Raw genomic sequence first — 72089 nt, 5'->3', positions numbered from 1 at the left:
TGTGTGTCCAGCCAGGGTCCCCCCTTGTGTGTCCAGCGGGCCCCCCCTTGTGTGTCCAGCCAGCAGCCCATCCCATTCTGCATCCACTCATATACACACAGACACACACACAGACACACACACAGACACAGACACCTCTTACCTTCCTACGCTCCCGTGCGGTGTCCTTCTTCTCCGGCGGCTGAGTTGCGCGCCTCCTTCACAGCAGGCGCATGACGATGACATCATATGCTGGCCGGGGAAGGGAGACGCGCAGTTTCAGCTGCTTCACTGGGACGTGTGTCGCGGCGGTTCAGGTAATGAGCGCCGCGTGCGCGCGTCCCTGCATACACTGTGCCTGCGCTTTTAAAGGGCCCGTGCCCCTTAAAACCGCAGGTTTTTTTTTTCTTCATTCTCTTCTCCCCCTCTCCTCTGCAGGAGGGTACCCCGCCAGCCCAGTCCCACCCTGTTGATGACTTATCCTAAAATCGGTCATTAATATATAAGTCCTGGACAGCCCCGTTAAGCTTGTTTTACCTAGTTATAAAAGCCCTTTAAGTCCTCATTATAAGGTAAGGTATGAATGGATCTAATTAAATTCTCCAAAGAGAACTATTTATACATTTTTAGACACTGTGAGCTTTCTACAAGATATTGCGGGCAGTATATAGCGAATATACGGACACAGAGCCATTCGCCGGCTCAGATTGCCAATAAGCACCTTGTAAATATGAGACCTTGACTCAGAAAGTTTAGGATCAATGGTCCATTTGTAACGGTACACCGAACAGGTGTAGAGGCACAAAATCATTGCATTTATGCGACGTCTGCTCCGGTACACACCTGCCTTCTAAAATTGGGGAGCACAGTTTTTTCTTTATTAGGTTGAATATTATATGATTTTACGATGTCGCATTATTTTGAAATTATGGAGAAATCTTATTACTGAAATACCATAACTATACAGTAAAACCAGGAGACTCTGAGTTTTGTTAAATAAAGTTTCAAAATTATTAGTTTTAAAAGCAAACACTCACTTTAAAGGAGTTATCACCTGATTTAAAAGTGATTCTTAAAGGGGCTTTCCACTAATGGCCAATAGCTTTACTGGCCATTTTGAAAATTAAAAAAAAAAATCTTCACACCTCCCGGACCAACATGGTTCCTCCAATCACAGGGCTGTGTCTGCCAGCTTTCACATGACATGTCTTATGACCACTGCAGCCAATCAGCAGCCATTGGCAGCGGGGAGGAAGGGGCGTAATGATCACATCACAAGAGTGGGCGACGGCAATCAGGCTCATGTGGGGGACGTCGCCTACGCCAGCGCTTATTCCACCTGGATGTACATCCTCGGATGCACATTCAGATGAAATGTACTGTGGCGCAGAGACCCACTGATTCCCTGCACTTCAATACATGCTGCCGGCCAATCAGAGGCTGGCAGCTGACCTTGGCTTGCCCGTCATGGGCAGCACATGGAAATGACGTCTTGCGCTACTCATGCAGGCTCATCAAAGTCAGCTGCTGGCTTTTGCACCAGCTATAAAAGAGGATGCCGCACATTGTGGCAGCGGGAAGGTAAGAATTAATGTTTTGTTGTTTTTTTAAATGTACTGGAGAACAAATTATTACTGGAAGGGGCCTAGAATGGGGGGCTATATAGCAGGATGGGGACCAGGAAGTGGGAAATTGTTCTAAGATGGGGCCCAGGATGGAGAGGGGCATTATTACAGGGAGAAGCCAGGAGGGGGACATTATTACTGGAAGGGACTCAGGATGGGGAGCTATATATCAGGAAGGGGCCAAGGATGTGGGAAATTGTTATAGGATGGGGCCCACGATGAAGTGGGGCATTATCACAGGAAGAAGCCAAGAGGGGAACATTATTACTGGAAGGTTTCAGGAAGGGGACATTATTACTGGAAGGGGCCAAGGATGGAGGACTTTATACCAGGAAGTGGTCAAAGTTGGGAGACATTATATCAGAAAGGAACACAGTATGGGGAATATTTTGCCAGGAAAGGGCACAGTAAGGGGTACATTGTTATCTGATAGAGGGGCATTAATACAGGAATGGGCCCAGGACAGGGGACAATAATTCAGGAAGGGGTCAGGAGGGGAACATTATTACTTGAAGGGGCCAGGACGGAGGACATTATTACAGGCAAGGACCAGGATGAGGAAAATTATTACAGGAAGGAGACAGGATGGGGGACATTATTACATGGGGGGGGCGAATATATATGTTTTTGTAGGTTCTAGAACGCTTACAGAAGGTAAGGTCCAAATTTTGCATGGGGCCAATCGGACTCTAGTTAAGCCACTGCAGAGATCTCTCCTGATGGTTGAAAAGCGCTGATCCAGGTGGTAAGTAGTTGTTTATTTTATGATGGTCAGTTTAGCTGTTAAGAAGGAGCTGGACAACCACTTTAATGAGTTTAGGGTAGGGATATAATGTAAATAAAAAGGACAACATCTTCAAGGAGTTTGTATGTTCTCCCCGTGTTTGCATGAATTTCCTCTGGGTTCTCCATTTTCACTCATACTGCAAAAACAAACTGACATCATAGGTTACTTGGCTTAATATGAAATTGTCCCTCATGTGTACCGCATTGTGGGCAGGGACTATATGTACATCACTGCAGAATATGTTGGCAATAAAAAGTCAACAGAAATTAATATCATGCAGATTGTTATGGGTCCGGGTGGTGGAACCTCTGTGCTGAGGTGCAAGGAGGGACCCAGAGGGGCATGACTAAGTATCCACCCGAACCAACCCTGGTCGTACGGCAGCTAACGACACTGTGACCAGGGAGGATCCGGGCTGAGGGACCAGGTGCTACTCTGGGGACGACCTTGTAAGAGAGCAGGTGGCTCCCACGGGTCAGATGGCTGGGACTGACCGGTATGGCGGATGGACACGGCAAGCAGGCGGAAGTCTCTGGTAGCAGACAGGTGGTCACAGTTCAAGAAAGCAGAGCAAGCAGCAGTCTTTAGGTTTACCAGGAAGGTGGTCACAGCAAGTGACGGCAGGGTCTCCAGGCAGGCTGGCAGGAAACAGGCAGGTGCTCCCAGGTGAGCGGGCAGACAGATGAGGCGGGTAACTGGCAGGTAACTGGTGGGTGCTCCCAGGTGAGCCGGCAGACAGACGAGGCAGGTAACTGGCAGGTAACAGGTGGGCGCTCCCAGGTGAGCGGGCAGACAGACGAGGCAGGTAATTGGCAGGTAACAGGTGGGCGCTCCCAGGTGAGCGGACAGACAGACGAGGCAGGTAACAGGCGGGTGCTCCCAGGTGAGCGGCCAGACAGACGAGGCAGGTAACTGGCAGGTAACTGGTGGGCGCTCCCAGGTGAGCGGTCTGACAGACAAGGCAGGCGGATGCTCCCAGGTGAGCTGACAGATAGCCAAGGCAGGTAACCGGCAGATAACAGGTGAGCACTCCAGGTGAGCAGGCTGGCAGGTAACGGGCAGATAATAGGCTGGCAGGCAGGAAGAGGAGTCAGGCTAGCAGCGGGACCTCAGGGCTGAAGCACAGATCAGACACAGTGCAAACAACTTTGCTCGGGCTCCTCCATTTTGGAGGAGGTGCCTTATATATGGGAGGTCCTCTGGCAATTGGCCGGGGACTCCTTAGGACGGCGTGCGCGGTCCCTTTAAGAGAGGGGAAGTGCGCGAGCGCGCGCCCTAAGCACACAGCCGGGGAAGGAGCGCGTGCCGGAAGCAGTTGGGAGAGAAGCGCTAGAGGACGCCGCGCCAGGAGTGGGGAGGTTAGAGGGATGGTGTCTCTGCCTAGCAAGGGGCAGAGACGCCGATGCTACACAGATCCTCACCAGGACTCCAGCAGTGTCACCATCCTGCCACCATACAGCTATAGAAGGACAATAAACCTGCAGGGTTCTCCCCTCAGTTATTTTTTCCTTTAATTTTATTATCTGTTTCTTACTCACAGTGACAGAACAGTCATCAGATATTTTATTCTTCACTTTTTATTTTACAGTCTCAGCTCTGAAGAATAGAACGTCTTATGAATAAATGACAGCTCACTTACACTGTGTTCCAAATTATTATGCAAATAATATTTTCTCAGATTTCCCAAATTACCTATATGAATTGCAGTCATTGTAATTTTCCAGTCAAATAACTATTAGAGTACAATTGAAAGGTTTTTGTACAAACTGCCTATGATAACAGTATATTTTTAAAAAAATAAAAAACTCAAACTGCACTCAAAATGCATGTTCCAAATTATTATGCACAGCAGAGTTTTCAACCTTTTCATTTTAATAAAGAACAAAAAAAATGTTCATTTTTGAAATTATAGGCATTAGCAGGTTATTACAAACTGAAATCAAACAGTTTTCAACTCAAAACTTTATTCTAGGTGATGTTACATTTGCACATAGGACCGCTTGTTCGAATGGAGCTTCTGAACTCTCTCGTCCATTGAATTTGTCAGGTTTTGGATGGTTTCTGCTTCCAATTGTTTTGCATGATGACAGAATACCCTCCCAGAGCTGTTGCTTAGATGTGAACTGCCTCCAGCCATCATAGACACTCCTTTTGATGATGCTCAAGAGGTTCTCAATGGGGTTGAGGTCTGGGGAGCATGGGTACCACACCATAAGTTTGTCCCCTTTTATGCCCATAGCAGCCAGAGATGCAGATGTGTTATGTGCAGCATGAGACGGGGCATTATCATGCATGAAAATGATCTTGCTGCGGAATGCACGGTTCTTCTTCTTGAACCATGGAAGGAAGTGCTGTTTAAGAAACTCAACATACATTATGGAGTTCATCTTTACCCCTTCAGGGATCCTAAAAGGGCCGACAATCTCTCTCCCCATGATTCCAGCCCAAAACATTACTCCACCTTCTCCTTGTTAGCGCCGTAGCCGTGTTTGCATGGGGTGTCCATCAACCAGCCATCCTCCACTCCATCCATCTGGACCATCGAGATCATTCATGCATGATAATGCCCCGTCTCATGCTGCACATAACACATCTGCATCTCTGGCTGCTATGGGCATAAAAGGGGACAAACTTATGGTGTGGCACCCATGCTCCCCTGACCTCAACCCCATTGAGAACCTCTGGAGCATCATCAAAAGGAGTGTCTATGATGGCAGGAGGCAGTTCACATCTAAGCAACAGCTCTGGGAGGGTATTCTGTCCTCATGCAAAATAATTGGAAGCAGAAACCATCCAAAACCTGACAAATTCAATGGACGAGAGAGTTCAGAAGCTCCTTTCGAACAAGCGGTCCTATGTGCAAATGTAACATCACCTAGAATAAAGTTTTGAGTTGAAAACTGTTTGATTTCAGTTTGTAATAACCTGCTAATGCTTATAATTTCAAAAATGACCATTTTTTTGTTCTTTATTAAAATGAAAAGGTTGAAAACTCTGCTGTGCATAATAATTTGGAACATGCATTTTGAGTGCAGTTTGAGTTTTTTATTTTTTTTTAAATATACTGTTATCATAGGCAGTTTGTACAAAAACCTTTCAATTGTACTCCAATAGTTATTTGACTGGAAAATTACAATGACTGCAATTCATATAGGTAATTTGGGAAAATCTGAGAAAATATTATTTGCATAATAATTTGGAACACAGTGTATTACAGTGGTGGCCAAAAGTATTGGCACCCCTGCAATTCTGTCAGATAATACTCAGTTTCTTCCTGAAAATGATTGCAATCACAAATTCTTTGGTATTATTATCTTCATTTAATTTGCTTGCAAGGAAAAAACACAAAAGAGAATGAAGCAAAAATCAAAACCTTGATCATTTCACACAAAACTCCAAAAATGGGCCGGACAAAAGTATTGGCACCCTCAGCCTAATACTTGGTTGCACAACCTTTAGCCAAAATAACTGCGAACAACCGCTTCCGGTAACCATCAATGAGTTTCTTACAATGCTCTGCTGGAATTATAGACCATTCTTCTTTGGCAAACTGCTCCAGGTCCCTGATATTTGAAGGGTGCCTTCTCCAAACTGCCATTTTGAGATCTCTCCACAGGTGTTCTATGGGATTCAGGTCTGGACTCATTGCTGGCCACCTTAGACGTCTCCAGTGCTTTCTCTCAAACCATTTTATAGTGCTTTTGGAAGTGTGTTTTGGGTCATTGTCCTGCTGGAAGACCCATGACCTCTGAGAGAGACCCAGCTTTCTCACACCGGGCCCTACATTATGCTGCAAAATTTGTTGGCAGCATAGGCGGATTATAATGAGGGCAATCCGGGCTACCGCCCAGGCCCCCGAGCCTGCAGAGGGCCCGCGGCTCCGGGCGGGGTGTCTAATGCCGGATTGCCCTCATTATATGTGCGGGCCACCGCGGCACATACCGGTAGCAGTGGCGGGAGGGGGGGCCCCGGACCGCTCCCCCAGCAGCGGCCGCCGCTACTTCTTCATCGGCCGGGCCAGCACTGCAGCAGTTAACTTCCCTGTGCTGGCCCAACCGCGTCACTGCTAGGAGACACGGCCCCGTCACTGCTAGGAGACACGGCCCTGTGCGCTGTGATGTCACGCAGTGCGCGCCCGGCCTGCACTGCTGCAACGGAGAAATCAGAGCAGGCAGGAGGAATGGAGCCGGGGGATGGTGAGTCTGTGTCTGTATGTATGTACAGTCATGGCCAAAAGTTTTGAGAATGACACCAAAATTATATTTTCCCATGATCTGCTGGCCTCTGGTTTTTATTAGTGTTTGTCTGATGTTTATATCACATACAGAAATATAATTGCAATCATATTATGAGTACCAATAGGTTATATTGACAGTTAGAATGAGTTAATGCAGCAAGTCAATATTTGCAGTGTTGCCCCTTCTTCTTCAAGACCTCTGTAATTCTCCCTGGCATGCTCTCAATCAACTTTTGGACCAAATCCTGACTGATAGCAGTCCATTCTTGCATGATCAATGCTTGTATTTTGCCAGAATTTGTTGGTTTTTGTTTGTCCACCCGTCTCTTGATGATTGATCACAAGTTCTCAATGGGATTAAGATCTGGGGAGTTTCCAGGCCATGGACCCAAAATCTCTATGTTTTGTTCCATGAGCCATTTAGTTATCACCTTTGCTTTATGGCAAGGTGCTCCATCATGCTGGAAAAGGCATTGTTGGGCGCCAAACTGCTCTTGGACGGTTGGGAGAAGTTGCTCTTGGAGGACATTCTGGTACCATTCTTTATTCATGGCTGTGTTTTTAGGCAAGACTGTGAGTGAGCCGATTCCCTTGGCTGAGAAGCAACCCCACACATGAATGGTTTCAGGATGCTTTACAGTTGGCATGAGACAAGACTGGTGGTAGCGCTCACCTCTTCTTCTCCGAATAAGCTGTTTTCCAGATGTCCCAAACAATCGAAAAGGGGATTCATCAGAGAAAATGACTTTGCCCCAGTCCTCAGCAGTCCACTCCCTGTACCTTTTGCAGAATATCAGTCGGTCCCTGATGTTTTTTCTGGAGAGAAGTGGCTTCTTTGCTGCCCTCCTTGAAACCAGCCCTTGCTCAAAGAGTCTCCGCCTCACAGTGCGTGCAGAAGCACTCACACCAGCCTGCTGCCATTCCTGAGCAAGCTCGGCACTGCTAGTAGTCCGATCCCGCAGCTGAAACAGTTTTAAGATACGGTCCTGGCGCTTGCTGGTCTGTCTTGGGCGCCCTGGAGCCTTTTTGACAACAATGGAAGCTCTCTCCTTGAAGTTCTTGATGATGCGATAGATTGTTGACTGAGGTGCAATCTTTGTAGCTGCGATACTCTTCCCTGTTAGGCCATTTTTGTGCAGTGCAATGATGGCTGCACGTGTTTCTTTAGAGATAACCATGGTTAACTGAAGAGAAACAATGATACCAAGAACCAGCCTCCTTTTAAAGTGTCCAGTGATGTCATTCTTACTTAATCATGACTGATTGATCGCCAGCCCTGTCCTCATCAACACCCACACCTGTGTTAATGGATCAATCACTAAAACGATGTTAGCTGCTCCTTTTAAGGCAGGACTGCAATGATATTGAAATGTGTTTTGGGGGTTAAAGTTCATTTTCTGGGCAAATATTGACTTTGCAAGTACAGTAATTGCTGTTAAGCTGATCACTCTTTGACATTCAGGAGTATATGCAAATTGCCATTACAAAAAATGAAGCAGTAAACTTTGGAAAAATTACTATTTGTCTCATTCTCAATACTTTTGGCCATGACTGTATGTATGTATGTATGTGTGTGTGTGTGTGTGTGTGTGTAGGCAGATATCATTGTGTGATGTCTGTTTATATGTATTTTTGTGTTTCAAATGTGTTTATGCTTGTATGTATATGTCTGTATATGTTTGTGTGTGTGCGTGACTGCATGCGGCCTCCTGCTGAGTATAGTTGGCGCCGTGCGGCCTCCTGCTGTCTCTGGGGGGGGCGCCGTGCGGCCTCCCACTATGTATAGATGGCACCGTGCGGCCTCCTGCTGTATATAGATGGCGCCGTGCGGCCCCTGCTTTGTATAGATGGTGCCGTGCGGCCTCCTGCTGTGTATAGATGGCTACATGCGGCCTCCTGCTGTGTATAGATGGCTATGTGCGGCCTCCTGCTGTGTATAGATGGCGCCGTGCGGCCCCCTGCTGTGTATAGATGGCGCCGTGCGGCCCTCTGCTGTGTATAGATGGCGCCGTGCGGCCTCCTGCTGTGTATAGATGGCGCCGTGCGGCCCCCTGCTGTGTATAGATGGCGCCGTAAGGCCCCCTGCTGTGAATAGATGACGCCGTGCGGCCCCCTGCTGTGTATAGATGGCGCCGTGCGGCCTCCTGTGTATAGATGGCGCTGTGTGCCCTCCTGCTGTGTATAGATGGCTACGTGCGGCCTCCTGCTGTGTATAGATGGCTACGTGCGGCCTCCTGCTGTGTATAGATGGCGCCGTGCGGCCTACTGCTGTATATAGATGGCGCCGTGCGGCCTCCTGCTGTGTATAGATGGCGCCGTGTGGCCCCCTGCTGTGTATAGATGGCGCCGTGTGGCCCCCTGCTGTGTATAGATGGCGCCGTGCGGCCCCCTGCTGTGTATAGATGGCGCCGTGCGGCCTCCTGCTGTGTATAGATGGTGCCGTGCGGCCTCCTGCTGTGTATAGATGGCGCCGTGCGGCCTCCTGCTGTGTATAGATGGCGCCATGCGGCCTCCTGCTGTGTATAGATGGCGCCGTGCGGCCTCCTGCTGTGTATAGATGGCTACGTGCCCCCACCTGCTGTGTATAGATGGCACCGTGCGGCCTCCTGCTGTCTCTGGGGGGGACGCCGTGTGGCCTTCCGCTGTGTATAGATGGTGCCGTGCGGCCTCCTGCTGTGTATAGATGGCGCCGTGCGGCCTCTCGCTGTGTATAGAAGGCTACGTGCGGCGTCCCGCTGTGTATAGATGGCTATGTGCGGCCTCCCGCTGTGTATAGATGGCTACGTGTGCTCAATATTGAGTCATACAATTAATGTAAGGCTATGTGCCCACGATACAGAAATGTTCCGGATTTTTTTTGAGTGTTTCTGCATCTCCCTGGCAGAAAAAACGCATGCGGATTTTACATGTGGATTGTACATGCGGATTTTACATGCGTTTTCCTGCCAGGGACATGCAGATGTGAAGCGTTCTTCACTTACATTTCCGCATGCGGGTTGACAAGCGCTTTCCAAGCGACTTTAGCATCACTTGGAAAGTGCTTGACAACTTGGTCACACTATATAAATCCATGCAACCAGCAAGGATTTATATAGTGTGACCGTAAAAGAATGGTAAAAAATAAAAAAATATATACTTACCTTCTGATGGCCTGCCGATGTCAGCGGTCGCGTGACCCGTCACATGACTAAATGACGTCACGGCAGGTCCTTTTCAGACCATCGCGAGCTGCCGGCAAGCCAGGACGCATCGCTATGGAGACCGGGGGCCATCAGAAGGTAAGTATAATATTTATTTTTTATTTTATTCTTTTTTTACAGGTTCTATGGTACCCGGGTCCGGAGGAGAGTCTCCTGTCCTCCACACCCGGGTACCATCCGCACATTGAAACGCATGGATTCCGCATCTACAGATGCAGGGATGCGGATTCCATGCGTTCTAATGCAAGTCAATGGCGGCGAAAAGCCGCGCTTCTGCAAAATAATTGGTAATGCTGCGGATTTTTCCGCAATGATAATCCGCAGCGGAAATTTCCGCAGCATGTACACAGCACATGCAGATTATCATTGGGGAACATGGCAGACCTTCTACCAAGCGTTTTTTAAGCGTTTCGGCAGCCGAATTGTCGCTGCGGAAACGCTTAAAAAACGCATAGTGGGCACACAGCCTAAAAAAAGATATTATAATTAATATTGTGCCAAATTAATTTCACGTGAACTATCACATGATTTATCACAGGGGATCATGTGACATGTCACGTGATAAATCAGGTGTGTGTGGGGGGGCCCGTGCCTTCTAAACTGCCCCTGGGTCCTTGCTCCTCTTAATCCACCCCTGGTTGGTAGTCTTCAGACTTCATAATGCCATGCACACGGTCAAGCAGTCCAGTGCCAGAGGCAGCAAAGCAACCCCAAAACACCAGGGAACCTCCACCATGTTTGACTGTAGGGACCATGTTCTTTTCTTTGAATGCCTCTTTTTTTTCCCTGTACACTCTATGTTGATGGTTTTTCCCAAAAGCTCGACTTTTGTCTCATCTGACCAGAGAGCATTCTTCCAAAACGTTTTAGGCTTTATCAGGTAAGTTTTGGCAAACTCCAGCCTGGCATTTTTATGTCTCGGGATAAGAAGTGGGGTCTTCCTGGGTATCCTACCATACAGTTCCTTTTCATTCAGACGCTGACGGATAGTACGGGTTGACACTGTTGTACCCTCAGACTGCAGGGCAGCTTGAACTTGTTTGGATGTTAGTCGAGGTTCTTTATCCACCATCCGCACAATCTTGCGTTGAAATCTCTCGTCAATTTTTCTTTTCCGTCCACATCTAGGGAGGTTATCCACAGTGCCATGGGCTTTAAACTTCTTGAAGACACTGCGCACGGAAGACACAGGAACATTCAGGTCTTTGGAGATGGACTTGTAGCCTTGAGATTGCTCATGCTTCCTCACAATTTGGTTTCTCAAGTCCTCAGACAGTTCTTTGGTCTTCTTTCTTTTCTCCATGCTCAATGTGGTATACACAAGGACACAGGACAGAGGTTCAGTCAACTTTAATCCATGTTAACTGGCTGCAAGTGTGATTTAGTTATTGCCAACACCTGTTAGGTGCCACAGGTAAGTTACAGGTGCTGTTAATTACACGAATTAGAGAAGCATCACATGATTTTTCAAACAGTGCCAATACTTTTGTCCACCCCCTTTTTTAGGTTTGGTGTGGAATTATATGCAATTTGGCTTTAGGACAATTATTTTTGTGTTTTTTCATTGAAAACAAATTAAATGAAGATAATAATACCAAAGAATTTGTGATTGCAATCATTTTCAGGAAGAAACAGAGTATTATCTGACAGAATTGCAGGGGTGCCAATACTTTTGGCCACCACTGTATTTCATGCGGCAGAAGTTAGCCTCCAGTAATGGAAGAGGGAACCGAGAAAGTGTAGAAAATGCTCTATCATGGCAGCAGTGGTATGAGACATTGGAAATGCACGATCAAACCTATCATATCATAGGATTATCTATCATCTATCTATCCTTATATTCTCTATTTCATATCTATCTATCCATCTATCTATCCATATATGTATCTATCTATCTTTCTATCTATCCATGTATGATAGATGGATAGATAGATGGATAGATGGATAAATAGATGGATAGATAGATGGATAGATAGATAAATAGATAGATAGATAATGTAGGGATTTGTACTCACTAAGCCGCGTTGGAGGTAGGCACGGGTTCACACAGTGATGCAGTCCACGGGTTCAAACAAACTGGTGGCTTATTTTAGTGTCCATACACCAGTTAAGAAACAAAAGTTACAGCCTTTTCCTGGCACAAAAAGGAATAACAGAACAAAGCTCAAAATAACAAGTCCATGCAGCACGGCTTCAGCCGTTTAAACAAGGTGCTTTTCTCTGCCTCCTGCAGAGTCTAAGAAGCACCTGCAAGGTCTGCTCACCTTGCCCAGCAAACACAGACAGACAGAGACAGGTGCAGCTGTCTTAAATTAGCCTTCCAAGACCTGGACTGGAGGTAAGTGAGCAGCTGTTCCCCCCAGCTCTTTCAGCTGCTCATAAAACCTGGCCCTGTAATCCGGACCCATTAAATTCCTCTCAGCACTATGTGTGCTGGAGCCTGCTTCTCAGGGTCCTACATCACCGAAGCATGGCACTTCGAGGACACATACCTCCCATCCACAACCTGTCCGGCAGCAACCTTACATACACCCCCCCTCTGTCCAAAGCCGGAAGGCTTGGCACCTTCTGTCACCATACAATAAACCCTTGACAAGGCAGCGGCATTCCCATGTTGTTTCCCAGGCCTATGCTCTACCCGGAAACTAAAATCTTGTAGAGCCAGGAACCACCTAGTCACTCTGGCATTGTTTCCCTTCTTTTCTCGCATCCACCTCAATGGGGCATGGTCTGACACTAACCTGAACCTTCTACCTAATAGGTAATACCTCAGTGTCTAACGCCCACTTAATGGCCAAACATTCTTTTTCTACAATGGAGTAGTTCTTCTCACAAGCGGAGAGCTTCCGACTGAGGTATTTTACAGGGTGTTCTTCTCCGTTAACCTCCTGGGACAAGACAGCTCCCAGCCCGACATCCGATGCATCCATCTGGACCACAAACTCCTTGGAGAAGCTGGGTGCCAACAAGACTGGTTGTTTACAGAGGACCAGTTTCAATTCCTGGCAGGTCGCTTCTGCTTCCGGGGCCCACTTAGCCATAGCTGACTTCATCCCTTTCAGAAGATCCGTCAGTGGGGCTGCTATCAGGGCAAAGTTTGGGACAAATCTTCGATAGTAGCCCACAATGCCTAGAAACGCCCTGACCTGCTTCTTCGAGAGGGGCTGTGGCCAGTTCAAGATCGCCTCGACCTTATTTATTTGTAGTTTTATTTCCCCTCTACAACCACGTACCCTAGGTACTTGGCTTCCTCCATCCCCATGGCACATTTCTTCGGGTTGATAGTAAAGCCCACCTTCCTTAGGGCATCAAGTATGGCTTGAACTTTGTCCAGATGACTTTCCCAGTCCTGGCTAAATATGACGATGTCATCTAGGTAGGCCGCTGCATACTGTTTGTGGGGTGCTAAGATCCGGTCCATGGCTCCCTGGAAGGTGGCCGAAGCTCCCTGCAAACCAAACGGCATCCTGACGTATTGGCGTCGAGAAGGCTGTCTTCTCCTTGGCCTCTTTGGACAGGGGAATTTGCCAATATCCTTTGGTGAGGTCCAGAGTGGTGATGTACCGAGAGGGTCCTAGCCTTTCGATAAGCTCATCTAACCTAGGCATTGGGTAGGCGTCGAACTTTGAGACCTCGTTCAGCTTCTTATAGTCGTTGCAAAACCGCCATTCCCCATCTGGTTTCGGCACTAAGACTATAGGACTGGACCATCCACTTTTGGACTCTTCAATGACTCCCAGGTTAAGCATCCGCCTTACTTCTTTAGAGATCACCTCTCTGCGGGTTTCGGGGATCCGGTATGGTTTTAGATTGACGCGAACATGAGGCTCTGTGAGAACCTCATGCTCTATGACCTGAGTGAGTCCTGGCAACTCCGAAAACATGTCTTTATTTCGCTGTAACAACTCTTTGCACTATTGCTTTTGGGCACATGACAGTGACTCTGCCACCTTGACCTCTTTCACATCGGCCTCAGCCTCAGCCACTAAACAGGGAGCTTCCGCAGGCTCTCTATCTGGCTTAATCAAGTTAACATGGTAAATGTGGTAGGGCTTCCTCTTCCCTGGTTGGTGGATCTTATAGTTGACTTCCCCCACTTTCTCTACCACCTCATAGGGGCCCTGCCACTTGGCCATGAACTTGCTCACCACTGTGGGACTAGCACAAGCACTCGATCTCCTGGGTTGAACGATCTCACCCTGGCCGACCTATTATACACCCTGGACTGTGCCTCTTGTGGCTTGAGGAGGTGCTCCCTCACAATGGGCATCACATGGGCAATCCTCTTTTGCATCTGGGCAACGTGCTACACCACTCTCCTATAGGGAGTGGTCTCAGCTTCCCAGGACTCTTTCGCCACCTCCAGGAGTCCTCGAGGGTGTCGTCCATAGAGTGGTTCAAACGGGGAGAAACCTGTGGAAGCTTTGGGAACTTCCCTCATGGCGAACAACAGATAGTCCCAGTCTCGGCCATCCTTTTCCACTGCTTTCCTCAACATTGCTTTCAAGGTTTTGTTAAACGTCTCGACCAGTCCGTCCGTCTGGGGATGGTACACGGAGGTTCTCAGTTGTGCAATGTGCAGTGTCTTGCACAATTCCCTCATGACCTTCGACATAAATGGAGTTCCTTGGTCTGTTAGGATCTCCTTAGGCAACCCGGTTCTTGAAAACATGTGGACTAACTCCGGGGCTATACACCTGGCGGAGGAGTTTCGTAGTGGTACGGCCTCCGGATACCGGGTAGCTTAATCTAATACCACCAGGATATACTGATGCCCTTGGGCGGACATGACCAGAGGCCCCACTAGACCCATTGCTATGCGTTCGAATGGAACCTCGATGACTGGTAGTGGCACTAGGGGACTGCGGAAGTGGGCCACTGGGGAGGTTATCTGGCATGTGGGGCAGGAACGACAATAACTCTATATTTCTCTATAGCAACCTGGCCAGTAGAATCTTTGGAGGATCCGTTCTTGAATCTTGTCTGCACCCAGGTGACCACCCAACACATAAGAATGAGCCATGTCTAACACCCTGCGTCTATAGGGCCCTGGCACCAGCAACTGTTCTATTACCTCACCCCTTGGCTTGGTTATTCTGTACAGCAAATCCCCATTCACAGCAAAATGAGGGAACCGAGTGTCAGCCTCCGGTTCCTGAGGCACCCCATTTAACACAGTAACATTTTCAAAGGCCCCTTTCAGAGTTAAATCCCTGAGTTGGGCAGTTCCAAAGTTTCCCTCGGACACCTCCAGCTCAGGGATATTGGCCTCAGGGGATGCTACTTCATCCTCATTGTCCACCAGCACACACATGGGAAACTCATCTACTATGTTCTGCGGGTAAGGTTCCTTAGGGGCGATCTGGCTGTCGTCCAAGCAGCCAGGTGTCCCCGCTTTCCCCCACATTTCCCAGAATAATGCAAAGTCACGTCCAATTATTATGGGATGCAATAGGTCCTTAACGACCGCCACTTCATGAGATGTGGTGCCACAGTCTGTGTTTACATCCACCTGGGCCACAGGATAGTTCTTAGCGTCCCCATGGATACACCGGACACCCACCACCTTCCCAGGAACCAGCCGATGAGGGAGTGTGGCCCTTATCAGGGTCACCAAACTTCCTGAGTCCAATAGTCCAGAGACTTGTGCCCCTTTAACTGACACTGAGCATGCCTGAGGGACCTCGCCATGTTGACGAACCGCGCTGCAGGCGGGGTAGGCAAAATAAGAGCAACGCCGGCCCATGTTGCAGTCCATTGGTTCAGCGTTTATGGGACACCGGGCGGCAATATGGCCAGGGGTATGACATCTCCAACACACCATATTATGGGGTGGGACCTTGGGCAGCAACTCAGACCCCTCCTGAACTCTAGGATGCCCCCCAGGTGTGGCGCTAACTCCCTTCTTTTGGGTGTCCGCCACCTTTTGGGAACCCCAGTATTGAGAGGCTACGACCCCTTGTTTTCTCAACGGACTCTCAACCGCCTGGTATCTTTCCACCGACCCCACCAAGTCATCAGCATTATGGGGATCTCCCTGGGCAACCCAGGATTTCACCGACTTCGGGAGAGAGTGTATAAACCTGTCTATAACGACCTCTATCTCATATCATAGGACTATCTATCATCTATCTTTTATCTATCCATCTATCTATCTCATATCTATCTATCTATCTATCTATCAATCTCATATCTATCTATCTTCTCCACTTTTTATTTGGTCTCAGGTATGACTTTCATATTACCCACGACTGTTACTTGCCACAGGTGAGTTTTAACGAGCATCACATGCTTGAAGCAAAGTTGTTTTTCCACAATTTTGGAAAGTGCCAATTTTGTCCGGCCCATTTTTGGAGTTTTGTGTGAAATTATGTCCAATATTCCTTTTTTTCTCATTTTTTTGTGCTGTTTCAATACAGACAAAGGAAATAAATATTATAACAATTGTGTAACAAAACATGTGTAATTGTAATAATTTTCTGGGAGAAATACTTCACTTTCTGGAACAATCTCAAGGTTGCTAAACACTTCCGGCCATGACTGTGTGTATATATGGGCCCTCAATAAACCATCCCTCCCAAGGAAAAGGCCACAGCAAGGGTCAGGAATCGGTGGCCTTCCTTCTCCGAATCTTAGGGAGAGACGGTTGTGCTTCTAGCATCCACCTAGGCTGCCACCGCAGTGGAACTAATAGCAGGGTAGCCAACTGTCCAGAAATTCTTGGACAGTCCATAAAAATAGGGCACTTTTTTCCCTGTCCGTAAAAAAAAATGTGATGCGTCCATAATCTTTTTGAAGCTGGAGAGACTTGTTCAGATGTAGGGAGATGTAGGGGCATCATATTGTGTATAGGGAGATGTAGGGGCATCATATTGTGTATAGGTATCATATTGTGTATCTGCATGTGTGGGGACATCATACGGTGTATATGGAGCTGTGAGCACATCATACTGTATTTAGGGAACAATGAGGGAATCATACTGTATACAAGGAGCTGTGGAAACATCATGCTGTGTATAGGGTCTGTGGGGTCATCATCTAATATATATAATCGTCTTATCCCGTCTGTCTGTCTGTCCTTCTGTCCAGGAAATCCTGCGTCGCTGATTGGTCCAGCCGCGGCCAATCAGTGACGCGGGATTTTAGAAAAAGGTGGCGGCCGTTAGCGGCTCATCAGCCGCACGGAGGTCAGCGGCGATGCAGCCGGTAGATGACCGGCGCTAGCCGCTCATCTCCTGGCTGCTCTCAGCATAAGTACCGCGACCGGCGGCGAAGCTGACCTCCATGCGGCTACCATCGGGAGATCAGTGGCTAGGGCCGCTGGGGGAGCGGCGCCGCCAGTCGGGATACTTCGGCTGTGAGCAGCCGGCCATCTCCCGGTTCCTCGCAGCGGAAGTACCCGCACAGGCAGCGTCGCTGTCCGGTCCTCAGTAATACGATTCGCTGATTGGTCGGAATCAGCGATATTGTCGCCGCGACCAATCAGCAATATTGGTGCCAAATTTAAACACCGCTCTGCTGATTGCGCCTGGTCGGCCGCATACAGAATCTAGAATACCCGATGCGTTAGAATCGGGCCACCATCTAGTACTGTATATAAAGAGCTGTGGGAGCCATCACACTATATATAGAGACCTGTGAAAAGCTAATGTGTTGATCCAGAGGAAGTCAAAAAACCCCATGAGGCAGATGCTGCTTGCCCAAAATTAGGGGAAAAATTCCTTCCCGACTCCACATATGGCAATCAGACTAGTTCCCTGGATCAACGTCCCATAACAAAATCTAGTATGAATAACCTGTAATGTTATTCAAGAAAGTCACACAGGATCTTCTTGAACTTTTTTTAGAGAATTAAGTATTACAAGGTCATGTGGTAGAGAGTTCCATAACTCACACAATAAAAAATTGCCATCTAACTTCCTTAGAGTAGTTGAATTAAAACTGAAAAAAATTATTAACACTGCAAAAAAGAGGACCAGTATTTATTCTCCAGCCCAGGTCTCAAAACTAATGCACTAATCAGGATGAAGCAAACCATATAATAAAGGCAGGGGCAGCACAGGTGCAAAATACTGATGAGACAACCAACTCATAACCTACCAATTCTTGGAGGGGGTCATTGCTTAGTATTAAAACTGCACACAAAAAATGGCTTGTATAGGGCACTGGTCACACACAGATTGTTAGGGGAATGGTTGCAAACAACTTTATTAAATAATGGAAAGCAAACGAACCCGGGGTCCGCGATGCAGCCTGGAGGACTGCGGACGAACACCTTCCGGGTAAGAAGGTAAAACAACCAACTGAAATAACAATCCCCCCCGTGTTACTGCACACCGGAACGGGAATAGGGATTCGCACTATCTCCGTTAACTGCACGAGAGATGTGCGACACATAATGTAGCTGTAGCCCTGTTAACTGCACAGAGGCTACGCAGCAGGCGCTAGGATGCATGTGTGATTCACGCCGGCGTATACGTGCTCCCAGCCAGCGTGCTACCGGACTGCGGAGTATCTCTCCACGTGGCTAACAGGCGGTGCCAGGAATACGGAGTCCGCAGTCTGCTCGGGGTGTATAGCGACCCCCTTGTCAGAGCCAGACTGTCAGACGAAGCTACCTGCCTCCCTCCATCTAAGGCTGCCTATTCCCTGCTAAACCTGCCTGTCAGAAGCTATAACAGCAAAAGTACACGTGGAGCCGAAACGACCAAGCGTCCACACAGTAACACCAACTCAGCTCAATGATCAGAGCGCGCCGCCATGTTTGTGGGCGTGCTATTTAAATATTAAGCCCTGCCCACCCTCATATTATTGGTGACGTCACCTGCGACCAATCAGGCGGTGCCAGGTCACCGGATCAGCCGACTCCCAAACCACCAATCACGGTCCGCCATGTCACGGGCATGCTCAGTGCAGTGTATCCTGGACTTAGGCTGTAACAGCCATGTTTCCCTCCGCAACCTATCCTTCATGTTGCTAGGAACAAAGACCTGAGAGACAGCTTGTACATCTCGTGCACCAGCTAGGTGTTGGGACTGATGATGATGCTGAGCAGCATCAGCCCTGGCTGGACCAGAATGGGAGACCACAGAATCCACTGATGATTCTGAACCCATTTCAGATCCAGAAAACACCTGACGCCTAACACAGATAGTGCTCAATATAGGGCTTACAGCCTATTAGTGACACTCATACTATTAGATTAGGTGGGCTGCAAAGCACTATCTAAGTGCACCCCATGAGGACAGACCCCCTAGTTTACAAATCCAGCATTGATGGGCTTGTCTGAACCCTGAATAAAAATAACGTGCAAAATCTATATATGAGGTTCTGGTAAATATTTTGGCGCTGGTCACGCACAGTGTCTGGTTTACAGCCTATTAGTGACGCCCATACTATTAGATTAGGCAGGCTATGCTCCCCTCATACACCTTACCACGGTGTGTAGTGTGACATGGAGCTAAACCCCCTGTCTTCTTAAGAATAAGGCTGCGAAAAACCTTCTCTTTATTGATAGTAGAGAAACCTCCATACAGTAGATGCGGAAAACATACGATGAACCCAGTATTGTACCACATAGATAGGGCTCTTACCGGCTAAGCTTGGAGCAAGCTGTGTGCACAGAGCCCAAGATACAAAACTGTAGGGATGTGGACTGTCTTACCCTGTTCCTGCCCCTGAAGACAACAAACGCGTCATGTGAATACTGTCTTGCGGTTTTATATCTAAAAGTGATATGTGTCTTATGTAATGTATAATGGTGATGTAACAGCATGTGAAGTGTTAATGCATAATGTGAGTATAGCATAAGATAAGCTTAGGATACCATAAGACATAAGTATAACATAAACCCTAAAATACAAATTTTATTAAATCTCTTTAAAATCGGGACATGTGGCATAAAGATGATCCGCATCAGTATTGCACTTTATCAAGATAAGTTCCTTTTATTGTTTAGTCTTGTGATCATTTATGTCATTGATACCTCTATGGGTGATTAATTCCAGGGCTGGCTAGGGTTATCCAGGGATAGCCGCCGTGGAGCGGGGCGCCACAGTGTCAACATTAACTAGGGTGTCACCCTCCACTATAAGGCAGGTAATCAGCATCTAGGGTGTTGAACAGGGCTGATTGTAGCCTTTGTTTGGATGCCCGAATGTATCCTTTGGCTTGGAGGTCCAAAGATATTAGGAACGTTCTTGGGTGTTTTTATAAATTTGCACATTGTCACTTTATTCACTGTTGTCACTTTAATCATTTAGTACACACTGAGGATTGATTGTTTGATGTGATATCTGTACCAGTTTCTGGTAGACTGTCAGATCTTTGGTCTATGTAAGTACGAATAAGGGACTTTTAGGGTCTAGGGGCAGCTGCCGTTCAGCAAGGGTGCCATTGTCATCTATATGTAGGATGCCCATCTCCGTTGACATGCAGGTTCAGGCTAGGGTATCTATAGGGTGAGTTTTATTGAAGTACAGTGGGTACGGAAAGCATTCAGACCCCTTTACATCTTTCACTCTTTGTTTCATTGCAGCCATTTGGTAAATTCTAAAAAGTTCATTTTTTTCTCATTAAAGTACACTCTGCACCCCATGTTGACTGAAAAAAAACAGAAATGTAGAAATTTTTTCAAATTTATTAAAAAAGAAAAACTGAAATATCACATGGTCATAAGTATTCAGACCCTTTGCTCATATTTAAGTCACATGCTGTCCATTTCCTTGTGATCCTCCTTGAGATGGTTCTACTCTTTCATTGGAGTCCAGCTGTGTTTAATTAAACTGATAGGACTTGATTTGGAAAGGCACACACCTATCTACGTAAGACCTCACAGCTCACAGTGCATGTCAGACCCTTTGCTCAGTATTGAGTAGAAGCCCCCTTTTGAGCTAGTTCATCCATGAGTCTTCTTGGGAATGATGCAACAAGTTTTTCACACCTGGATTTGGGGTTCATCTGCCATTCTTCCTTGCAGATCCTCTCCAGTTCTGTCAGGTTGGATGGTGAACGTTGGTGGACAGCCATTTTCAGGTCTCTCCAGAGATGTTCAATTGGGTTTAGGTCAGGGCTCTGGCTGGGCCAGTCAAGAATGGTCACAGAGTTGTTCTGAAGCCACTCCTTTGTTATTTTAACTGTGTGCTTAGGGTCATTGTCTTGTTGGAAGGTGAACCTTCGGCCAAGTCTGAGGTCCAGAGCACTCTGGAAGAGGTTTTCATCCAGGATATCTGTATACTTGGCCGCATTCATGTTTCTTTCAATTGCAACCAGCCGTCCTGTCCCTGCAGCTGAAAAACACCCCCATGATGCTGCCACCACCATGTTTCACTGTTGGGATTGTATTGGGCAGGTGACGAGCAGTGCCTTGTTTTCTCCACACATACCGCTTAGAATTATCACCAAAAAGTTCTATCTTCGTCTCATCAGACCAAAGAATCTTATTTCTCATAGACTAGGAGTCCTTCATGTGTTTTTAAGCAAACTCTGTGCGGGCTTTCATATGTGTTGCACTGAGGAGAGGCTTCCGTTGGGCCACTCTGCCATAAAGGCTCGACTTGTGGAGGGCTGCAGTGATAGTTGACTTTATGCAACTTTCTCCCATCTCTCTACTGCATCTCTGGAGTTCAGCCACAGTGATCTTGGGGTTCTTCTTTACCTCTCTCACCAAGGCTCTTCTCCCACGATTGCTCAGTTTAGCTGGACGGCCAGGTCTAGGAAGACTTCTGGTGGTCCCAAACTTCTTCCATTTAAGGATTATGGAGGCCACTGTGTTCTTAGGACCCTTGACTAATGCAGAAATTCTTTTGTAAACTTGGCCAGATCTGTGCCTTGCCACAATTCTGTCTCTAAGCTCCTTGGGCAGTGTCAGGATGCCAGGTTTAATTTTACTTTGCCAATAGTTTTTCCCTTAGCCAAGATGGCTTCCATTGCCTCACTGGGGTCATGTGTTTCCTGCCTGTGGACCTACTTAAACTGCATGTGTTGCAATCATGCCTTGCCTGAGTATTGTGTGCTTGTAGCTTGCTACTCACCTGTGCTAGCCCTCTGAATAGAGTCTTGCTGACCTTGTGTTTACTCCTAGTCATCCGCTGAAAGGATTGCTGCCTGAATCCTCTGCTAAGGGGACTTCTGCTGAAAGGAACCGCTGGCTGTTGTTCACTCACGCTGGGATCTCTGAACTTTTGTCTTCCTGAAGCAAACTTCTCCTGGATCTCTACACCTCTGGTATAGTCACCATCTTGCTCTGTGTTTAAATACCCGGCTCCAGCTCTGCTTAAGACATCGCTGTTTCCTCCGCTGCACCTCCTGCATTCTTCAATATCCAGATCCATATTCCAGTTTGTCTTCTCTTCTGCACTACGTGAGTCCACAATCAACTGAGGAATGCCTACGTCTGCTTACTATCCTTATTTCTGTTTGCATATTACTGTACCTAAGTAAACTTGGACTATCGTTAACGTTTACATACCCTAATAGTAATGAAGGCCGTGCCTTACAGATTAGGTTCTAAGAAGTGTTGTTTGGAATGAACTTACCTTCATAAACTGTTTGCTGTGATCTTTTGCACTTGAGTTTAAAATAGACTTTCACACTACTCTTGTCTCAGTCTCTGCTTTTGGCCCACGCCATTGGACTTCAGGGTATCTACTAACATCGTAACAGGCAGTTCCTTTGAGCTCATGATTCTCATTTGGTCTGACATGCACTGTGAGCTGTGAGGTCTTATATAGATAGGTGTGTGCCTTTCCAAATCAAGTCCTATCAGTTTAATTAAACACAGCTGGACTCCAATGAAAGAGTAGAACCATCTCAAGGAGGATCACAAGGAAATGGACAGCATGTGACTTAAATATGAGCAAAGGGTCTGAATACTTATGACCATGTGATATTTCAGTTTTCCTTTTTTAATAAATTTGCAAAAATTTCTACATTTCTGTTTTTTTCAGTCAAGATGGGGTGCACAGTGTACTTTAATGAGAAAAAAAAAAGAACTTTTTAGAATTTACCAAATGGCTGCAATGAAACAAAGAGTGAAAAATGTAAAGGGGTCTGAATGCTTTCCGTACCCACTGTATATAGTACTCAATGGGTGTGGCCTGCCTCTGATTGAGAAGTGCCTCTTCCCGCAGTCTGAATAAGGGTCTATCATTAGGGGTGTGACTAATTTGTTTTCACTTAGGGTGATATATGTCCCGCTTTTAATGAGATTTAATAACATTTGTATTTTAGGGTTTCTATTATAATTCTGGGATTTCCTAATTTGTTTATAGAATTTTTGAATTGCATAACACATAGGATAAGGATAATAGGTTTAGTATATGAGATAGGAAATAGTTATTGATAGAACTAGTGCAGTGGATGGGCACTAGTGTTAATAAAAAGAGGGGCACTTCCTGATAGTGTGCGCCATGTCCCATGATTTGGGAATCTTACAGACCATATTGCACTATCATTAACCCCTTCCCGACCCGTTTCACACCGTCTGTGACATGGAATTCAGTTCGTTCCCGACCCGTGTCACAGCGTCTGTGACATGGAGGGATCGCTCCCCTGCAGTGCCTGCGAGCAGGGTCGCTCAGGTGTCACAGTTGCTACTGCAACTCTGACACCTGTAGTTGACCCCACAGGTGGTGGATTAACCCTCCCGTGCCTAAAACCCCCCCAATTGGCAGTTTCACTTTCACTTTAGTGAAACTGACAATCGGAATTAATTAAATATTTCACCAATGGAAATTGGTGAAATATTTACTATCTGGGCATGGATTGATGCATATAGCATGAGCCATTGGCTGGGGGGAGTGTCACCTCTGTCCCCCCCTCCCCCCAGATCTGATTGGGGGGCTAGCGTCACATGGACACTAGCCCCAATCAGATGTGGAGGGAGTTGTTCACGATGGCTGAAACTCCCCAGCTCCATCCCGTCCCTGGATCGTCTGCTGCCGCCGTGGATCGTCCTGCTGCCGCCGCCATGGATTGTCCTGCTGCCGCCGCCGTGGATCGTCCTGCTGCCGCCGCCGCCGTGGATCGTCTGCTGCCGCCGCTGATCCGCCACCGCTGATCCGCAGCAGGTAGTATTGCCCCCACTTCCCCCCGACCCCCCCCACCTCCACTACCCCCTCCCAATTTTTTACCTGCACCCCGACCTCCGCTCCCAATATCTTCCACGTCTTCATCCACCGGCTGCTGCTCTCCTTCTGACAGCCGGTGGACTGTGATCACAGGCAGCAGCAGGCTCAGTGTAAATGCCCTGCGCCTGTGATCACACCCACCATCCCCCAGTCCCAGTGATCTCACCCACCATCTCCCCCTCCCAGTGATCACCCCCCCTCCCAATGATCACCCCCTCCCAATGATCACCCCCTCTCCCCAGTGAACACCCCCCCTCCCAATCATCACCCCCTCCCCCCAGTGATCACCCCCCCATCCGAGTGATCACCCTCCTGCTGCTGCCAGCTACTGCCTGCCGGCTCCTACCCCCGCTTGCTGCTGTTGGCTCCTGCCCCCCTTTCTGCCCCCTTTTGCCCCAGTGATCACCCCCCCCTGCTGCTGCTGGCTCTTCCATCTCCTCAGCCCCCTCCTGCTCCCCGTGTGCCTGAGCGTGCCCCCTCCTGCGCCGCGTGTGCCTGAGCGTGCCCCCTCCTGCGCCGCGTGTGCCTGAGTGTGCCCCCTCCTGCGCCCCGTGTGCCTAAACATTGAAGCTCCCCCACAAGTGACCCCATTTTGGAAACTAGACCCCCCAAGGCACCTATCTAGATGCATAGTGAGCATTTGGTACCCCCAGGTGCTTCACAAATTGTTTCATAAAAATGAAAAAGTGGAAAAAAAATATACTTTTTCATTTTTACGGATTAATTTGTGAATCACCTGGGGGTTCAAAATGCTCACCACCCATCTAGATAAGTTCCCTGGGGGGTATAGTTTCCAAAATGGGGTCACTTGTTGGAGAGCTCCAATGTTTAGACACACAGGGGCACTCCAAACGCAACATGGTGTCCGCTAACAATTTGAGCTGATTTTCCATTCAATTTGTTAGCAGACACCATGTCGCGTTTGGAGAGCCCCTGTGTGCCTAAACATTGGAGCTCCCCCACAAGTGACCCCATTTTGGAAACTAGACCCCCCAAGGCACCTATCTAGATGCATAATGAGCACTTGGAACCCCCAGGTGCTTCACAAATGTTGATGATTATGGCTTACAGCGAATGAAAACACAAAAGTCATTAACTCAGTAAATTAAAATAATTAACAAAAAACACCTGCAAAGACTACCTAAGCATTTAAAAAGGTCCCTTAGTCTGTTTCAGTAGGCTCCACAATCTTGGTGAAGACTGCTGACTTGACAGATGTCCAGAAGGCAGTCATTGACACACTCCACAAGGTCCCAGAGTTCCAATTTTCATTTGAAATCAAGGTCCCAGAGTCTGGAAGAAGAGTGGAGAAGCCACAATCCAAGCTGCTTGAGGTCTAGTGTGAAGTTTCCACAATCAGTGATGGTTTGGGGAGCCGTGTCATCTGCTGGTGTAGGTCCACTGTGTTTTTTCAACACCAAAGTCAGCACAGCCGTCTACCAGGAAATTTTAGAGCACTTCATGCTTCCCTCCGCCACAGTATCATAGCTACCAGGGGGGCAAAGGGGGCGGTGGCCCCGGGCCCCGCGCTCTTAGGGGGCCCATCCAGGGCTACGCCAGTGTAACTGTATCTGGCATGCCCCTGGTGCCAGCATCGGGCCCCACCGCCTGTCACCGCCGCAAGTTTACTGATGAGAGAGGGAGCGCGGATCTCTCTCCCATTAGTCCCTTCTGTGTCTGACGTCTCTGACATCATCACTTGGCGCCCGGCCCACTGTGCTGAAGATGTGTGCGGGCTGGGTGCTCTGAGCAGTGAGGGAACCAGGAGGAGAGGTGAGTACTGTTTATTTATTTTTTGCCGGGAGGGGGGCGGCATTATATTACAGACTCTGCCTATGGGAAGGGGGAGGTGCATTATACTACAGACTCTGCCTATGGGGGAGCATTATCCTAAAGACTCTGCCCACAGAGAGGGGGGGGCATTATACTAAAGACTCTGCCTATGGGGAGGGGGGGCATTATACTACAGACTGTCTATGGGGAGGGGGGGAGCATTATACTAAAGACTCTCTCTATGGGGGGGCATTATACTACAGGCTCTGCCTATGGGGGGCATTATACTACAGACTCTGTTTATGAGCAGGGGAGAGCAGTATACTACAGACTCTGCCTATGGGGGGGACATTGTACTACAGACTCTGCCTATAAGAGGGGGAGCATTATACTATGGACTCTGCCTATGAGATGGGGGGGCATTATACCACAGACTCTGCCTATGAGGAGGGGGGGCCCATTCTACTACAGACTCTGCCTATGAGATGGGGGGGCATTATACTACAGATTCTGCCTATGAGGAGGGGGGGGCATTATACTACAGACTCTGTCTATGAGGAGGGGGGAGCATTATACTACAGACTCTGCCTATGGGGGGGGCATTATACTGCAGACAATGCCTATGGGGGGGCATTATACTACAGACTCTGCCTATGAGGAGGGGGGGAGCATTATACTACAGACTCTGCCTATGGGGGGAGCATTATACTACAGACTCTGTCAATGGGGGGAGCATTTTACTACAGACTCTGCCTATGGGGGCGCATTATACTATACGAAGGACTATGGGGAGTGCATTATACTATATTGAGGACTATCTGGTGCATTATACTATATGTACTCTATTTATACAGTGTGGGAGATAATGTGGGTTTTTTGAACAGTGTGGGGGCCATCATACAGTGTGGGAGATAATGTGGGATCTTTGTATGGTGTGGAGGCCATCATACAGTGTTGGAGCCATCAGCTTGGGGGCTACTAAGGGGTCAGTATACTGTGTGGGGGTACTATACAGAGAGGGGGAATTATATCGTGAATAGGAGAACATCATACTGGTTAGAACGGAGCTCTACATGGGGGGAGACTCAGGACATTATTAAATCTTAGGTGGGCACTTATTGTTATAGGGGAACTCAGGTTATCGTGACTGTCGAAGGGGCACTATTACTTTCTAGGGGGCACAATGCGGGCACTGTTTTCTAGGACACTTGCACACGGCATTACTTTATTTTAGAGGTTTGTTTTACCATCTAGAGGGCACACAGTAGGTGCAGTAATAGGGACACATTTTGCAGCAGAGGCTCAGTATTGGGGTATCAGCAGGATGAGAAGTTTGTGCAGGTTGGGGATAGATGTGGTCAGTGCCTGAAATGTAAGGAGTCAAATGTGTCTTTGTTGTGATCTCTGCATACCTGAGACTCTGAGTCCTGGCTGGAGAAGTTGTTGTGTCGGTCTGGGCCAGAAGGAAAAGACGGGAAAAGTGAACAATTTAATCAGAAAGAACGTCCGCTGTAAGGTACTATATATAACTGAGCTGTGATCTCTTATATGTTCTGCAGGACTGGCATCTATCAATATATGTCACCATATGGCGGTAATATCAGTGCTGGTCTTTGTATAGAGATTATTTTTAGTAACAGCGCGGTCATCTGCTGAGATTTTCCTACATCCACTATCTGGGTGCGCCGCTATAGTTGTAATCAGGGTTACCTGGTTAGAGGCCCACTCAGAAGTTTCGGCCCCCTGAACCAAAACCTTAGCTACGCCAAGCTTTTTGGAGATGGAAATTTCATTTTCCAGCAGCACTTGGCCCCTGTCCACACTGACAAAAGTACTAATACCTGGTTTAAAACAACAGTATCACTGTGCTTGATTGGCCAGCAAACTCGCCTGACCTTAACCCCATAAAGAATCTATGGGGTATTGTCAAGAGGAAAATGAGAGACACCAGACCCAACAATGCAGACGAGCTGAAGGCTTCTATCAAAGCCACCTGGGCTTCCATAACCCCTCAGCAGTGCCACAGGCTGATCCCTCCATGCCACATTGCCGCATTGATGCAGTAATTGAGGTAAAAGGAGCCCCGACCAAGTATTGAGGGCATTTATTGAACATACATTTCAGTAGGATAACATTTTGGATTTTGAAAACATTTTTCAAGCTGTTGTTATAAGGTATTCTAATTAATTGAAATAATGACTTTTGAGTTTTCATTGGCTGTAAGCCATAATCATCAACATTAACAGAAATAAACACTTGAAATAGATCACTCTGTGTGTAATGGCTCTATATAATATATGAGTTTCACTTTTTGTATTGAAGAACTGAAATAAATTAACTTTTCTGGTGATATTCTAATTTTGTGAGATGCACCTGTAGATGGGCTTGGCTGCACCCTGAATAAAAATAGCATGTAAAAAATATATATGATATATATGAGGTATTGGTCGATATTTTGGCCAAAATATACAAGCTCGCAACCTGCTCAAGGGTCCTCATACTTGCGAGTCCCTACACTAACATTAAAAGCAAAGTCACAAAAACAAGGAATTAAAGTTCCCACCAAAATTCAAGAATTAACACAGCAAATACAGCAACAATAATTACAAGGATGCAGCAAACCCATATAATGAAGAAGTCAGCAACACAGGTGCAAAATATTGATGAGACAACCACTCACAACCTACCAATTCATGGAGGGGGTGATAGCTTAGTATTAAAACTGCACACAAATAAGCCTTGTATAGGGCACTGGTCACACATAGGTAGTGCACAATGTCTGGCTTACAGCCTATTAGTGAAGCCCAAACTATTAGATTAGGCAGGCTGCCCAGCACTTTTTAAGTGCACCCCATGAAGACAGACACCCTAGTTTACAAGGCCAACATTGATGGGTCTGGCTGCACCCTGAATAAAAATAACGTGCAAAAAATATATATGATATATATGAGGTATTAGTAAATATTTTGGCAAAAATACACAAGCTCGCAACCCGCGTCAAGGGTCCTCATACTTGCGAGTCCCTACACTAACATTAAAAGCAAAGACAAATTTAAATTCCCACCAAAATTCAAGAATTAACACAGCAAGAAAAGGGCAACAGTGTTTACCTGCCTAGGTCTCAGTACTAATCATACCATATAATAACGATGACAGCACAGGTGCAAAATACTGATGTGACAACCACTCACATATTACCAATTAATGGAGGGGGGTGATTACATAGTATTAAACTGCACACAAAATTATATGGGATTGCTACATCCTAATAGTGCATTAGTTCTGAGATCTGGGCAGGTAAATGCTATATTAATAATTGATTTTTTGGGGAAAGTTAAATTCTCTTTTGTTGGCTTTACTTTTAATGTAACTGAAATAAACAAAAGCTTTTTACCTAAACATTAGGATCTGTGTAGAGCCATCAGCTCAAAAAGGCTTCCTCGGAGAGACTTGGCATAAGCAGCTCAAAAGGAATCCTGACCTTTACCATTACACCCCTGTACAGGAATGGAGACTAACCAAATGCTCTGGGTTGCATCTACAGAGTAGCTGCTGGCCAGAGGAGCGAGCTTGAGGCTATAACTCTAACTAAAGCTTTTTTATTACTAAATAATGGGTTCTGTCTAAGGCAATTGGCTCAAAAAGGCTTCCTCGGACAGACTTGGTGCAAGCTACTCCATTCTGCAGATCCCAATGGAACCCTGGCCTTTACCATTACACCCCTGTACAGGGATAGATACTTACCATAGGCCCAGGGCTGCATCTACAGAGTAGCTGCTGGCCGGAGGAGCGAGCTTGAGGCTATAGTGGTTGATTCAACTCTAACTAAAGCTTTTTTTTCCCTAAATACTGGGATCTGTTTAAAGCTGTTGGGTCAAAAAGACTTCCTCGGACAGACTTGGCGCAAGCTACTCCATTCTGCAGATCCCAAGGGAACCCTGGTTTTCACCATTACACCCCTGTACAGGGATAGATACTTACCATAGGCCCAGGGTTGCATCTACAGAGTAGCTGCTGGCTGGAGGAGTGCGCTTGAGGCTTGAGTAGTTGAATCAATCCTAACTAAAGAAAAACCTATGTAATGCCACTTTCTTGTTAGGACCTGTCTGAGGCCTATGGCTCTAAAAAGCTTCTTTGGAAAGACTTGGCAAAAGCCAGTCTATCCTACAGGTTCCAAAGGAACTCTTGCCTTCACTCTTACAGCCCTGTACAGCGATAAAGACTTATTACAGGGCCTTGATTGCATCTACATAGTAGATGCTGACTGGAGGGGCAAACTTATGGCTAGAATGGTTCAGTCAACCCTAACTATTGCTACTTTCTTAAATTTTAAGATATTTCTGAGGCCGTTGACTCAAACAGGCTTCTTTGGACAGACTTGGCTCAAAACACACCATTTCTAATGGTTCCAAATGAACCCTGGGCTTTACCCTTGAACCTCAATACAGGGACAGTTTCATAGTTTTAAGGTTGAAAGACACAGGTCCATCAAGTTCAACCTAAAAGCTAATGTGTTGATCCAGAGGAAGGCAAAAACCCCATGAGGCAGATGCTAATTGCCCCATATTAGGGGAAAAATTCCTTCCCGACTCCACATATGGCAATCAGACTAGTTCCCTGGATCAACGTCCCATAACAAAATCTAGTACGGATAACCTGTAATTTTATATTATTCAAGAAAGGCACACACATGCCCTCCTTGAATTTTTTTTAGAAAATTAAGTATTTCAAGTTCATGTGGTAGACAGTTTCATAACCTCATTGCTCACACAATATAAATTTGCCAACTAACTTCCTTTAGACAAAGTGAATTAGGATCTTTATGCTAGAGTAATTGAATTAAGTCTAACTGAAATAGATTAATGCTTTTTTCCTAAATGTTGAAATTTGTTTAAATGCATCAGCTCAAAAAGGCTTTCTTGGACAGACTTGGCGCAAGCTACTCCATTCTGCAGATCCCAAGGGAACCCTGGCCTTTACCATTACACCCCTGTACAGGGATAGATACTTACCATAGGCCCAGGGCTGCATCTACAGAGTAGCTGCTGGCCGGAGGAGCGAGCTTGAGGCTATAGTGGTTGATTCAACTCTAACTAAAGCTTTTTTTTCCTAAATACTGGGATCTGTTTAAGGCTGTTGGCTCAAACAGACTTCCTCGGACAGACTTGGCGCAATCTACTCCATTCTGCAGATCCCAAGGGAACCCTGGTTTTCACCATTACACCCCTGTACAGGGATAGATATTTACCATAGGCCCAGGTTTGCATCTACAGAGCAGCTGCTGGCCGGTGGAGTGCGCTTGAAGCTTGAGTAGTTGAATCAATCCTAACTAAAGAAAAACCTATGTAATGCCACTTTCTTGTTAGGACCTGCCTGAGGCCTATGTCTCAAAAAAGCTTCTTTGGAAAGACTTGGCAAAAGCCAGTCTATCCTACAGGTTCCAAAGGAACTCTGGCCTTCACTCTTACAGCCCTGTACAGCGATAAAGACTTATTACAGGGCCTTGATTGCATCTACATAGTAGATGCTGACTAGAGGGGCAGACTTAAGGCTAGAATGGTTCAGCCAACCCTAACTATTGCTACTTTCTTAAATGTTAGGATATTTCTGAGGCCGATGGCTCAAACAGGCTTCCTTGGACAGACTGGGCGCCAAACACACCATTTTACTTTTGGCAGTGTGGACATTGGCCAAGTCCTGCTGGAAAATGACATTTCCATCTCCAAAAAGCTTGTCGGCAGAGGGAAGCATGAAGTGCTCTACAATGTCCTGGTAGACGGGTGCGCTGACTTTGGTCTTGCTAAAGCACAGTCGACCTACACCAGCAGATGACATGGCTCCCCAAACCATCACTGATTGTGGAAACTTCACACGAGACCTCAAGCAGCTTGGATTGTGGCCTCTCCACTCTTCCTCCAGACTCTGGGACCTTGATTTCCAAATTAAATGCAAAATTTACTTTCATCGGAAAACAACACCTTGGACCACTGAGCAACAGTCCAGGTGTTTTTCTCCTTGGCCCAGGTAAGATGCTTCTGGCGTTGTCTATTGGTGATGAGTGGCTTGACACAAGGAATGTGACACTTGTAGCCCATGTCTTGGATACGTCTGTGTGTGGTGGCTCTTGAAGCAATGACTCCAGCAGCAGTCCACTCCTTGTGAATCTTCCCCAAATGTTTGAATGGCCCTTCCTTAATAATCTTTTCAAGGCTGCGGTTATCCCGGTTGCTTGTGCACCTCTTCCTACCACACTTTTTCTTTCCACTCAACTTTCCATAAATATGCTTGGATACAGCACTCTGTTAACAGCCAGCTTCTTTAGCAATGACCTTTTGTGGTTTACACTCCTTGTGGAGTGCGTCAATGACTGCCTTCTGGACATCTGTCAAGTCAGCAGTCTTCCCCATGATTGTGGAGCCTACTGAAACAGACAAAGGGACCTTTTTAAATGCGTAAGAAGCCTTTGCAGGTGTTTTTTGCTAATTATTCTAATTTACTGAGATAATGACTTTGTGTTTTCATTGGCTGTAAGCCATCATTATCAACATTAACAGAAATAAACACTTGAAATAGATCACTCTGTAATGACTCTGTATAATATATGAGTTTCACTTTTTGGATTGAAGAACTGAAATAAATTAACTTTTTGATGATATTCTAATTTTGTGAGAAGCACCTGTATGTTTGATGCATCTCATTAGCTAAGCTCAACCTCTTCCTTGCTTCACCTCAATTTGAGCCATAAATTGTGATATTTCATTTTGGTGCATTTTATGACTCCTTTTTGTCACACTTTTCTCATAACTATTTTTTTTATAACTGAGGGAAAATAACAAAATCTTATTTGTTGTACTCAAGTTTTCACAGAAACATCTGATAAAGTGTTGACTTATTTTTCTGAGTTAAACTCTTCCTTTTGGCCCTCTATATATTTGAGTTTGACAGCCCTGATGTAGATGGATGATGATGTGGCAAGAAGGGGCAGAGGGGCAGAGCCTCCTGGCTCTCAGCTTCGCTCTCCACTGCTCACAGGAGACAGCAGTTACTTCACAAATGTAACTGATAGAAAAGATGTCACGTAAGAGGGGGTCAGGGGAGCGATGTGCTGCAGGAGGGGGAAGATTAGCCAGGGGAGTGGTATGCTGCAGGAAGGGGAGGGGATTAGGCAGGGGTGCGATGTGCTGCAGGAAGGGGAGGGGATTAGGCAGGGGTGCGATGTGCTGCAGGAGGGGGAAGATTAGCCAGGGGAGCGATGTGCTGCAGGGAGAGGAGGATTATGCAGGGAAGTGATGTAATGCAGGAGGAGAGGATTAGGCAGGGAGCGCTGTGCTTAAGCGGGGGAGCGATGTGCTGCAGGAAGAGCAATATTAGGCAGGGTAGTGATGTAATGCAGGAGGAGAGGATTAGGCAGGGAGGGATGTGTTGCCGGGGGGAGGGGAGTAATATGCTGCAGAAGAAGGAGGATTAGGCAGGGGAGTGATATAATGCAGGAGGAGGAGAATTAGGCGGGGATGGAGAGATGTGCTGCAGGAAGGTGAGGAGATTAGGCAGGAGTGCGATGTGCTGCAGAAAGGGGAGGGGATTAGGCAGGGGTGCAATGTGCTGCAGAAAGGTGAGGTGATTAGGCAGGGGTGCGATGTGCTGCAGGAAGGGGAGGGGATTACGCAGGGGTGCAATGTGCTGCAGGAGCGGGAGGCTTAGGCAGGGGAGCGATGTGCTGCAGGAAGAGGTGGCTTATGCAGGGGAGTGATGTAATGCAAGAGGAGGGGATTAGGCAGGGAGTGCTGTGCTTAAGCGGGGGAACGATGTGCTGCAGGAAGAGCAATATTAGGCAGCGGAGTGATGTAATGCAGGAGGAGAGGACTAGGCAGGGAGAGATGTGTTGCCGGAGGGAGGGGAGTAATATGCTGCAGAAGAAGGAGGATTAGGCAGGGGAGTGATATAATGCAGGAGGGGGAGAATTAGGCGGGGATGGAGAGATGTGCTGCAGGAAGGTGAGGGGATTAGGCAGGGGTGCGATGTGCTGCAGAAAGGGGAGGGGATTAGGCAGGGGTGCAATGTGCTGCAGAATGGTGAGGGGATTAGGCAGGGGTGCGATGTGCTGCAGGAAGGGGAGGGGATTAGGCAGGGGTGCAATGTGCTGCAGGAGGGGGAGGCTTAGGCAGGGGAGCGATGTGCTGCAAGAAAAGGAGGATTAGGCAGGGGACTGATGAAATGCAGGAGAGAGGGGATTAGGCAGGAAGCGATGTGCTACAGGAGAGGGAGAATTAGGCAGGGTAGCAATGTGATGCAGGAGGAGGATTAAGCAGTTAGAGATGTGCTGCAGAAATAACCAGTATATAGATGAGTGGAGCGATGTACTGCAGCACGGTGCTGAGAGGAGTGGTATACTGCAGTCAGTGGCTGTATAGGCAGACAGCGAAATGTTGCTGGAGGGGATTAGACAGGAGAGCGATGTGCTCCATGAGGAGAAGGCTTAGGCAGGAGATGGATGAGCTGCAGGAGGTGGAGGATTAGGCGGTGAGCGATGTGCTGCAGGAGGGGGAGGATTAGGCAGGTGAGCGATGTGCTGCAGGAGGGGGAGGATTAGGCAGGGAGCGATATGCTGCAGGAGATGGAGGATTTGGCAGTGGGCGATGTGGTGCAAGAGGGGATTTTGCAGTGGGTGATGTGGTGCAGGAAGGGGAAGATTTAGAAAAGGCACAATGTGCTGCAAGGAGGGGAGGATTAGACGGGAGCAATGTGCCGCAAGAGGGGGAGGTTTAGACAGTGGAGCGATGTGCTGCAGTAGGTGGAGGATTTGGCTGTGGGCGATGTGGTGTAAGAGGGGATTTTGCAGTGGGCAATGTGGTGCAGGAAGGGGGAGATTTAGAAAAGGCATAATGTGCTGCAAGGAGGGGAGGATTAGACGGGAGCAATGTGCCGCAAGAGGGGGAGGTTTAGACAGTGGAGCGATGTGCTGCAGTAGGTGGAGGATTTGGCTGTGGGCGATGTGGTGTAAGAGGGGATTTTGCAGTGGGCAATGTGGTGCAGGAAGGGGGAGATTTAGAAAGGGAACAATGTGCTGCAAGGAGGGGAGGATTAGACGGGACCAATGTGCCGCAAGAGGGGGAGGTTTAGACAGGGGAGCGATCTGCTGCAGGAGTGGGAGAATTAAGCGGTGAGAAATATGCTGCAGGACGGGGAGGGTTAGGCAGGGGAGCAATGTGCTGCAGGTGAAAGCAGAATCTGTGACTACAGCCCAGTGTTTAAGGTTTATTGGAGCCTGTCTTTTATATATTTTATTGTTTTTTTTTCTGACAAAACTGCATAACATCTGACATGAAGTCCGCTTAGCAGTCACTGTCCCTGTAGATTGTTACTGTCCAGGTTCACCGCTGTCTCTTTTTGTTTTTAGTGCCAATCTGACAGCAGTGAAGGTTCCGCTGATAATGGCGGTCGGGTTCCGAATAGAATGTTCATGTCTGTTCTCATTGTAGTAACATCACGGAATATGCTAATTTCTTCTGACCACACCCGATGACTGAATAAAGGCGCCTCACCCACTTGTCTATGTCATCACTTTGTGGTGTCACAATGATCTAAGGCAGAGGTCCCCAACCGCCGGTCCGCGGTCCAGGACCGGGCCGTTGGGGTTTTTCAGCCGGTCCGCGGCGCCGCTGACAGCTAGCTCCGCGGCCCTGCGCCTGGTCAGAGCTCGCTCTGTGTGGATTTATAATGTTTTCTGCCATAGCCGTGACAGCTCGCAGCTCCTGGCAGAGAACATTATGCAGGACGGGGTGGGGCGTCGGGCGGGTCTTAGTGACGCGGCCCTCCACAGCACAGCATGGTGTGTTCCTGACGGGGTGGGGCGGCAGGCTCTCCTCACTGACACGCCCCCGGCAGAACATGATATGTGGGGCGTGCTGGGGCAGCAGACTGGCTTCAGTGACGCGGCTCCCGGTACCGGTGTTCAGTGTGTATACACTGACGCTCAATGTACAATGCTGCTACTTAGCAGCGCTGTACACCGAGGTCCCGCCAGCATCCTCCCCATACAGCTCCACCCCTCCATAACCCCACCCCCATATGACCAAAGCCCCGCCCCCACCCCCACCGGGCCATGGAAAACTGGTCTTCCTTATAGCCGGTCCCTGGTGCAAAAAAGGTTGGGGACCTCTGATCTAAGGGGGTAAAAAAACGCTCCTGGCAGCTTTACAGTCATTCGTCCCTTCGTGTTAAAGGAGCAGGATGATAGAGCCGCACCATGCCAGCCAGAAGAAAAGAAAGTGGAGCCCTTCAAGATGATGAAGCAAGAAAGCAGACTGTGGAAGGCCATCCAGGACCAAGAGCATCATGAGGGCCTGGTAACGTATACTACACAACTGTTCTGTATATGCTCATGCCATGTAAACCTATGGTGGCCGATTCATCAAGGCTGGTGGATTTCTATACCAGCATTCATGAAGCGCCTATTGGAGGAACGTGCACCAAATTCATTAAAAAGACTAAACCTCTTAATGAACTTGACTCATCCTTAAAGGGGTTGTTCCCTTTCAATAAATGAATGTCCCTAGCTGCAGGTCATTTAATTAAAAAAAAGAGGTTCCACCATCTCAGAGCTGCAGCAGCTCAGTGCGCTCAGCTGGGCAGTCCGTCTGATTACATTTGTTGGCTGCGGCAGTATTGAGGTGATGTCTGTCCAAGGAAGCCTGTTTGAGCCAACGGCCTCAGAAATATCCTAACATTTAAGAAAGTAGCAATAGTTAGGGTTGGCTGAACCATTCTAACCTTAAGTTTGCCCCTCCAGTCAGCATCTACTATGTAGATGCAATCAAGGTCCTGTAATAAGTCTTTATCGCTGTACAGGGCTGTAAGAGTGAAGGCCAGAGTTCCTTTGGATCCTGTAGGATAGACTGGCTTTTGCCAAGTCTTTCCAAAGAAGCTTTTTTAAGCCATAGGCCTCAGACAGGTCCTAACAAGAAAGTGGCATTACATAGGTTTTTCTTTAGTTAGGATTGATTCAACTACTCAAGCCTCAAGCGCACTCCTCCGGCCAGCAGCTACTCTGTAGATGCAACCCGGGGCCTATGGCAAGTATCTATCCCTGTACAGGGGTGTAATGGTAAAAACCAGGGTTCCCTTGGGATCTGCAGAATGGAGTAGCTTGCACCAAGTCTGACCGAGGAAGTCTGTTTGAGCCAACAGCCTTAAACAGATCCCAGTATTTAGGAAAAAAAAGCTTTAGTTATAGTTGAATCAACCACTATAGCCTCAAGCTCGCTCCTCCGGCCAGCAGCTACTCTGTAGATGCAGCCCTGGGCCTATGGTAAGTATCTATCCCTGTACAGGGGTGTAATGGTAAAGGCCAGGGTTCCCTTGGGATCTGCAGAATGTAGTAGCTTGTGCCAAGTCTGTCCGAGAAAGCCTTTTTGAGCTGATGGATTTAAACAAATTTCAACATTTAGGAAAAAAGCATTAATCTATTTCAGTTAGAGTTAATTCAGTTACTCTAGCATAAAGATCCTAATTCACTTTGTCTAAAGGAAGTTAGTTGGCAAATTTTTATTGTGTGAGCAATGAGGTTATGAAACTGTCTACCACATGAACTTGAAATACCTAATTTTCAAAAAAAAATTCAAGGAGGGCATATGTGTGCCTTTCTTGAATAATATAAAATTGCAGGTTATCCGTACTAGATTTTGTTATGGGATGTTGATCCTGGGAACTAGTCTGATTGCCATATGTGGAGTCGGGAAGGAATTTTTCCCCTAATATGGGGCAATTAGCATCTGCCTCATGGGGTTTTTGCCTTCCTCTGGATCAACACATTAGCTTTTAGGTTGAACTTGATGGACTTGTGTCTTTCAACCTTAAAAATATGAAACTGTCCCTGTATTGAGGTTCAAGGGTGAAGCCCAGGGTTCATTTGGAACCATCAGAAATGGTGTGTTTTGCGTCCAGTCTGTCCAAGGAAGCCTGTTTGGGCCAAAGGCCTCAGAAATATCCTAACATTTAAGAAAGTAGCAATAGTTAGGGTTGGCTGAACCATTCTAGCCTTAAGATTGCCCCTCCAGTCAGCATCTACTATGTAGATGCAATCAAGGTCCTGTAATAAGTCTTTATCGCTGTACAGGGCTGTAAGAGTGAAGGTCAGAGTTCCTTTGGAACCTGTAGGATAGACTGGCTTTTGCCAAGCCTTTCCAAAGAAGCTTTTTTGAGCCATAGGCCTCAGACAGGTCCTAACAAGAAAGTGGCATTACATAGGTTTTTCTTTAGTTAGGATTGATTCAATTACTCAAGCCTCAAGTGCACTCCTCCGGCCAGCAGCTACTCTGTAGATGCAACCCTGGGCCTATGGTAAGTATCTATCCCTGTACAGGGGTGTAATGGTAAAAACCAGGGTTCCCTTGGGATCTGCAGAATGGAGTAGCTAGCGCCAAGTCTGTCCGAGGAAGTCTGTTTGAGCCAACAGCCTTAAACAGATCCCAGTATTTAGGAAAAAAAAGCTTTAGTTAGAGTGGAATCAACCACTATAGCCTCAAGCTCGCTCCTCCGGCCAGCAGCTACTCTGTAGATGCAGCCCTGGGCCTATGGTAAGTATCTATCCCTGTACAGGGGTGTAATGTTAAAGGCCAGGGTTCCCTTGGGATCTGCAGAATGGAGTAGCTTGCGCCAAGTCTGTCCGAGAAAGCCTTTTTGAGCTGATGGATTTAAACAAATTTCAACATTTAGGAAAAAAGCATTAATCTATTTCAGTTAGAGTTAATTCAATTACTCTAGCACAAAGATCCTAATTCACTTTGTCTAAAGGAAGTTAGTTGGCAAATTTTTATTGTGTGAGCAATGAGGTTATGAAACTCTCTACCACATGAACTTGAAATACTTAATTTTCTAAAAAAAATTCAAGGAGGGCATGTGTGTGCCTTTCTTGAATAATATAAAATTGCAGGTTATCCGTACTAGATTTTGTTATGGGACGTTGATCCAGGGAACTAGTCTGATTGCCATATGTGGAGTCGGGAAGGAATTTTTCCCCTAATATGGGGCAATTAGCATCTGCCTCATGGGGTTTTTGCCTTCCTCTGGATCAACACATTAGCTTTTAGGTTGAACTTGATGGACTTGTGTCTTTCAACCTTAAAACTATGAAACTGTCCCTGTATTGAGGTTCAAGGGTGAAGCCCAGGGTTCATTTGGAACCATCAGAAATGGTGTGTTTTGCGCCCAGTCTGTCCGAGGAAGCCTGTTTGAGCCAATGGCCTCAGAATTATCCTAACATTTAAGAAAGTAGCAATAGTTAGGGTTGGCTGAACCATTCTAGCCTTAAGTTTGCCCCTCCAGTCAGCATCTACTATGTAGATGCAATCAAGGCCCTGTAATAAGTCTTTATCGCTGTACAGGGCTGTAAGAGTGAAGGCCAGAGTTCCTTTGGATCCTGTAGGATAGACTGGCTTTTGCCAAGTCTTTCCAAAGAAGCTTTTTTAAGCCATAGGCCTCAGACAGGTCCTAACAAGAAAGTGGCATTACATAGGTTTTTCTTTAGTTAGGATTGATTCAACTACTCAAGCCTCAAGCGCACTCCTCCGGCCAGCAGCTACTCTGTAGATGCAACCCGGGGCCTATGGTAAGTATCTATCCCTGTACAGGGGTGTAATGGTAAAAACCAGGGTTCCCTTGGGATCTGCAGAATGGAGTAGCTTGCACCAAGTCTGACCGAGGAAGTCTGTTTGAGCCAACAGCCTTAAACAGATCCCAGTATTTAGGAAAAAAAAGCTTTAGTTATAGTTGAATCAACCACTATAGCCTCAAGCTCGCTCCTCCGGCCAGCAGCTACTCTGTAGATGCAGCCCTGGGCCTATGGTAAGTATCTATCCCTGTACAGGGGTGTAATGGTAAAGGCCAGGGTTCCCTTGGGATCTGCAGAATGGAGTAGCTTGTGCCAAGTCTGTCCGAGAAAGCCTTTTTGAGCTGATGGATTTAAACAAATTTCAACATTTAGGAAAAAAGCATTAATCTATTTCAGTTAGAGTTAATTCAATTACTCTAGCATAAAGATCCTAATTCACTTTGTCTAAAGGAAGTTAGTTGGCAAATTTTTATTGTGTGAGCAATGAGGTTATGAAACTGTCTACCACATGAACTTGAAATACTTAATTTTCTAAAAAAAATTCAAGGAGGGCATATGTGTGCCTTTCTTGAATAATATAAAATTGCAGGTTATCCGTACTAGATTTTGTTATGGGATGTTGATCCTGGGAACTAGTCTGATTGCCATATGTGGAGTCGGGAAGGAATTTTTCCCCTAATATGGGGCAATTAGCATCTGCCTCATGGGGTTTTTGCCTTCCTCTGGATCAACACATTAGCTTTTAGGTTGAACTTGATGGACTTATGTCTTTCAACCTTAAAACTATGAAACTGTCCCTGTATTGAGGTTCAAGGGTGAAGCCCAGGGTTCATTTGGAACCATCAGAAATGGTGTGTTTTGCGCCCAGTCTGTCCGAGGAAGCCTGTTTGAGCCAACGTCCTCAGAAATATCTTAACATTTAAGAAAGTAGCAATAGTTAGGGTTGGCTGAACCATTCTAGCCTTAAGTTTGCCCCTCCAGTCAGCATCTACTATGTAGATGCAATCAAGGCCCTGTAATAAGTCTTTATCACTGTACAGGGTTGTAAGAGTGAAGGCTAGAGTTCCTTTGGAACCTGTAGGATAGACTGGCTTTTGCCAAGTCTTTCCAAAGAAGCTTTTATGAGCCATAGGCCTCAGACAGGTCCTAACAAGAAAGTGTCATTAGATAGGTTTTTCTTTAGTTAGGATTGATTCAACTACTCAAGCCTCAAGCGCACTCCTCCGGCCAGCAGCTACTCTGTAGATGCAACCCTGGGCCTATGGTAAGTATCTATCCCTGTACAGGGGTGTAATGGTAAAAACCAGGGTTCCCTTGGGATCTGCAGAATGGAGTAGCTTGCGCCAAGTCTGTCCGAGGAAGTCTGTTTGAGCCAACAGCCTTAAACAGATCCCATTATTTAGGAAAAAAAGCTTTAGTTAGAGTTCAATCAACCACTATAGCCTCAAGCTCGCTCCTCCGGCCAGCAGCTACTCTGTAGATGCAGTCCTGGGCCTATGGTAAGTATCTATCCATGTACAGGCGTGTAATGGTAAAGGCCAGGGTTCCCTTGGGATCTGCAGAATGGAGTAGCTTGCGCCAAGTCTGTCCGAGAAAGCCTTTTTGAGCTGATGGATTTAAACAAATTTCAACATTTAGGAAAAAAACATTAATCTATTTCAGTTAGAGTTAATTCAATTACTCTAGCATCAAGATCCTAATTCACTTTGTCTAAAGGAAGTTAGTTGGCAAATTTTTATTGTGTGAGCAATGAGGTTATGAAACTGTCTACCACATGAACTTGAAATACTTAATTTTCTAAAAAAAAATTCAAGGAGGGCATGTGTGTGCCTTTCTTGAATAATATAAAATTGCAGGTTATCCGTACTAGATTTTGTTATGGGATGTTGATCCTGGGAACTAGTCTGATTGCCATATGTGGAGTCGGGAAGGAATTTTTCCCCTAATATGGGGCAATTAGCATCTACCTCATGGGGTTTTTGCCTTCCTCTGGATTAACACATTAGCTTTTAGGTTGAACTTGATGGACTTGTGTCTTTCAACCTTAAAACTATGAAACTGTCCCTGTATTGAGGTTCAAGGGTGAAGCCCAGGGTTCATTTGGAACCATCAGAAATGGTGTGTTTTGCGCCCAGTCTGTCCGAGGAAGCCTGTTTGAGCCAACGGCCTCAGAAATATCTTAACATTTAAGAAAGTAGCAATAGTTAGGGTTGGCTGAACCATTCTAGACTTAAGTTTGCCCCTCCAGTCAGCATCTACTATGTAGATGCAATTAAGGCCCTGTAATAAGTCTTTATCGCTGTACAGGGCTGGAAGAGTGAAGGCCAGAGTTCCTTTGGAACCTGTAGGATGGACTGGCTTTTGCCAAGTCTTTCCAAAGAAGTTTTTTGAGCCATAGGCCTCAGAGAGGTCCTAACAAGAAAAAGGCATTAGATAGGTTTTTCTTTAGTTAGGATTGATTCAACTACTCAAGCCTCAAGCGCACTCCTCGGGCCAGCAGCTACTCTGTAGATGCAACCCTGGGCCTATGGTAAGTATCTATCCCTGTACAGGGGTGTAATGGTAAAAACCAGGGTTCCCTTGGGATCTGCAGAATGGAGTAGCTTGCGCCAAGTCTGTCCGAGGAAGTCTGTTTGAGCCAACAGCCTTAAACAGATCCCAGTATTTAGAAAAAAAAAGCTTTAGTTAGAGTTGAATCAACCACTATAGCCTCAAGCTCGCTCCTCCGGCCAGCTGCTACTCTGTAGATGCAGCCCTGGGCCTATGGTAAGTATCTATCCCTGTACAGGGGTGTAATGGTAAAGGCTAGGGTTCCCTTGGGATCTGCAGAATGGAGTAGCTTGCGCCAAGCCTGTCCGAGAAAGCCTTTTTGAGCTGATGGATTTAAACAAATTTCAACATTTAGGAAAAAAGCATTAATCTATTTCAGTTAGAGTTAATTCAATTACTCTAGCATAAAGATCCTAATTCACTTTGTCTAAAGGAAGTTAGTTGGCAAATTTTTATTGTGTGAGCAATGAGGTTATGGAACTCTCTACCACATGAACTTGAAATACTTAATTTTCTAAAAAAAATTCAAGGAGGGCATGTGTGTGCCTTTCTTGAATAATATAAAATTGCAGGTTATCCGTACTAGATTTTGTTATGGGACGTTTATCCAGGGACCTAGTCTGATTGCCATATGTGGAGTCGGGAAGGAATTTTTCCCCTAATATGGAGCAATTAGCATCTGCCTCATGGGTTTTTTGCCTTCCTCTGGATCAACACATTAGCTTTAAGGTTGAACTTGATGGACTTGTGTCTTTCAACCTTAAAACTATGAAACTGTCCCTGTATTGAGGTTCAAGGGTGAAGCCCAGGGTTCATTTGGAACCATCAGAAATGGTGTGTTTTGCGCCAAGTCTGTCCAAGGAAGCCTGTTTGAGCCAACGGCCTTAGACAGAACCCATCATTTTGTAATAAAAAAGCTGTAGTTAGAGTTATAGCCTCAAGCTCGCTCCTCTGGCCAGCAGCTACTCTGTAGATGCAACCCTGAGCATGTAGTAAGTCTCCATTCCAGTACAGGGGTGTAATGGTAAAAGTCAGGGTTCCTTTTGACCTGCTTATGCCAAGTCTGTCCGAGGAAGCCTTTTTGAGCTGATGGCTCTACACAGATCCTAATGTTTAGGAAAAAAGCTTTTGTTTATTTCAGTTAGATTAAAAGTAAAGCCAACAAAAGAGAATTTAACTTTCCCACAAAAATCAATTATTAATATAGCATTTACCTGCCCAGATCTCAGAACTAATGCACTATTAGTATGTAGCAATCCCATATAATTTTGTGTGCAGTTTTAATACTATGTAATCACCCCCCTCCATTAATTGGTAATATGTGAGTGGTTGTCGCATCAGTATTTTGCACCTGTGTTGCTGTCATCGTTATTATATGGTATGATTAGTACTGAGACCTAGGCAGGTAAACACTGTTGCCCTTTTTTTGCTGTGATAATTCTTGAATTTTGGTGGGAATTTAAATTTGTCTTTGCTTTTAATGTTAGTGTAGGGACTCGCAAGTATGAGGACCCTTGACGCGGGTTGCGAGCTTGTGTATTTTGGCCAAAATATTTACTAATACCTCATATATATCATATATAATTTTTGCACGTTATTTTTATTCAGCGTGCAGCCAGACCCATCAATGTTGGCCTTGTAAACTAGGGTGTCTGTCTTCATGGGGTGCACTTAAAAAGTGCTCGGCAGCCCACCTAATCTAATAGTTTCGGCTTCACTAATAGGCTGTAAGCCAGACATTGTGCACTACCTGTGTGTGACCAGTGCCCTATACAAGGCTTATTTGTGTGCAGTTTTAATACTGAGCAATCACCCCCTCCATGAATTGGTAGGTTGTGAGTGGTTGTCTCATCAATATTTTGCACCTGTGTTGCTGACTTCTTCATTATATGGGTTTGCTGCATCCTTGTAATTATTGTTGCTGTATTTGCGGTGTTAATTCTTGAATTTTGGTGGGAACTTTAATTCCTTGTTTTTGTGACTTTGCTTTTAATGTTAGTGTAGGGACTCGCAAGTATGAGGACCCTTGAGCAGGTTGCGAGCTTGTATATTTTGGCCAAAATATCGACCAATACCTCATATATATCATATATATTTTTTACATGCTATTTTTATTCAGGGTGCAGCCAAGCCCATCTACAGGTGCATCTCACAAAATTAGAATATCACCAGAAAAGTTAATTTATTTCATTTCTTCAGTACAAAAAGTGAAACTCTTATATTATGTAGAGCCATTACAAACAGAGTGATCTATTTCAAGTGTTTATTTCTGTTAATGTTGATGATTATGGCTTACAGCCAATGAAAACTCAAAAGTCATTATTTCAATTAATTAGAATACCTTATAACAACAGCTTGAAAAATGTTTTTAAAATCCAAAATGTTATCCTACTGAAATGTATGTTCAATAAATGCCCTCAATACTTGGTCGGGGATCCTTTTACATCAATTACTGCATCAATGCGGCAATGTGGCATGGAGGGATCAGCCTGTGGCACTGCTGAGGGGTTATGGAAGCCCAGGTGGCTTTGATAGAAGCCTTCAGCTCGTCTGCATTGTTGGGTCTGGTGTCTCTCATTTTCCTCTTGACAATACCCCATAGATTCTTTATGGGGTTAAGGTCAGGCCAGTTTGCTGCCAATCAAGCACAGTGATACTGTTGTGTTTAAACCAGGTATTAGTACATTTGTCAGTGTGGACAGGGGCCAAGTCCTGCTGGAAAATGAAATTTCCATCTCCAAAAAGCTTGGCGTAGCTAAGGTTTTGGTTCAGGGGGCCGAAACTTCTGAGTGGGCCTCTAACCAGGTAACCCTGATTACAACTATAGCGGCGCACCCAGATAGTGGATGTAGGAAAACCTCAGCAGATGACCGCGCTGTTGCTAAAAATAATCTCTATACAAAGACCAGCACTGATATTACCGCCATATGGTGACATATATTGATTGATGCCAGTCCTGCAGAACATATAAGAGATCACAGCTCAGTTTTATATAGTACCTTACAGCTGACGTTCTTTCTGATTAAATTGTTCACTTTTCCCGTCTTTTCCATCTGGCCCAGACCGACACGACAACTTCTCCAGCCAGGGCTCAGAGTCTCAGGTATGCAGAGATCACAACAAAGACACATTTGACTCCATACATTTCAGGCACTGACCAGATCTATCCCCAACCTGCACAAACTTCTCGTCCTGCTGATACCCCAATACTGAGCCTCTGCTGCAAAATGTGTCCCTATTACTGCACCTACTGTGTGCCCTCTAGATGGTAAAACAAACCTCTAAAATAAAGTAATGCCGTGTGCAAGTGTCCTAGAAAACAGTGCCCACATTGTGCCCCCTAGAAAGTAATAGTGCCCCTTCGACAGTCACGATAACCTGAGTTCCCCTATAACAATAAGTGCCCACCTAAGATTTAATAATGTCCTGAGTCTCCCCCCATGTAGAGCTCCGCTCTAACCAGTATGATGTTCTCTTATTCACGATATAATTCCCCCTCACTGTATAGTACCCCCACAAAGTATACTGACCCCTTAGTAGCCCCCAAGCTGATGGCTCCAACACTGTATGATGGCCTCCACACTATACAAAGACCCCACATTATCTCCCACACTGTATGATGGCCCCCACACTGTTCAAAGAACCCACATTATCTCCCACACTGTATAAATAGCCTACATATAGTATAATGCACCAGATAGTCCTCAATATAGTATAATGCACTCCCCATAGTCCTTCGTATAGTATAATGCGCCCCCATAGGCAGAGTCTGTAGTAAAATGCTCCCCCATTGACAGAGTCTGTAGTATAATGCTCCCCCCCATAGGCAAAATCTGTAGTATAATGCTCCCCCCCTTCTCATAGGCAGAGTCTGTAGTATAATGCCCCCCCCCTCCTCATAGGCAGAATCTGTAGTATAATGCCCCCCCATCTCATAGGCAGAGTCTGTAGTATAATGTGCCCCCCCTCCTCATAGGCAGAGTCTGTAGTATAATGCCCCCCCATCTCATAGGCAGCGTCTGTAGTATAATGCCCCACCTATAGGCAGAGTCTGTAGTAAAATGCACCCCCCATAGGCAGAGTCTGTAGATTAATGCTCCCCCTCTTATAGGCAGAGTCTGTAGTACAATGTCCCCCCCCATAGGCAGAGTCTGTAGTATACTGCTCTCCCCTGATCATAAACAGAGTCTGTAGTATAATGCCCCCCATAGGCAGAGTCTGTAGTATAATGCCCCCCCGTAGACAGAGTCTTTAGTATAATGCTCCCCCCTCCCCATAGACAGTCTGTAGTATAATGCCCCCCCTCCCCATAGGCAGAGTCTTTAGTATAATGCCCCCCCTCTCTGTGGGCAGAGTCTTTAGGATAATGCTCCCCCATAGGCAGAGTCTGTAGTATAATGCACCTCCCCCTTCCCATAGGCAGAGTCTGTAATATAATGCCGCCCCCCTCCCGGCAAAAAATAAATAAACAGTACTCATCTCTCCTCCTGGTTCCCTCACTGCTCAGAGCACCCAGCCCGCACACATCTTCAGCACAGCGGGCCGGGCACCAAGTGATGATGTCAGAGACGTCAGTCACAGAAGGGACTAATGGGAGAGAGATCCGCGCTCCCTCTCATCAGTAAACTTGCGGCGGTGACGGGCGGTGGGGCCCGATGCTGGCACCAGGGGCATGCCAGATACAGTTACACTGGCGTAGCCCTGGATGGGCCCCCTAAGAGCGAGGGGCCCGGGGCCACCGCCCCCTTTGCCCCCCTGGTAGCTATGATACTGTGGCGGAGGGAAGCATGAAGTGCTCTAAAATTTCCTGGTAGACGGCTGCGCTGACTTTAGTGTTGAAAAAACACAGTGGATCTAGACCAGCAGATGACACGGCTCCCCAAACCATCACTGATTGTGGAAACTTCACACTAGACCTCAAGCAGCTTGGATTGTGGCCTCTCCACTCTTCTTCCAGACTCTGGGACCTTGATTTCAAATGAAAATTGGAACTCTGGGACCTTGTGGAGTGTGTCAATGACTGCCTTCTGGACATCTGTCAAGTCAGCAGTCTTCACCATGATTGTGGAGCCTACTGAAACAGACTAAGGGGCCTTTTTAAATGCTTAGGAAGTCTTTGCAGGTGTTTTTTGTTAATTATTTTAATTTACTGAGTTAATGACTTTTGTGTTTTCATTGGCTGTAAGCCATAATCATCAACATTAACAGAAATAAACACTAGAAATAGATTACTGTGTTTGTAATGACTCTATATAATATATGAGGTTCACTTTTTGCATTGAAGAACTGAAATAAATTAACTTTTTGATGATATTCTAATTTTGTGAGATGCACCTATATGTTATGGCCTTGTAAATTAGAGTGTCTATCTTCATGGGGTGCACTTAAATAGTGCTGGGCAGCCCGTGTTCTGGCCTCATCTGCGAATTTAGCTATCCAGGGAATCTAGTCACTTTATGTGTATATCAGTTCTGACATTATGTTGCTTGCATTTGAATCCTGTCTATTTTTTATTGTTTGATAACTGCACTGTCTGCTAGTGATTTAATGTATTTGCTCTAGTTTCAATTTGCAATGCATTATGGGAAAGTTCCAAGAGCATTGTGAGACAGTTCTTGTTGCATTGTGGTCCTGTTCTTGTCACAGTTTGGGCAGCGACCATTATTTCCTCTTCTCTTCTGATCGAGAAGTTCCCTTATCACTCATCTTGTAAAGTGGCACAGAGCGGTAGTCGTGACTGAACGTCTGTCTGATTTCGCTCTGGCACTTTACAGACAATGGGTGTCCCAGTCCCAGTGTGCTCTAGGGTGTGGGGTGCAGCACACTCTCTTGTAGGCCGCAGGCCTCCACTGCCTTCAGGCTTCTGTCCTCAGAAGCCGCCGCACACAATTTAGGGGACACAAAGTTCTTTGTAACAGTCAAACATATACTTGACAGTTCAAGTTCATCAGGTGGGTACAGATGGGATAAGGCACAGCAATTCACATTATCCTCCTTCTTAGCATAACTCCTCTTCAGCCCTGTTGCTAGCTCATCCTGTATTTCTCGTCCACCTCTACAGTGCACCCGGGACTGGCCTTCAACTTCCATCTATGCAGGTCCCTGTCCATCTTCCTTTGTACTTCAGAGCACACAAAGTGTCCGGCAGCTCCTATGCCAGACCTTAGGCTCTGGACCTGACTGGAGCGACTGCTCTGGATCCCAGTAATGCCTCCCACTGCCTGGAACAAGTGACACATGCTGCCCCTAGCAGCCCACCGCACCTGAACTTGACCTTCACTATGCACTTCACTAACTCTCACTGAACTCACACTATTCTGACTCCATGACTAAGCTGCAAGCATAGGGCGCTGTGAGACACCGTTTCTAGGCTGTCTCTTTACCGTACTCACACATAGTGATGTCTTCAGATAGTTTAACTCGACTGCAAGAAGCACATTGTTGAAGATTCAGAAGAAGATTTATTTTCTAGCAGAATACTCGATGATGTGCAAATGTACAGCAGGTAAAAAGACTTTTTTAGAAACGGGCTGGAAGCACATAAGCTTCTAACATGGCTGAAGATGGTGAATGAGGAAGAAGAATGGAGAAGAAGGGAGGGGTTACTGATGTTTCACCCTGGCCTGGATGCCACAAAATGTAATAAAGCTGTGTCTGAGAGCAAGGGGGAGGTTCTCTAGTCAGGGGAACATTAGCATGCAGTACCTCCTTTCTCAGGCCAGTAGGGGGAGCAGGCTGCCCCTATAAAAGCTGGTGCTGGGGGCAGGGTTAGAAAGAACTGGATGGCCTGTCTCAGCACTGAGACGTGTCCCAGAGTGGAGCAGGGACAGAAAGTTGATTGCACCTAAGAGGAAGTGTGGCAGTAGGAGAGCCACCAGCCAGAGACGAGAGGCGAAGAGAGCCTGTCTTGGCAAATCAGAGACTGACCTTACCAGACTTTGGTGTCTGAGGCTGGAAGGATTCCACATCCCCCAGCAGAGAACCAGTCCGCAAGGAACTGTATATTCCTTGGCCTAAGAAGCCTGGAGGCCCTGCCACAACCGAAGGGACCAGTAAAGCCGTACAAGGCTGGGAGCAGAAAGGAACCCACGTCGCAGGCCATACAGGCGAGAATACACGGAAAGCTCGGAAACGTGGGCTGTTACCCTATCAGGAGAAGATAGCCAGAAGGAGCGCAGAAAGCACGGTAGGCCTACACCCTCACCCTGACCAGGGCCAATTTCCCCGTTGCTCTCAGACATCCAGGTCCCCCTCCTAGCTGGGACTGCTTATGGGTCAATTTACCTGTTCTAGTAAAGACCCTGGACTGCAACCTGTTGTCTGTGTGCTCCTTGCTTCTCCAGCACTATCAGCACTGGGACCCTCACTACCATCACTCCCACCATCCATTATACTGCCCTGGGGACGCACTCTTCCCGTGGGGAGTCACACTACCCTAGCTGCACACCTCATCAGCCCCAGCGGTCTGCATGCAGCGGCGGTTCCTAATAACCGCAATCCACGGGTGGCGTAGTCGGACATTATCAGCAGAACGTAGCAGACTACCATTGGCCTGACCACCCTGAGCCATGGAACCGGGTCGCCACTACTACTCCCATCGTCCCCCCTATTGCCCGGATCCGAGTGCCCCACAGCCCAGGGGGCGAGTCAGCTTTGGCGTAGTCGGCAGGATTTCGTGCCCGCAACCACCGGGTACTGCGTGCCTGAAAAAGACTTTTGTAACTTACCTGTGGCGAAGTTTCCCGCCGTCCGGTGTCGTTTCCCGCCATCCGGAGCCGATTCCCGCCATCAGACGCCATCTTGGACCGTTTCCTGCCGTCTTCTGCCGTCTTCCCGCCATCCGCAGCTGTTTCCCGCCATCGGACGCCATCTTCAGGACGCCGCGCGGGAAGAAGAGGGGCGTGGACGTCAAAACCGCCCGAGATCCGAAGCTCCGCCCCACGCACCGACGCTGCGCAAGGTCCTGGAAGGGAGAGAGAGCGACGCTGACGTCATCAGGACGCGACGCCAGGTCCTCGTCCATAGCAGCAGCAGCGGAGCCGCGGCCTACAGAAGAGGATCGTCGGAAGGTAGGCCACTCTTGACTAGGGGGGAGGAAGATGTCGGACACAGAGGCGCCCACTACCACCAACGCAGCTGCAGCAGCGGTGATGCCCTATTCCCTGCCCTACATCCCTGGAGCGGCCTGGCTGCCCAAATATTCAGGGGAGCCCCATGCCCTAACTGACTTCAAGGAAAGGCTATACAGTTTTTTCCAGGTTTACCCCCTGACAGAGGAACAGAAGGTCAGCATACTAACAGGGCAGTTAACTGGCGCAGCCCAAAGGGAGGTAAAATCATGGCCCACTGAGGAGAAAAGGACTGTGAAGGGTATTCTGTCCCGGCTGCGGGGTACCTTTGACACACGTACCTCCGCTGAAATTAAAATGAGGTTCTATGGATGTAAGCAGCGGGCACAGGACAGCATCAGAGACTATGCCCTAAATCTGCAGGAAGCCTTGAGGGCTATTCAACAAACTGACCCTGGCAGTGTGCAGGAAACGGATAAGCTGCTAACAGAAGAATTCATAGAAGGTCTGCTGTCTAGCGCCCACAGGGCCCAACTGAGCCTCATGTTCTTTCAGAACCCCGACTTGACCTTTGCCCAATTTAAGGACAGGGCCATAAGGGTGCTCCGTGAATCTGCAACCAGTGGCGCTATAAACCCCCGGCGCCCTGCTCTCACCAACCACCAGGAGGCGGCGCCCTCCTCTATGGATCCCGTGGGGGCTGATACACAGGCCCTGAACCAAGCCCCGTCGAAAGACCTGCACCACCAAGTCCAGGAGCGTCGCGGCGTTGACCAGGACCGTCCAGGCGTTGCAAGTGGACCCGTCAAGACCCATCGAGCTGGCTTCAAGTCCGGAGGATGTCCCGTGGCGTCGACAGAGGAGGATCCCGTCATTCCGAGGGAGGCCCACAGACCGCTATGCAGAGGATGGACAGCCCATTTGCCGTCGATGCAATCAGCCCGGACACATTTCCAGGTACTGTAATTTAAACGGGTCCAACCTGGGGCAGAGGGCCAACCCCCAGACATAAGATCACCAGGCCCTTACAATTGGCGTAATAAGTACGTTGGGGGGCGCCCGGTTTTACCCGTGGTGCTGGACGGTATCCCCATGAGCGCCTTGCTGGATACTGGGTCACAAGTAACCACTATCCCTTATGTACTTTTTAAGCAGTATTGGACTGATGCTGATATCACACGGTATCCAGACAGTAACTTGAGCATCATCGCCAGTAATGGCTTACCCGTGCCGCAGATGGGGTTCAAGGAGATGACCATTAAAATTGGTAAAGTTGAACTACCGGCACAGGGAGTGATTATTGTGGACATTGACCGTCGTGAAAGTCACCCTAAAATAACTGTGGGTACTAACGTAATTGAAAATTGTCTTTCAGAGGTAATTGTGATCTTACAACAGGTGGCGGTGAATGCTAGTTCCAGCCAACAGAGAGTCCTCAACAAGGAAATAAAAGCCCTGATGAGACGGCAGCAGGTAGAACTGTCTGGTGGTGAGATCGGTAGCGTAAGAATGAGTGACCCATTCCCCATTTCCATGCCTCCCAAAAGTGAAATGATGATCTGGTGTCGGACTGCAATTGGGTTGAGAGGTAGAGACTACCAAGCCATGGTAGAACCCGTGTACTCAGACAGCAGGCCCACCATTTTGACAGCCCGGGGGGTGGTTGATGTCCGTCATGGGAGGGTGCCCATCCGCATCCTCAACATTGGGGAGAGGGAAGTACACTTACCCAGGTACGCTACACTCGCCAAACTGTTTGTCGTCGAACACAAAGCTATCAGGGCCGTGGAACCCTTGCCTCCATCTCCACAGGCGGAGGGTAATGGCTCCCAGAAACAAAAGGAGGACTGGTGCCAGAAACTCCATGTGGGTGCTGACTCCACTCCCCTGCACCAAAAACAAGGAGTCTACCGGGTGGTACAGGAGTACGAGAGAGTCTTTAGTAAGCACCCGCTGGACTTCGGCAGAGTAAAGGGGATAGAACACCACATCCCCACAGGGAGCCACCCACCAATAAAAGAGAGACACAGGCCTGTACCCCCTGCAAACTACCAGAACGCAAAGGGCATGCTAAGAGAGATGAAAGAAGCTGGGGTCATTAGAGACAGCTGTAGCCCCTGGGCAGCCCCCTTGGTTCTGGTCAAAAAGAAAGACGGCACCATGAGAATGTGCGTCGACTATAGACAAATCAACCGTATCACCCACAAAGACGCATATCCGATGCCTACAATAGAGGAGTCTTTAGCCGCACTAAAATCAGCTAACTTCTTTTCTACTTTGGACCTTACTAGCGGGTACTGGCAGGTTCCTGTGGCAGAGGCTGACAAGGAGAAGACCGCCTTCACCACCCCGATGGGACTGAGTGAGTTCAACTGTATGCCTTTCGGGCTCTGCAACGCACCAGGGACCTTCCAGCGGCTGATGGAATGCTGTCTAGGGCACCGAAACTTCGAGACGGTCCTCCTTTACCTGGACGACTTGATCGTCTATTCGAAAACCTACGAGGACCATCTAAAGCACCTGGCCGAGGTGTTCGAAGCCCTGGCAGGCTACGGCCTGAAGGTGAAACCATCGAAGTGTCACCTGCTGAAACCAAAGGTCCAGTACCTAGGGCACGTGGTAAGTGCGGAAGGAGTAGCCCCCGACCCTGACAAGGTCACGGCAATCAAGAGCTGGCCAAGCCCCTCGAACATCAAGGAGGTGAGACAGTTTCTCGGGTTGGTAGGCTACTACCGAAGGTTCATCCCCGGGTCCACTAAGATGGCAGCTCCTATGCAGGACCTCCTAATCGGACAGTCTAATCCAGAAGTCAAAAGCCACCCTTCAAGTGGGATAAACCGGAAGAGGAGTCCTTCCGCCAGTTGAAGATGGCCCTCACGGGGGATGAGATCCTGGCCTACCCTGATTATGGCCAGCCTTTTATTCTCCACACGGACGCCAGTAATGTGGGACTGGGAGCTGTACTGTCCCAAAACCAACAGGGCAGAGAACGGGTGATCGCATACGCCAGCCGGAAGCTGAGGCCCACCGAGAGGAACCCAGAGAATTACAGCTCCTTCAAGCTAGAATTCTTGGCGGTAGTGTGGGCCGTGACGGAACGCTTCAAGCATTACCTGGCCTCCGCAAAGTTCACCGTGTACATGGACAACAACCCGTTGACACACCTGGACAATGCAAGACTGGGTGCCCTAGAACAGCGGTGGATGGCCCGTCTCTCCAACTATGACTTCGTGATCAAGTACCGGGCCGGCAAAACCAATGCCAATGCTGACGCCCTATCGAGGATGCCTCACTTACCTGAAGGTGACGAAGACCCAGAAGAGCTGGAGGAGGTAGAACTCCCCGCGTTTCACCGTTATGGAGCCGCTCAATACTCCCACCGTGTGAAGGAGGAGGATCTGACAACCGTGATGATAAATCCCCTACCTCACCACAGATGGGCCGAGACCCAAGATAGTGACCCTGCCATCCGCCTGGTGAAAGATCTGCTGACCCAGGAAGACGCCCGCATGGATCCGGATGCTCCAGAGGAAGCCAAGCAGCTGTGGAAGGAGAAGAGCAAGCTGTTCCTCTACGAAGGCAAGTTGTGCAGAAGGATTGTCAACCACCGGACGCATGAGCTGACCTGGCAAGTCGTGGTCCCAAGGCGAGATGCAGCTATGGTCCTGGGGGCTTACCATGACAGAGCGGGGCACTTCGGTTGGAAGAAACTGGAGTTCCTGCTAAGAGGAAGGTTCTTTTGGGTCGGCATGAGAGGAGCTGTAGAAAAGTGGTGCAGAGACTGTGGCCCTTGTCACCTGAGGAGGAAGGACCGCACCAGCCAGAAGACACCCTTGAGGCCCATCGTCACCACGCAGCCTCTTGAGCTGGTAGCTCTGGACCACGTCAAATTGGCTCCAAGCCGGTCTGGATACATCTATGCCCTGACAATCGTGGACCACTATTCCCGTTTTCTAGTGGTGGTCCCGGTAAAGGACTTGACAGCCCAAACAGCGGCCAGAGCCTTCCAGCAATATTTCTGCCGTCCACACGGGTATCCGGAACAGGTCCTGACAGACCAGGGTCCAGCGTTCGAGGCTGAAATCTTCCAGGAGTTCTGCAACCTCTATGGCTGTAAGAAGATTCGTATAATGCCTTACCACCCCCAAACTAACGGGATGCGTGAGAAGATGAACAATATAGTCATTGATCTCCTGAAGACGTTGCCCCTGGAGGAACGCAGCCTGTGGCCAGAAAAACTGCCAGACCTGATAGACTTATACAATGACATCCCGGTGAATGCTACCAACTGCACCCCGGCTTACCTGATGCGAGCTAGACCAGGTAAGCTGCCCGTAGACCTGGAGATGGGAGTCCTAATACCTGAGGACACCTCCCCGGATGCGAACTGGGATACGGAAAGGCAACTGCAGTACAAGAAGGTACAGGAGAGTGTGGAGAAGAGCCTGGCCCAGGTGAGAGAAAGGCAAGAAAAACTCTTCAACCAACACGCCCCTGCTGGTCCCCTAGAACCTGGTGAGCAAGTCCTGAAGCGGAAGAGAAGGCTACATAAGTTGGACGACCAGTGGGAAAGGAAACCCTACACCGTACTGCAGTCTGACCACGACAACCCAAAGGTGTGCATAATCACCAAGGACGGAGGAGAAACCACTAGTGTCGTCTCCAGAGACCACCTCAAAAGATGCCCCGAGCAACTCCGTAGTGCAGAAGAGGATCAGAGTGACCTTGAACCCGCAGAGGACAAGGAAGAAATGATCAGCACCGTTCTCGGAGAGTTCCCTCAGTCCTGGACTCGCATAAATGATGCCATAGTGGTACCCGTCCTGCATTTCCTGCAACCGGCCCAGCAACAGCCAACACCAGAGCCGGAAGGTGAAGAGGAGCAAGCGGTTCCAGAGGCAGAAGAGCCTGTACCAGCAGCCCAGGAGAGTCAACCCTCTGCTGACAGTGAGCCTGCCATGCCTGCGGTAAGCCAAAGGACCCGCAGACAGCTGCCTGCCCTACCTGTACACCCAGCTGGTAGCTGTACCCCTAACGCTAGTGGGGAAAGCCAGGTTGGTCCACCACCAGACAGTGGGTTAAGGAGGTCAACCAGGAGCACAAAGGGGCTGATACCCGCTCGCTGGAGAATATAGAGTGTACTAAAATTGTAAATAACCTTGTTGCCAAATGTTGAAATGTTTGCCAAAGTTACCTGCATGTTTATTAATAGTGTGTTTCAGTTTCTTGCAGCTACCGTAAGGACTCAAAGGTTATGGACTTTTTATAACCGGGACCTTGTATGGACTGCATTCGGAGCCTAACCCAGGAATGAACTAAGACTGTAAAGGACTTGGGGTAGGACAGACCCCCACCTGGTTAAGGCTCCCCGTTGTATTGGTGATATGGACACCCGGTCACAGGCCACACTGTGACCTTAAGAACTCAATTTGTGCGTCGTCTGTCTATTAATGTTTTATGGTTATGCATATTGTCTTTGTTTATTGTTTAGTCCCGGAGTACTAAATTTCACTAGGGGGGAATGTGTCACCCTGGCCTGGATGCCACAAAATGTAATAAAGCTGTGTCTGAGAGCAAGGGGGAGGTTCTCTAGTCAGGGGAACATTAGCATGCAGTACCTCCTGTCTCAGGCCAGTAGGGGGAGCAGGCTGCCCCTATAAAAGCTGGTGCTGGGGGCAGGGTTAGAAAGAACTGGATGGCCTGTCTCAGCACTGAGACGTGTCCCAGAGTGGAGCAGGGACAGAAAGTTGATTGCACCTAAGAGGAAGTGTGGCAGTAGGAGAGCCACCAGCCAGAGACGAGAGGCGAAGAGAGCCTGTCTTGGCAAATCAGAGACTGACCTTACCAGACTTTGGTGTCTGAGGCTGGAAGGATTCCACATCCCCCAGCAGAGAACCAGTCCGCAAGGGACTGTATATTCCTTGGCCTAAGAAGCCTGGAGGCCCTGCCACAACCGAAGGGACCAGTAAAGCCGTACAAAGCTGGGAGCAGAAAGGAACCCACGTCGCAGGTGTAGCACCCTGAGGATTCGGCTGCTACAGGGGTGTTGCACCTCAACCCAGAGGTGTGATATTCCACTCCCGGGTAAGGATGGAGTGTGGAACTGAGCTCAGTTAGCTGCATGCACTACACACATCCCATTTCCGAGGAACAGACCGACGGTACTCCCACCAGTTTATGTGCAGGTACGACAGTGTCTGTTCCTGGCTGGAGTGGGAGGGGGGTGGAACATCCCAGTAGTGTAGGGGCAGATAGGGGGAGCAGTCTGGGTAGTGCTAGGAGCTCATTGGGTGCTGGTCACCTGAGCTCACACATAGAGGGAGTATATAAGGTGGGAACCATCTTAGATCAGGGTCAGTCTGTGAGACGTCAGTCTTTTGTAGAGGTTTGGTCAGTCTGAGAGAGCCTGAGAAGCAGAGAGAGAGGAGAAAGAAGGACCCAGAAGGGGGAGAAGAGGGAACTCCAAGAACCCAAAATTAGATCAGAGGGTGAAGAGTTGGCAACAGGGTACCGGATCCCAAGCTGGTGGAGGCTACAGCACACCTTAGCCAGAGACCGGAGGTCGTGGGCAGGATCTGCCACGACCACCCACTAAATCCACCCGGAAGGCAAACCAAGAATAGGGTCAGGGAACCCAGAGACAAGGGTTTACCAACAAGAGGCCCGAGGGAGCCGGACTTAGGTGGATCCCTGGTGGGGAAGGCCAGAGAGAAGGACAAGTCAGAAAGGGAGCTCAGGACCACGCTCCAGAATCACCTGGGGGTTGGCCGAGTCCAAGACCTGGTGGACGCAGCACGGCTCGGGCGGTCACTTAAGGCCAGAGTGACCACAAGAACAGCAGTAAGTAAAAACCCTGAACTGCACAGCCCGGCTCGGAGTCTTCTTAACATCCACACTGCACCACCACTACCACCATCCTCTACACCTGACCCCCTGAGGCTATACCCCTCCCGTTGGGGGTTATACTACCAGAGCTGCACAAGCACCACCAGCCTCAGCGGACCCTGCTGCAGCGGCGGCCGTATTGACCGCAAATCAACGGGTGGCGTAGTCGACACAAAGAACACTAATAACATCTGTAAGGACTGCCACACACTGAGCTTGACACCCTGGGCACGGACCGGGTCACCGCCACTCGGAGACTACAACCCCCATCTGATCCGGCTCCGGGTATCCCCCAAACAACACTGGCCCAGGGGGCGCGTCAACTTTGGCGTAGTCGGCAGGATAACGTTCCCGCAACAACCGGGTACTGCGTGCCTGAAGAAAAGTTCACCGTTACCTCAAAAAGAAGTCTCCTGCCGGTTCCGGAGGGTCCCCGCCAACGGACCCCATCACAGGTCGTTTCCCGCCGGTTGTCCGCCATTTGCAGCTTTTTCCCGCCATCCATGGAGTTTCCCGCCACTGGGGGACGATTCCCGCCATTTCCGAGGATTTCCCGCCTTGGAGGAGCGGACGCCATTGTGGGCGTGCCGGAGGGTGGCGGGGGGCCGCCTCCCATCGTGGGCCAGGTCGAAGAATGGCGCCAAAAGCGGAAACCGCGCCCACCAACAGAGACTGTGATGCTGGAAGTGTCCATCAGCGTGAGAGAACTGCCTCTGGAACTGAAGTTGCCCCGGGACCACCCTCAATGTGGGCGGAGATAGAACAAGAGAATGAAGATGGGTGCAGCCTGGAGGAGTCTGGAGAGAGCGAACCCGGAGACAAGACGTCTGGAGGAGAGTCCAGAGAGAGCGTACCCGGAGATGGAGGGAGAGACAGGCAGCACCGACCCAGTGGTCAGGAGCCTGCTGCAAGCAACAACCCCACTAGGCTTAGTGGAGATCCTGGCACAGCTCCCCCGAGACCGGGAGTGTGCACAGACCGCGCTGGAGGGCCTCGCACGGAGGATGGCCCGGGTGCAGCGGGAGACGTTGGCGGAGTGGAGCCGAGAGATGGCCCAGCAGACCGGAACCCGTCAGCGGAGCACGCCGCCCGAGACGAGGAGACAGACCGCCTCTGAGGATGGCGCAGGAGGAATGAAGGCAGGAGACGGCGCCGAGAAGGGAGCTGAACGGACGGAGGCAGGTAAAGGGGACGTCTCTACCCCGAGCCGAGAAACCGTGTACCTGCCCCAGCTCCCCGTCGCAGAGCCTGAAGTTCCCCCTGCTGTGCCCGTCGCTGCATCGTCACCGCCGCAGACTAGGCCTCAAGCAGTAACCGTGGCCGCGACCCCTGTGACGTCACGCGTTTCGACCCTGAGCGCGGCAAAGCAGGAAATACCATCGGCCTGGTCGCAAGGCCTAGTACCTCCGGGCGCCGCAATACCAACAGCGCCCCCTACCTCCGCGGAGCCACCGGCCTGGTCGCAGGGCCGAGTAACCCAGGGCGCCGCCGTTCTTACGGTGCCCTTTGCCTTTAGGGTGCCCCAAGCCTGGTCGCAAGGCCTGGTCGACCCGGGCGCCGCTACCATCAACGCGCCCTCAACATCTAGAGTGCCGCACCTGGGTGAAGACCTGTTCGCCCAGCATACGTGCCCGGATGGGCAGCCCTTTGTATGGCCCCAGGAGTATATTCAGCTGGAACTCCAGAGAGCAAGGCCCATGTGCGAGCCCCTGATTCCGGCTCCGAAGCCCGTAAGGAGGACCTCGCCCCCACTGGAGGAGATCCAGTTCGAGTGGGACCCCACCGGAGAAGACCTCATGGGGTTCACTCAGGAGACTCGGGCGGCCGCAGCGGAGCGTGCAGAGTGCTGCCGGCAGCAGCTCGAGGTCTTCGAGAGGGAGCGGAGAGAGAGGCGGGTCCGGGAACAGCAAATGCAGATAAGGAGCGCGGAGCAGAAGAGCCGGACCAGGAGGAAACCCTGTGCAGCTCATGGTCCCCGTGCCACCGGGACTGTGATAAAATTCAATATGCAGCACGGATGGGGCTTTATTAGAGACCATCAGACCCCCGGCGACGTCTTTGTAACCCGCAGAGACGTAGAAAGCCATCTGCCGGAGGGACACAGAGGTCATGACCTGTACGTAGGGGACGAGGTCACCTTCACCCGGCACAAGTGTGCCAAAGGACCCTGCGCCCTCCATGTGCATCGCCTGACGGAGGAGGAGCTGCGGTGTGAGGAGGAGCAAGAGGACCCGGACGGGTCTGAAGAATCTAAAGAAGGAGCAGGAGGACGCCGTCGTTGAAGTACGGTATATATGAAACAAGAGGGGATTGTAGGGAGAGAAAATAGGAAGCGCAGGCTTCTAAGTGTAGTAGTTAGATTCCAAGGGTATATACTCAGTATAAATCCACTCACCTATTTGGTATCTTGAGGTAAAGCATGTAAATCCAATCAGTGGATCACTCCATTCCTCTTTCCATTCAGTTTGCTGCAGAAATCTGGGAGCTGATGAGAGCACTGGACAGAGCTTTCATAGGCAATACCACTTTGTAAATGTTTTTTCCCAGCAATATGCGCTCCTGAAGGATGATGATGGAACTTGATATTTGGATTCAAAGAATTTTTATTTCAAACTAAAATACAACCGGTTTCGACTTCTTAGAGTCTTCCTCAGGTATAACATCATGCATATAAACAGATCTATCTACACACTTTTTATAGCAGATATCCTTGCTTGTCATTTTGGGTGGAGACTGAAAGATCTGTTTTTCAGACACACCCAGATACTCAGATATGCAGGATTTTGCACTCTGAGGAATCTAACAAAACCCATATACTAAATGACTTTCATACAGTTTAAAAAAAAAAAAAAAAAAAATTTTTACACACAAATTTTTTCTTTTTTTTTTTTTTCTTTTTCTCCTTTCCTTCCTTCCTTCACACAGAAAGTATTTTCTTTTCTAAAAACACTATAAATATAATTATAATTTTACCATATATAAAATGTCTTCTAAAATGTTATTGAACATACTAAAAGTTTGATTTCATACAGAAATGTAAAATCCTGCAAAAATGTACATTATGACAAAATTTAAAACCTTTTCTTTCTTCATATTAAAACCATTATCAAATACAATTTAGTAGAAAAAAAAAAAAAAAAAAATATATATATATATATATATATATATATATATATACATACACATACACATATATATATATATACACATACATACATACATACATACACATATATACACATACATGCACACATGCATATATACACACGAAAAAATATATATACATATGCATGCACATGCATACCTGTCGACATTTGCATGTCAAATACCCTCTATAATATCATTTAATCCATCTGGGTATAATGTACCCAGAGGGAAGATCCAATATGATTCTTTCCGGTTTAAATTTTGTACCCTATTAGTACAATTCTCAGGTATTTGCTCCAACGGGGTCACGGAAATATTAAATATTTTATTATGCTTCAAACATAAGTGCCGAGATAAGCTCTGTTTTAAAAACCCATTTTTGGTATTGTGCCTGTGGCCATTCATACGGGATCGGAGGGACTGGATGGTCCGACCCACGTATTGCAGGCCACAGGTACAGGTAATGACATATATTACAAAATCACTATCACATGTTAATTTTTGTGTGATTGCTATAGTTTCACCCGTACTGTACGATGTAATGTACTGAGTCATATGATTGATGATTTTGCAGGTACAACATTTTCGGGAGCCACATCGATGGACCCCCGATTTGAAAGCATCCGTTTTATTTGTCCTAGTTTTTTCTTTTTTCTTAATACATTCCTGTTCCCCATCTTTGGTCATTCTGAGATTACTAGGGGCAATTATACCCTTCACTGTTTGGCCCCTACGAAAGGTAATATTGGGTCTATCTGGTAGAAGTTTTTTCAAAAATGTATCCTTTTTCAACAAGTACCAGTATTTATTTAAAATGTTTCTTATCTCCGTATTACTACGATTGAAAGCGGTAATAAAGTTATACTGCCACCCATCTTTTTTTCTTTCCTTATTCTTATTAATTATCTGCTTGGGCTTTTCTCCTCCTTCCTTCGTTATCCCCTCCTCCACATCCTTATTTTTGTTATTCTCTCTAGATAAGCACTCCTGCTGAGTTCTTGCTAGATTAGTTCTGTATGCTGCCATAATTAATCGTTTTGGATATTTCTTATCTGTAAACCTATTGATCAGAATTTTTGATTGTTCCACATAATCTTCCTTATTTGTATTATTTCTCCTAATTCGACGAAATTGGCTATAAGGAATGTTTTGCTTCCATTTTTGATGGTGTGCGCTCCGAAAATCAAGGAAGCCATTAGTATCAGTTTTCTTAAAGTACGTTTTAGTGCTGATTTTTTTATTTTTATGGGATATTTCTAAATCGAGGAAATTTATTTTTTCTTTATTGACCTGTGCAGAAAACGTGATCCCCCAGTCATTCCTATTTAATGTCGTGATGAATTCTCGAGCTTCAACCTCAGTACCTTTCCAAAAAATGATTAGATCGTCAATATAGCGACGATAATATAATATGTTGTTACAGTGGGGGTGCTGACACAAGGGCGATGAGGACTCGAAGCATCCCATGAAAAGATTTGCAAAACTTGGGGCTACCCGAGTCCCCATCGCTGTGCCAAGCCGCTGTATATACAATTGCCCCTGGAAAGTGAAAAGGTTATGTTCCAATATAAATTTTAGACCCATTATTAAAAATCGTCTCTGATTTTCTGGCATATCTACTATCCCATTCAAATAATGTGAAACTGAATTGATTCCCAATATGTGTTCAATATTGGAGTAGAGAGCATGTACGTCTAAGGTTATGAACATGTAATCTTCTTCCCATGCAAAATGTTCACATTCTTTTATTAATTGACTGGAGTCTAGGAGAAAAGAGGGTAATTTTCTAACTAGATCCTGTAAGTGCAGATCGATGTAATGTGACAGTTGACTGGTTAGTGACCCTATACCCGAAATAATCGGTCGTCCGGGAGGTTTCACAGGGTCTTTATGCACCTTTGGCAGGTGATAAAAGAGGGCTGTATTTGGATTTTTGTTAGTCAGGAATCGTTTTTCCCTTTTATTTATGATGTCTTGTTTGAAGGCAGTGTCTATCAACCTATGATATTCTTCAATATGTTTTTTGGAAGGGTCAACATCTAATTTTGTCATAATGTACATTTTTGCAGGATTTTACATTTCTGTATGAAATCAAACTTTTAGTATGTTCAATAACATTTTAGAAGACATTTTATATATGGTAAAATTATAATTATATTTATAGTGTTTTTAGAAAAGAAAATACTTTCTGTGTGAAGGAAGGAAGGAAAGGAGAAAAAAAAAAAAAAAAAAAAAAAGAAAAAATTTGTGTGTAAAAAATTTTTTTTTTTTTTTTTTAAACTGTATGAAAGTCATTTAGTATATGGGTTTTGTTAGATTCCTCAGAGTGCAAAATCCTGCATATCTGAGTATCTGGGTGTGTCTGAAAAACAGATCTTTCAGTCTCCACCCAAAATGACAAGCAGGGATATCTGCTATAAAATGTGTGTAGATAGATCTGTTTAGATGCATGATGTTATACCTGAGGAAGACTCAAAGAAGTCGAAACCGGTTGTATTTTAGTTTGAAATAAAAATTCTTTGAATCCGAATATCAAGTTCCATCATCATCCTTCAGGAGCGCATATTGCTGGGAAAAAACATTTACAAAGTGAATCCAGACGAGGAAATGATCTGCACTGATGCCCAGAATCTTTATGAGTCGGATCCAGGACCAGACGCAGAAGGTTCTGACCATAATGTAGACCCTCATTCCCAAACTGTAACTCCTGTTGGTGGAGACAATGAGGAAGACGATGATGAGACTCAAATACCTGATTGGAGCGACAACTTTAGTTTTTTGTCAGGGCAGGAACAGGTTGGCTCTGAGGACGACGGGTGTGATAACGCACAGGGTGATGATGATGAGGTTGGAGATCCCACTTACTGTCAACCCACAGTCAGCCAAGAGATGAGGTCATCAGAGGAGGTGGAGGAAGATGCTAGTGACGACGAGGTCAGGTTGCGCCTTCCTGGACAGAGACGTAGTACTGGAAGCACGTCAACAACTGCATCCTCAAACACAACTCTGCCTCTCACCACAAGTCGTGGTGGCTCTTCAGGTCGCATGGGTGCTACGCCTTGCATAGCCTGGGCATTTTTTCAGATCGATAAAGATGACCCAACTCGTGTTATCTGTAACATTTGTCAGCAAAAGCTAAGTAGAGGCCAAAAAATACATAGTTTGAGTACATCATGCATGAACCGGCACATGGACATGAAGCATAAGTTGCAGTGGGAAGCTCAGTGTGCTACAATGCGGCCTAGCCGGCCGGGCCAACCACCGTCTGCCATATCTTGTGCATCCGCGGCCTCTTCATCCTCTGTGACTGGGGGGACAGCAGTCACACCTGTTTTGGGGCGCAGACCTGCCACCTCTTTACCCGCAACAGCCAGCGTGATTGGCAGGTCATCATTTTCTTTGGAGGTGGTAACACCAGCTGGTGTTGAGCGCTGTCCGACATCGATAGCACCACCTTTGGATCAAGGCAACCTAACATGTCCGCCTGCATCTTCCTCACAGACCGGCAGTTTGCCGGGGACACCCTTATCAACCCCGTCTAAGCACAATAGCCAGCCCTCGGTCCCTCAGATGTGGACAAGTAAAAGACCATTTCCTCCTAGCCATGAGAAAGCTAAGAGGTTGAATTTCACCATCTGCAAGCTCTTGGCTACAGAAATGCTGCCTTTCCGCCTGGTGGACACAGAGGATTTTCGAGACCTTATGTCCGTCGCAGTGCCCCAGTACCAGATGCCCAGTCGGCACTACTTCTCAAAGAAAGGTGTTCCTGCGCTCCACCAGCATGTCGCACACAACATCACCGCTTCTTTGAGAAACTCTGTGTGTGACAGGGTGCATTTCACCACAGACACTTGGACGAGTAGGCATGGACAGGGGCGTTACATGTCGCTGACTGGGCACTGGGTAACTATGGTGACAGCAGGACAAGGGGCTGCTGTCCAAGTCTTGCCGTCCCCACGAGTTGTGCGTCAATCCTCTTTATGTCAAAGTTCCTCCACTGCTTCTGCCTCCTCAACCTCCTCTCGGTCTTCCACCTGCACCCAAAGCCTGTCTGGTCATGCCACAAGCTTTCTAACTGCGCAGAAGGGATCCTGCACACCTCCTTACTATCCTGGCAGTAGGGCTCAACGTCATCAGGCGGTTTTTACTTTGAAATGTCTGGGAAATGTGAGTCACACAGCTGAGGAGTTGTGGTCAGCTCTGGAGAACCAATTTCATGAATGGTTGTCTCCACTGGACCTGAAACCAGGGAAGGCCGTGTGCGACAATGCTGCAAACCTGGGTGCGGCCCTTCGCCGGTGCAATGTCACACACGTGCCTTGTATGGCTCACGTGTTGAACCTGGTTGTCCAGCAATTTTTAGCCCACTATCCCAGACTAGATGGCCTTCTGCAGAGGGCACGGTCGCTGTGTGCTCACTTCCGCCGTTCGCATCCCACAGCTCAGCGACTTACATCTCTACAGAAGTCGTTGGGCCTGCCACTTCACCGGCTAAAATGCGATGTGCCTACCCGGTGGAATTCAACTCTGCACATGTTGCAGCGACTGTGGCAGCACCGACAAGCCCTGGTGCAATACGTTCTGACGTATAGCCTGGGCCAACGAGATCCAGAGGTGGGGCAAATCACGCTGGAGGAGTGGTCTCAGATCAGGGACCTATGCACCCTTCTGCACAGTTTTGAAATGGCGACGAAGATGTTTAGTGCTGACGATGCCATTATCAGCATGACTATTCCGGTGATTTACATGCTGGAGCACATGTTAAACAGAATTCGGAGTCAGGTGGTGGCACAAGAGGAGGTGGAGGAAGTAGAGGAGGAGGAGTTGTATGCGGAAGGGCTAACATCTGCAAGGTCCAGACGGTCGGCAGCACCAAGGTGGCAGGCATGTGAGGGTGGGGGAGATGGTTTTACCAGGGCGCATAGTAGCAGCCAAACTAGTGAGGAAGGTGCAGGAGCCCAGGAAGAAGTGGAGGACGAACTGATGGAAGACTCATCAGATGAGGGAGACCTTGATCACATTTCTGTTGTGCGAGGTTGGGGGGAGAGGACAGAGGAAGGAAGCATGATTGTTACCTCGCCACCAACACAACAGGGACTTGGTGCTCCTGGATGCGCAACACACATGAGTGCCTTCTTGCTGCAGTACCTGCAACATGACCCTCGAATTGTGAGAATTAGAAATAATCCTGACTACTGGGTTGCCACACTGTTAGATCCCCGGTACAAAAGTAAATTTGCAGAAATTATTCCTGCCATAGAAAGGGATGCACGCATGCAGGAGTATCAGCAGAGACTGTTGCAGAATCTTACATGTGCTTTTCCACAAAACACCAGTGGTGCACGTAGTGAATCTCACAGTTCCAACTTGCCAACCGTGGGACCGTCAAGTGTTCAGCACTCAAACCGTAACAGAACCACAGTATCTGCTGGTAACATCAATTTTGCGGAATCATTTCACCACTTTTTTAGCCCATCCTTTGCAAGGCCACAGGAGACAAGAAGTCTGACACATAGTCAACGCCTAGAGACGATGGTACAGGAGTATCTCCAAGTAAACATTGAAGCCATGACTGTGTCACTGGACCCTTGCTCTTTTTGGGCTTCCAATCTGGATAAATGGCCGGAGCTAGCCACTTACGCCTTGGAGATCTTGTCATGCCCCGCAGCCAGCGTTCTCTCTGAACGTATGTTCAGCGCTGCTGTTGGTGTGCTGACAGATAAGCGCACGCGGCTCTCCACTGATAATGTAGACAGACTCACGTTCATAAAGATGAACAAATCATGGATCTGAAACGACTTTTCTACCCCTGTGTCATCCTGGGGAGAGTAAAAGCTTGATGATTGGTTAAAATCACCCTACCAACCGTTTTAAGCTTTCAAATTACTAATCATGTTTATCTGTATCTTGGCTGGAAAATAATTTGGGCTTTGTAGCAGTGTGCAGAACTGATTCTATTAGGCCATCTATAATAAGCTCCACCAGATTTAAAATTACTAATCATGTTTATCTGTATCTTGACTGGAAAATAATTTGGGCTTTGTAGCAGTGTGCAGCACTGATCCTATTAGGCCATCTATACTAAGCTCCACCAGATTTAAAATTAATAATAATTTTTAGCTGCATCTAGCCCGGAAAATAATTTTGGGGCTCTGAGATGCGCAAGACACATAAGTGCCTTCTTGCTGCACTACCTGCAACATGACCCTCATATTGTCAGAATTCGAAGTAATCATGACTACTGGGTTGCCACACTCTTAGATCCCCCAAACTTTTCGATCAACCTTTTCATTTTAATAAAGACCAAAAAACTGGTCATTTTTGAAATTATAAGCATTAGCAGGTTATTAGAAACTGAAATCAAACAGTTTTCAACTCAAAACTTTATTCTAGGTGATGTTACATTTTCACATAGGACCCCTTGTTCGAAAGGAGCTTCTGAACTCTCTCGTCCATTGAATTTGTCAGGTTTTGGATGGTTTCTGCTTCAATTGTTTTGCATGAGGACAGAATACCCTCCCAGAGCTGTTGCTTAGATGTGAACTGCCTCCCGCCATCATAGACACTCCTTTTGATGATGCTCCAGAGGTTCTGAATGGGGTAGAGGTCAGGGGAGCATGGGGGTCACACCATAAGTTTGTCCCCTTTTATGCCCATATCAGCCAGAGATGCAGATGTTTTATGTGCAGCATGAGATGGTGCATTATCATGCAAAAAAATGATCTTGCTGTGAAATACACGGTTCTTCTTCTTGAACCATGGCAGGAAGTGCTGTTTGAGAAAATCCACATACATTATGGAGTTCATCTTTAGCGCCTTCAGGGATCCTAAAGGGGCCGACAATCTCTCTCCCCATGATTCCAGCCCAAAACATTACTCCACCTCCTCCTTGTTGGCGCTGTAGCCGTGTTTGCGTGGGGTGTCCATCAACCAGCCATCCTCCACTCTATCTGACTCGCCCCCTGGGCCGTGTGCTGCTGCTGCTGTGCAGGGGGAATACCCGGAGCCGGATCGCTGGGGGTTGTAGTTCTCTGTGGCGGTGACCCGGTCCGTGCCCAGGGTGGTCAAACCAGTGGCAGTCTATTTGTATTGTAATAAGTGTCCGACTACGCCACCCGTGGATTGCGGTCAGTGGGGACCGCCGCTGCACTGCAGACCGCTGAGGCTGATGTTGTTTGTGCAGCTGAGTATGGGATGACTCCCCACGGGAGGAGTATTGCCTCAGGGCAGCTAGTGTGGATAATGATGGGAGTGATGGTGCGAGTGTCCCAGTACTGATGGTGCTGGTGCGGCGATGAAACACAGAGACTTGTGGTGCAGTTTCCAAAGCTTTATTCACTGTTGTTGTTCAGATCACTTCGGCCAGCAGTGACCGCCCGAGCCGTGCTGCGTCCACCAGGTGAGGGACTCGGTCAACTCCCAGGCAATTCCAGAGTGCGGTTCAGAGCTCCCCTCTCTTCCTTTCTACTGGCCGTCCCCACCAGTGACCCACCTTTGTCCAGCTTCCTCGGGCCTTCTGTTGGTGAAACCTCTCTCCGGTTTCCCTGACCCTATGCGGTATGCCTTTCTGGTGGATGTAGTGAGGGGTCGCACCAAAATGTGGTGACAACCTCCGGTTTTGGCTGAGGATTAGTCGCCTCCACCAATTCGGGTTCCGGTACCCTGCTCTGCCAACCCTTCACCCAGTATCTCCTCTGGGAATATGGGGTTCCTTCTGCCTTCGTGTCTCTGGGCCTTTCTCTGTGTTCCTCGCCTCCTTTCTCCTTCTGTTTCAGTTCCTTTCTTACTCTCCTTGCTGTTCCTTCTCTTCTCTCCCTCTCTGCTGTCTCAGGCCTCTACTCCAGGCCTGGCTCTGGAGCTGGGCCCAGACTGAGCCACAGCTCCCTGTCAGCCCTCTCTGGCTGAGCTCCTCTCTGAACTGACCACTGATCTAAGATGGTGCCCACCTTATATACCTCCTTCTATGTGTGAGCCCAGGTGACTAGCAACCAATGGGCTCCTATCTATGCCCAGAAACCCACCCCTATCTGCTCCTACACCACTGGGTTTTCCTCCCCCTCCCCACTCCAGCCAGGAACAGAAGCTGTCGTGCCTGCACTCTGTCTAGTGGGAGCACCGTTGGTCTGTTCCTCGGAAATGGGGTGTGTGTGGTGCATGCAGCCTACTGAGCCCCGGTCCACACTCCATCCTTACCCGGGAGTGGAATATCACACCTCTGGTTCGAGGTGCAATACCCCTGTAGCAGCCGAGTCCTCGGGGTGCTACACATCCATCTGGACCATCGAGCGCTGCACGGCACTCATCCGTGAACAAAACAGTTTTGAAATCAGTCTTCATGTAATGTTTGGCCCACTGGAGCCGTTTCTGCTTGTGTGAAGTGGATAGAGGAGGTCGACAGGATGGCGTATGCACAGCTGCAAACCTCTGAAGGACCCTGCATCTTGTTGTTCGGGTGACGTTGGAGGCACCAGCAGCTTCAAAAACTTGTCTGCTGCTATGACAAGGCTTTTTTGCCGCTGCTCTTTTAACCTGACGTAATTGCCTGTAGGAAAGAGTCCTCAATTTGCCCTTATCAGCACGCACACGTGTGTACTGTGAATCAGCTACATACTTCTTGATTGCCAAGACACTTCATCCTGATCATCGCACAATGTTGATTGTAGTCATGCCTTGACCTAAACACTCCACAATTTGTTGCTTCTCAGCAGCCGACACATCCTTTTTCTTTCCCATTTTGGCAGAAAATGTAGGCTGCTTAATAATGTGAGACAGCCTTCTTAAGTAGTCTTGCCTTTCATTGGACACACCTGCCAAACTAATTAGCACAGGTGTCTGCAATTGCTTACAGTGATATAAAGAGCCCTGACACACATCACCATCAATGAGTTTAACTGACAAACAAACAAATTCTTCCCTTATCACTCCTAAACACTTTTTGCATAATAATTTGGAATGCAGTGTACATGTGCTTTTCCACAAAACACCAGTGGTTCACGTAGTGAATCTTACAGTTCTAACTTGCCAACCGTGGTCTGTATGGAGTTGTTCAATAAAGGGCCCAAAATTAAGATAACATAGATGGGAGAGGTCTCTATGAATAGGAATTCCTAAGTATTTGATACCCTGTGAGGGCCAGGCAAAGGGAAAGTTGGACTGGATGGAATCCTATATGGATTTGGGGAGGGAGACATCGAGGGCCTCAGACTTCGCTGCATTGATTTTAAAATTTGACCATGTAACAAAGTGATCTATTTCAGCCATAACAGCATGGATGGATATATGTGATTGAGTGATATATACTAGGACATCATCAGCAAATAGAGAGCACTTGTACTCGGTGCCTCCCACCTCAATCCACCTAATATTGGGGTTATGGCGAATTGATGAGAGCAGGTGCTCCGTCACTAGGATGTATAAGAGAGGGGACAGAGGACATCCCTGCCTTGTCCCATTGGTGATTGTGAAAGGTGATGAAAATGTTCTGATGCACCCCCTGGGCCTTGGGATACCCAGAGCCGGACCCTTTTTGGTGGATGCTGGTGGTTATAGTCTTCGTGGCGGCGACCCGGTTCCGTGGCTCAGGGTGGTCAAACCAGTGGCGGAACTATTTATGTGGTTTTGATGTTTAAATGTCCGACTACGCCACCCGTGGATTGCGGTCAGAGTGAACCGCCGCTGCAGGGCAGACCGCTGAGGCTGGTGTTGTGGGTGCAGCAGAGCGTAGCATAACTCCCCACGGGAGGAGTATAGCCTCAGGGCAGTGTATGCGGAGGATGGGGTTGATGGTGCAGGGCAGCAGCAGTAACGACACGGAGTCAGTGATGCAGTCCAGGGCCTTTACTCACAGTTCTTATTATCCAGACCACGTCTGCAGGTAACGGCTGCCCACGTCGTACTGTGCTCACCAGGTGAGGGGCTCAGACAACTCCCAGATAACTTTGGAGCGCTTCACAGGACCCCCTTTGTGTGTCCTTTGTCTGGCCTTTCTTACCAACCCTTCTGTCCGGCTGCCTCGGGCCTCCTCTTGGTAAACTTGGCGCCAGTTTCCCTGACCCTATGTGGTGCCTTCCTAGCGGGTGTAGCGAGGGGCTGCGCCACATAAAATGTCACAGCCTCCGGTTTCTAGCTGAGGGTCATTTCCTGCCTCCACTAGTTTCGGGGACCGGTCTCCCCCTTTGGCCTGACCCCTCCACGCAGGTGGATTCGGGCGTGCGGTGGCGACTCACCCGTCTGCACCCCTGGGATCCCTTCATTCCTCGTTCCTGGAGCCTTCTCCGCTCCTCTTCCTTCCTTCTCCCTCTTCCAGGTCTGGGCCTCTGTTACTAGGCCCGCCTCCGGAGCAGAGCTCATGCAGAGCCCCTGCTCCCTGCCACTTCTGCTCAGACTTCTCTGCACTGAACTAAGATGGTGCCCACCTTTTATACTCCCTTCTCAATGCACCCAGGAACTGCTTCCTCCCTGCTCCTGCACTACAGGGTTCCCTTTCCTCAGTGTTCCCTCCCCCCACTCCAGCCAGGGACAGGGACTGTCGTGCCCATCTCAAAGGCATATTGGTCGCCCTGCCCCACGGCAATGTGGTGTAATGCATGCAGGTGTCGGGTCCTGATCCACACTCCATCCTTACCTGAGAGTGAAATATCACACCTCTGGGTGAGGTGCAATACCTCTGTAGCAACCGAGCCCTCAGGGTGCTACAGTTCCATTTATCTTCAGCCTAGGTGACGTATTGTGATACAGGGCCGTGATTTTGGCTATAAAAGGGTCCCCTAGACCCCTACCCCAAGCTTTTTAAGAGAATCATATATGGCGTGCCAGGAGACTCTATGGAATGCTTTCTCAGCATCCAACGAGAGTATCTACTTACAAATTTTTAACTGCATCTAGCCCAGGAAATACTTTGTGCCTAGTAGCAGTGTCTGCTAGTCAGCGGATTATCCCGGCTGTTAAGCAAGCTACACCACCTGTAGTTTGGACACTTAATTTTTTCAAAGGAAATGCTTCGGGACCACGGGATACTTAGTGAAGAGCATCAGGAGGCACCCCAAGGCATAGGGGCTGGGACTGGCACTAGGATGCCTTGCGGTGGACAGCCGAGCTCGATCCTTATAAAAGCTTTTTAACTGCAGCAGCTTTAGTGGACGCTACTGGAGCTGGAATTACGCGGCTGCTGGCATGAGACTTGCCCTCCAATAGATCCTTGTAAATGGATTTAAAGTGTATTCATTCAAATTAGAGGGACAATTTAAATTAAAAAGCTTAGAGCTGCCTCCACCACAGGGGGGCTCTCTCGACCCACCAGCGGACAGGCACCAGTATTGGGAGAGGGGGGCTGGCCGTCAGGGTTCACCGCGGCTCTGGCACAAACCCGGCGACACGGAGGTGGCACGGGCAGGAGCGGACTGGCCGTCTCGGCTTCTCACTTTTTGGATTTTAGAAGCGCATGACATGCCTATATCTGTGTCTCCCCCTCCTTTTACTCCTCCACCTCTTTTCTTTTCGCATGACTATATGTACTTGTCACTTTTCCATGTGTTAGTTGTGTCTTCTGAGCAGTTTGTCAGCTTTTGGACACCTTTGAAGGTGTTTTCTATGTGTTTCTATGTGTTTTTGTTTGCCTGCCATTGGTTTTAACGGTGTTCGAAGGTGTTCGACGAACAGTTCGACGAACAGTTCGGCGAACACACGGGTGTTCGACGAACCGAACCGAACTCGAACACTACGGGGGTGGCTCAACACTATTACTGACCCAAAGTCCTAGCATTAGACAGATGTAACAGATCGGATAGTAATGTTTCAGTTCTGAGACCTGCACCTGACTGACCCTGCGATGCATTATCGGTACCCCAGATGGGAATACCCATTTAATATTAGGGCTCAGTTTTTAGGATAGAGCACACTATTGTTTGTTGTTATTGAATTTATGGAAATACGTCTTTATTATTATGGTTCATTTCCTTAGATTGTGTGCAAAACTGTTTGTTGTTTTAATATGTTTTCTGACCTCACAAAATGACCTTATTTTCATTGTATTAATTGGTTATACGTTTTGTCTTTGTTTTGTTACATTATAATTTTGCACTTTACATAATTGACCAAAGG

Source organism: Phyllobates terribilis, unplaced genomic scaffold (genome assembly GCF_046119375.1).
Source record: "Phyllobates terribilis strain yellow unplaced genomic scaffold, ASM4611937v1 Scaffold_178__1_contigs__length_3940740, whole genome shotgun sequence".
Classification (NCBI taxonomy): Eukaryota; Metazoa; Chordata; class Amphibia; order Anura; family Dendrobatidae; genus Phyllobates; species Phyllobates terribilis.
The sequence above is the reverse complement of the archived record's forward strand: the minus strand, read 5'-3'. Positions refer to the sequence as shown.